The 69,316-nt window shown below is 43.4% G+C and overlaps 5 protein-coding genes across 46 annotated transcripts in view; 3 read left to right on the top strand and 2 right to left on the bottom strand.

Annotated features, from left to right (window-relative positions):
• Positions 1 to 6,209, bottom strand: part of olfml2ba (olfactomedin-like 2Ba) — a 22,787-nt gene extending 16,578 nt beyond the window's left edge. For both annotated transcript variants that reach the window (XM_071346489.1, XM_071346490.1), the window contains exons 1-4: positions 5,761 to 6,209; positions 5,113 to 5,376; positions 4,685 to 4,792; positions 3,423 to 3,590 (exon numbers count right to left, since the gene is read on the bottom strand). In XM_071346489.1, coding sequence (XP_071202590.1) covers positions 3,423 to 3,590; positions 4,685 to 4,792; positions 5,113 to 5,376; positions 5,761 to 5,961 — 741 coding nt within the window. In that variant the 5' untranslated portion in view covers positions 5,962 to 6,209. The remainder of the gene's footprint in view (positions 1 to 3,422; positions 3,591 to 4,684; positions 4,793 to 5,112; positions 5,377 to 5,760) is intronic.
• Positions 6,210 to 6,620: 411 nt separating this feature from the next.
• On the bottom strand, positions 6,621 to 16,011 carry LOC139541629 (torsin-1A-interacting protein 2-like). Of its 4 annotated transcripts, none has more exons than XM_071346495.1 (6): positions 15,627 to 15,934; positions 12,460 to 12,564; positions 12,316 to 12,426; positions 10,008 to 10,256; positions 8,231 to 8,425; positions 6,621 to 8,032 (listed from the first exon to the last, which is right to left on the bottom strand). In XM_071346495.1, the coding sequence occupies exons 2-6, from the start codon at positions 12,530 to 12,532 to the stop codon at positions 7,266 to 7,268; spliced, it is 1,395 nt and encodes a 464-aa protein (XP_071202596.1). In that variant the 5' UTR covers positions 12,533 to 12,564; positions 15,627 to 15,934; the 3' UTR covers positions 6,621 to 7,265. The 4 variants fall into 4 exon arrangements, with proteins under 4 accessions (XP_071202596.1, XP_071202595.1, XP_071202594.1 ...); XM_071346494.1 differs by adding an exon at positions 14,374 to 14,459 and having other exon boundaries at positions 12,316 to 12,564; positions 15,627 to 15,933; XM_071346493.1 differs by having other exon boundaries at positions 12,316 to 12,564; positions 15,627 to 16,011.
• Positions 16,012 to 27,714: 11,703 nt separating this feature from the next.
• LOC139541626 (torsin-1A-interacting protein 2-like) lies at positions 27,715 to 32,470 on the top strand. 3 transcript variants are annotated; one of them, XM_071346487.1, is made up of 8 exons: positions 27,715 to 27,904; positions 28,356 to 28,451; positions 28,553 to 28,732; positions 29,218 to 29,379; positions 29,488 to 29,631; positions 29,708 to 29,830; positions 29,924 to 29,974; positions 30,106 to 32,470. In XM_071346487.1, exons 1-8 carry the CDS (start codon positions 27,835 to 27,837, stop codon positions 30,903 to 30,905), a joined length of 1,626 nt encoding a protein of 541 aa, XP_071202588.1. In that variant the 5' UTR covers positions 27,715 to 27,834; the 3' UTR covers positions 30,906 to 32,470. The 3 variants fall into 3 exon arrangements, with proteins under 3 accessions (XP_071202588.1, XP_071202589.1, XP_071202586.1); XM_071346488.1 differs by having other exon boundaries at positions 28,353 to 28,451; positions 29,233 to 29,379; XM_071346485.1 differs by having other exon boundaries at positions 28,353 to 28,451.
• Positions 32,471 to 34,314: 1,844 nt separating this feature from the next.
• Positions 34,315 to 49,183, top strand: LOC139541621 (P-selectin glycoprotein ligand 1-like). Of its 34 annotated transcripts, none has more exons than XR_011668372.1 (15): positions 34,375 to 34,566; positions 34,761 to 35,033; positions 36,383 to 36,688; positions 40,472 to 40,528; positions 41,978 to 42,025; positions 42,139 to 42,195; positions 43,538 to 43,585; positions 43,699 to 43,778; positions 44,877 to 44,924; positions 45,059 to 45,115; positions 46,861 to 46,908; positions 47,022 to 47,078; positions 48,210 to 48,277; positions 48,392 to 48,448; positions 48,715 to 48,794. XR_011668372.1 is itself a non-coding variant. In XM_071346451.1 (15 exons), exons 1-15 carry the CDS (start codon positions 34,509 to 34,511, stop codon positions 48,814 to 48,816), a joined length of 1,341 nt encoding a protein of 446 aa, XP_071202552.1. In that variant the 5' UTR covers positions 34,378 to 34,508; the 3' UTR covers positions 48,817 to 49,183. The 34 variants fall into 34 exon arrangements, 32 of the variants coding, with proteins under 32 accessions (XP_071202553.1, XP_071202571.1, XP_071202569.1 ...); XM_071346451.1 differs by having other exon boundaries at positions 34,378 to 34,566; positions 48,210 to 48,257; positions 48,718 to 49,183; XR_011668373.1 differs by having other exon boundaries at positions 34,379 to 34,566; positions 43,699 to 43,755.
• A 257-nt stretch (positions 49,184 to 49,440) lies between these two features.
• On the top strand, positions 49,441 to 57,902 carry use1 (unconventional SNARE in the ER 1 homolog (S. cerevisiae)). 3 transcript variants are annotated; one of them, XM_071346483.1, is made up of 8 exons: positions 49,441 to 49,774; positions 50,587 to 50,636; positions 54,384 to 54,462; positions 54,647 to 54,796; positions 54,947 to 54,962; positions 55,056 to 55,086; positions 55,228 to 55,463; positions 56,834 to 57,902. In XM_071346483.1, exons 1-7 carry the CDS (start codon positions 49,673 to 49,675, stop codon positions 55,430 to 55,432), a joined length of 633 nt encoding a protein of 210 aa, XP_071202584.1. In that variant the 5' UTR covers positions 49,441 to 49,672; the 3' UTR covers positions 55,433 to 55,463; positions 56,834 to 57,902. The 3 variants fall into 3 exon arrangements, with proteins under 3 accessions (XP_071202584.1, XP_071202583.1, XP_071202585.1); XM_071346482.1 differs by having other exon boundaries at positions 49,444 to 49,774; positions 55,228 to 55,390; XM_071346484.1 differs by lacking the exon at positions 49,441 to 49,774 and adding an exon at positions 54,009 to 54,121 and having other exon boundaries at positions 55,228 to 55,390.
• Positions 57,903 to 69,316: the final 11,414 nt, after the last annotated feature.

Below are 69,316 nucleotides of genomic sequence, written 5' to 3'. Positions count from 1 at the left end.
TATTTCTCACCTGTCCAGCTCCTCATTTGAATTCAATGGTGTCACTGTCACTTGTCCACTCAAACATTACATTGTTGTCTTCTATCGCCCACCAGTTGCCTTTGAAGAGTTCCTCAATGAGCTTGACACCTTGAATGAGCTCATTTCCTGACGATGGCTCACCGCTCTTCGTGCTTGGCAACTTCAACCTCCCGACGTCTGTCTTCGATTAATTTCTTTCAAACTCTCTCTTTCCCTTCCTTGCCTCTTTTGACCTCACCCTTTCACAATCCCCTCGCACTTACAAAGCAGGCAATTCGCTTGACCTCATCTTTACTAGAGGCTGTTCTCCTAGTAACCCCCCTCCAGGTCTCTGTTCTCCTACTAATCTCACTGCAGCCCTCCTCCAGGTCTCTGATCACTATTTTGTTTCCTTTTCTCTCCCATCTCTCCTCCTACTCACACAGCCCCTATCCATCTCTCCACGCAGCCCCTATCATCTCTCCTCCTACCCTACCCACGCAGCCCCTATCCATCTCTCCTCCTACCCTACCCATCTCTCCTCCTATCCACACAGCCCCTATCCATCTCTCCACTCAGCCCCTATCATCTCTCCTCCTACCCTATCCATCTCACCTCCTACCCTACCCACGCAGCCCCTATCCATCTCTCCTCCTACCCTACCCATCTCTCCTCCTACTCACACAGCCATCTCTCCACTCAGCCCCTATCATCTCTCCTCCTACCCTACCCATCTCCCCTCCTACCCACGCAGCCCCTATCATCTCTCCTCCTACACACGCAGCCCATACCCATCTCTCCTCCTACCCACGCAGCCCCTATCATCTCTCATCCTACTCACGCAGCCCCTCCATCACGATTGATAACTCAACAGTGTCACCCTCCCAGAGTGCAAAGAACCTTGGCATGACCCTGGACTAAATCCTGTCGTTCTCTGCAAATATCAAAGCAGTGACTTGCTCCTGCAGGTTCATGCTCTACAACATCCGTAGAGTACGATCCTACCTCACACAGGAAGCTGCGCAGGTCCTAATCCAGGCACTTGTCCTGTTCCGTCTGGACTACTGCAACTCACTGTTGGCTGGGCTCCCCGCTTGTGCCATCAAGCCCACCTAGTTTTCAACCTTCCCAAGTTCTCCCATCCCACTCCTCCGCACTCTCTACTGGCTTCCAGTCGGCGCTTGCATCCACTATGCTGCTTGCCTACGGAACAGCAAGAGGAACTGCCCCTCCCTACCTTTAGGCTATGCTCAAACCCTACACCCCAACCCGAGCACTCTGTTCTGCCACCTCTGGTCTCTTGGCCCTCCCACCCCTACGGGAGGACAGCTCCTGCTCAGCCCAGTCCAAGCTCTTCTCTGTCCTGGCACCCCAATGGTGGAACCAGCTTACCCCTAAAGCTGGGACCCTGCCCATCTTACAAATGCACCTAAACCCTACCTCTTCAAAGAGTATACATTTCAAGGAGCGGGACACTAATCCGGACGATTATAATAAATCCCGCTATGCCCTCAGACAAACCATCAAACAGGCAAAACGTCAATACAGGACTAAGATTGAATCTTACTACACCAGCTCTGACGCTCATCGGATATGGCAGGGTTTAAAAACTATTACGGACTACAAAGGGAAACCCAGCCGTGAGCTTCCCACTAACGCAAGCCTACCAGACGAGCGAAATACCTTTTATGCTCGCTTCGAGGCAAGCAACACCGAAGCATGCATGAGAGCACCAGCTGTTCCAGACGACTGTGTGATCAAGCTCTCCATAGCTGATGTGAGCAAGACCTTCAAACAGGTCAACATTCACAAGGCCAGACGGATTACCAGGACGTGTACTCAGAGCATGCGCAGACCAACTGGCAAGTGTCTTCACTGACATTTTCAACCTCTCCCTGACCGAGTCTGTAATACCTACATGTTTCAAGCAGACAACCATATTCCCTGTACCCAAGAAAGCGAAGGTAACCCGCATAAATGACTACCGCCCCGTAGCACTCACTTCGGTAGCCATGGCTCACATCAATACCATCATCCCGGAAACCCTAGACCCACTCCAATTCGCATACCGCCCCAAAAGATCCACAGATGACACAACATCAATCGCATTCCACACTGCCCTTTCCCACCTGGACAAAAGAAACCTATATGTGAGAATGCTGTTCATTGACTACAGCTCAGCGTTCAACACCATAGTGCCCACAAAGCTCATCACTAAGCTAAGGACCCTGGGACTAAACACCTCTCTCTGCAACTGGATCCTGGACTTTCTGATGGACTGCCCCAAAATGGAAAGGGTAGGCAACAACACATCCGCCACGCTGATCCTTAACACAGGGGCCCCTCAGGGGTGCGTGCTTAGTCCCCTCCTGTACTCCCTGTTCACCCATGACTGCGTGGCCAAGCACGACTCCAACACCATCATTAAGTTTGCTGACGACACAACAGTGGTAGGCCTGATCACTGACAACGATGAGACAGCCTATAGGGAGGAGGTCAGAGACCTGGCCATGTGGTGCCAGGACAACAACCTCTCCCTCAACATGAGCAAGACATCAGAGCTGATCGTGGACTACAGGAAAAGGAGGGCCGAACACACCCCCATTAACATCGACGGGGCTGTAGTGGAGCGGGTTGAGAGTTTCAAGTTCCTTGGTGTCCACATCACCAACAAACTATCATGGTCCAAACACACCAAGACAGTCGTGAAGAGGGCACCACAGCACCTTTTCCCCCTCAGAAGACTTGGCATGGGTCCCCAGATCCTCAAAAGGTTCTACAGCTGCACCATCGAGAGCATCCTGACCGGTTACAACACCGCCTGGTACGACAACTGCTCTGCATCCGACCGTAAGTCGCTATAGAGGGTAGTGCGTACTGCCCAGTACATCACTGGGGCCAAGCTTCCTGCCAACCAGGACCTCTATACCAGTCGGTGTCAGAGGGAGGCCATAGAAATTGTCACAGACTCCAGTCACCCAAGTCATAGACTGTTCTCTCTGCTACCACACGGCAAATGGTACCGGAGCGCCAAGTCTAGGTCCAAAAGACTCCTTAACAGCTTCTACCCCCAAACCATAAGACTGCTGAACAATTAATCAAATAGCCACCTGGACTATTTACATTGACCCCGATCACTGCCCTGAGGAATTGGGATATTTTTTTAGACCAGAGGAAAGAGTTTCTCCTATTGGCTCTCCAACACCACTTCCAGCAGCATTTGGTCTCCCATTCAGGGACCGACCCTGCTTAGCTTCAGAGGCAAGCCAGTGGTGGGATGCAGGGTGGTATGCTGCTGGCATGAAGAAAGTAATCGACGTTGATACAATGGGATCTCAATGTGTTTTTTGTTGTTGTAAAGCCACTCGAGAGCATTGGTGCTGCAGTGCTACCAAACCTGATGACTCCCAGATCCTACCCACCTCTTTATTCTGATCGGCTGTAGCCACATCACTCAGTCTCTTCTTCTCCTGCCTCAGGGGGAGCGAGGGGGGTGGTGTCTCCTTCACCTGCTGTGGCTGGATAGAGGGTCTCTTCTCTTGGCCTGGACCAGCCTCATCCTGGCTGTGGTTCTGAGAGACTGCTTGGTTCTAGTTGGACACATATAGGATGTTTTCTTATGGTAAAATAATGATGACAATGTTTGTCAGTACTTTATAATAGACTGTATCTCAATCACAAGCAGCTACATTTAAATAACTATCAGGCATTCAGTAAGTGAGGATGTTTTCTGGGAAAAGGGGACCTTGACCAAAGAAGGGTATTTTTCAAGACATAAAATGTATGTAACTCACTATTTTTATTTTATTAATTTTTTTATTTCACCTTTATTTAACCAGTTGGCCTAGTTGAGAACACGTTCTCATTTACAACTGCGGCCTGGCCAAGAATAAAGCAAAGCAGTGTGACACAAACAACAACACAGAGTTACACATGGAATAAACAAACATACAATCAATAATACAGTAGAAAAATCTATATACAGTGTGTGCAAATGAGGTAGGATAAGAGAGGTAAGGCAATAAATAAGCCATGGTGGCAAAGTAATTACAATATAGCAATTAAACACTGGAATGGTAGGAAGTGCAGAGGATGAATGTTAAAGTTGAGATACTGGGGTGCAAAGGAGCAAAATAAATACAGTATTGGGATGAGGTAGTTGGATGGGCTATTTACAGATGAGCTATGTACAGGTGCAGTGATCTGTGAGCTGCTCTGACAGCCGGTGCTTAAAGCTAGTGAGGGAGATATGAGTCTCTATTAAGAAAAGCTATGCTTCAGGCATAATTCATTTCTAATTTCCATCATTTAAATGCAGTGTGTTGGACACAGCTTCCAGGTCCATAAAGGCCAGTCGCCTGTGGCATGCATCAGAACCACTAATAAAGCAGAGTAATGGCTCCTGGGAGACCCGTTCTATTCTAAGTGATTGGTTTCCTTCCATTCAGGTGGCCCGTCTGGTTGTCCTAATCTACAACATACAGTATACACCCAGTCTATTTACTGTTTCATATGGAGTTCTGTTTTCATTCAGTGTGTGGGCGTACTGCTGTGCTCACCACATCTCAGATTCACTTCACTCCCTTTGTCCAAGTACTGTATGTGCACGTCAGCCCAATGATGTATATAGTCTACTCTTTACAAGGTGAGATAGGGTTGTCTTCCTCGGTGATGGAGGACTTACCTTTTCAATGTTTTCCACACGGTCCAGGAGCTTAGTGGTGACGGAGTGGAGCTTCAGGAGATCCAGGCCATAGAAGGATCCCTCCAGCAATTCAGTAATCAAGGAGAGCTAGAACGGATGAAGTAATTTCCATCAGACAGTGTTGCTCTCATTCTGAGCACAGCACAGCACAGACATTGCCATAATCAAACTATTTCCCACAGCCCATCTGTAGGGATTACTCTCTCAGCACAGACATGCCATAAAACTCTAGCCCATCCATGAGTATAAAATTCAAAATTAAACATCCAAATCCTCAAATGAATCCTAAAAGGTGTCAGAAGACAGAAGCTGCAGTGACACTTGATAGCCCCTAGTCAACTTGACACTGATGAGGACACAGACAGAGCCATCATTTGAAAGATGATGGAGTGGATCCAGGCTATCACCTTGATGTTGTCCTTCCCAGCTTCCCGTAGCTGCTTCAACCTGAAGTCCCCCTCGCAGGGATTGAGCGCCGACGGAGGAGCGATGCAGGCGCACTTGCACTCTGGCCCCGAGGTGATAGTCTCTACGGTGTAGTAGTCCTGCGCCGTGCCGCTGCCCTCCTCTATCCGCCGGCAGGCGCTCCTGCTCAGGGGTCTGACAACACATTTACAGCGACAGTCAGAGCCTTCCGAGAGGGATTTCACTTTGTCATAATCACCCAGCAGCTACGAAGAGAAGAGGACGGACGCATTTTCCACCACGTATAATCAGAACACATTTTACTTGATATAAATGCATCTTGACCATATGTTCAGTATAGGCATGCTTTCAGTATAGGACTTTTCAGTATAGGAATGCTTTTAATATTGGCATGTTTTCAGTATAGGCATCTTTTACATTTACATTTAAGTCATTTAGCAGACGCTCTTATCCAGAGCGACTTACAAATTTTCACTATAAGCATGCGTTCAGTATAGGCATGTTTTCAGCACCACCAAATATTATTCATTTTAAAATACTGAATCAATATTGACTAATGCAAATAGATCTGTTGACATGAATAACTCTTCCAGTTGATGATAGGCTAGGTGATGTCACCATGGACCTACCTGGGTCAGAATGTTATGATGCGTGTCCATCTCTTCCTGTAGCGTGTCATTCTGATCTCCAAGGTCCTCTTTATGTTCGGGTTTAATCCCAGAATTAGTGTCCGCAGGTATGGCCGTGCCCGCGCACTCCTTTGGGGCAGCTGAACACAACGCGAAAAACGCGCACCAAATTACGCACAGGAAAGCCCTTTTACACATCATGTAGGCTAAGGCCCAGAAGAAAAAAACAGCATTAAAAAAAACTGCCTATCACTCTAAATTTGAGATTGTATTTTCATTTGATCCCAGATTAATTGCATCTTTCTATTTCATCAGCAAATCGCCTTTTCCTGCTTGGTGAGTGAAAAGCAAGTGTTTTGTGGTCCTCTGTGTGTGTAAGTGCATCTGCTGGGAGTGACTGCGGGGGGATGAGGGGGACTGGGCTCAGTGCGCTGGAGTCCTAGGACGGACGAGAGAAAGGAGAGGACCTGAAAGAACGGGGGCAAGGAGGAGTTTAACTGCTGCAAAGGGGAAATGCCAAGTGGCGCACACGGTAATACATAAAGGATAACCATGTTGGAAATATAAGAATGAATACGAGTGTCCATTTAAAATGTTTGAATCATGATATTATCCGCCACATATATTTTGTTAGTAGTTTCTCTTTAAATAGTTTATGAAGCAACTTTCCTAGACAGAAGAGAATGAACCAAGCTACAGCCATGCAATGTGGTCTTTGGTGCCCTCTGGTGGTACTTCGCGAGGCAGACCAAAAACGACTTTGCACCTGTCATTTAGCCATTTCTATATTTCTGGAGAACGAGCCAGCCCACGAAATATACACTCATTCTACTAAGAACAGAATACACACATTCCCCATATTAATTATTTCCATTTAAGGCACATTGTTTTATTTGATATCTTTGTCCTCGTCAAAGTCCTTGACAGGTGAGGCAATCTGGGTAATCCTGACAAGGTAAACCCCTGGTTACAACATCAACACACAAACACACACACACACTCCAGAAGGCTGCTCTTCAATAGACATATATAGGATAATTAAAATATGAGAGTAAACAGACTCATAATAATCACATAACCCTCATTAACCCAATCTCATACATGCTGTACATACAATACACACCCTGCAGTGTCTTCCAGATCACTACATTACTACAACGTCTCTCTGGGTGTGTGTCTTTCTTTCTTGGCTCCGCCTTTTGTAGTAGACTTATAAACTTATAAAGTGGCAAGTGGTCAACCATTGCTATTCATGTCCCTGTGTGCTGTGACCATCATTAAAACATCACAACTGATGATGATGATAATAGCAATGTTATGAAGGATGTGAGGATAGAAGTGTCAGATAGTTCAGTGATTGGAGTATCAGAAGATTAGCCTGGGTGCCAGTCTTCCTGCTCACTGGTCAACTCCCTATGGAATTATGATTACCAAAACAAAACAGCACAAACTGATCTGGAACCAGGCTAGTAGAAGGTGAAACAGTAAAAATAGACAGGGAGGTTTTACACACAGTCCCCCTGCTCTATCCTCTCCTCTGCTGCCACTGGCAGGACCAGGTGAGAGATGCGGCTCCACAGACCACTGAACTTGTCCAAGTCCATCAAGTCAAAGGCGGCCGGCTGGTCAGAGGAAAGGAACTTGTCCTGCAGGTGGTCATCCACCATCTCCTCCACGGCACTCAGTCCCAGGCTGGCCGGCAGCTCCTCCTCACCCCCCAGCAGCACGGTGAAGATGAGCAAGGCCTCCTTGTAGGCTGCATTCTCGTGGTCACAGTAGCGGTAGAATATGATCGTGGAACCCGGGGGCAGCTCCTCAAAGCGGTGGATGACGGCTACGGAATTGTTTCCCTCGAAGGCTTGCCCCAGCTGGGTGTCGATGTCCAGCTTGACCTGGTCGCTGTCCTGGCCAGCCTTGCTGGCCCCGTCGATGTGGATGGAGGAGGCGTTGAGGGCAGAGGAGAAGGCGGAGGCCAGACGCAGGGCAAGGCAGTGCAGCGTCTTCTCCCCCCTGCGGCCTGCTGTCAGCATCAGGCTGACTGGCTCCGTGGGCCGGGCCGTCTGGAGGTGCCTCTCCAGGTGGATCCTGCTCCTCCTCCACAGCTCAGAGCGCTGCCCGGGGAACAGGGCCTCCACCGTCTTCATCTCTCTGTGGAAGGTCTCTGTTCGGTTTAACCCTGTGTCGTCAGGGGGAGACTTGGAGAATATAAAAACCATCGCCATGGACAGCAGCAACCCTATAAACCCAGCGAACATCAACAATGACGCATTACCTGTAGAAAAAGCAAAAACAGGCTTCAGTTATTTGTGGTTCTGATTTCCATGGTTTAGAATTAGTCCTGAGGGAAAATATTTTTTTTTTTTAAACTACAGCCTATTTCCTTGAATTGCAAGTGCCACATCAAATCAGTCCGAGACTACCTAGTGTAGTCTACTAACCAATGAAAACAGAGAGGAAGTGGCAGTCTTACAGAATGGTTCTCCACGTTCTTTAGTAACCCTCTGCTCTGTGATGAGGGGTGGGATCTGGGGCTCTACAGCTCCATCCTCATCTTCCTCTGTAGAGCCTCTCTCACTGCTCTCCACTTGGGCAGTGGTGCTGTTCTCCTCTGGATCACGGCCTGGCTGTTCCATCACTGCAGCAGAAGGCCCCGTCTCCTTTTTTACTAGAGCCACAGGAAACACAAACAGAGGATGAACACAATAAGCAGTGCCTGGTGAAAGTATACACACCTCTTGCAAAGTCTTGCACCTCTCTGATTCAGAGGGGTCGGGTTAAATGCAGAAGACACATTTCAGTTGTACAACTGACTAGGTATCTCCCTTTCTCTTTCACATTTTGCTGCCATCAATTTAAATAATAAAAATGTATTAAATTACATGTTTTTCCTACCGATCTACACAACCTACTCCACATTTTCAAAGTGAAACAAAATTCACTCCAAATCATCCATTCTGTTTGCAACAAGACAAGACAACACGGCAAAGACATTCACTTTTTGACCTAAATTAAAAACGAGATTGTTGTATTGGATTTGACCCAGAGTAAAACCCTCTGCATGTTCAAGTATTGTGTTGGCAGCAGTTATGGGTATGCTTGTCACCAGCAGGGACTGGGGAGTTTGTCAGGATCAGAAGAAATATGAAAGGAACAAAGCCCAGGTAAAACATTAAGAGGAAACCCCACCCTCAGTCTTCTGAAAACTAAAACTATCCCAGGTTTGGAATTAAACTAAATATATTGCCAAGGACACACCAGAATGGCTTTGAGTGTTCCAGTCTCAGTCCTGACTTAAAATTGCTTGAAAATCAGAGACAGTTTCAATATTGCTGTCCATCAATGATTCCTAAACAAATTAACTGAGCTGGAGCAAATTTGACAAAAACTATGGATATACAGTGTACAAAACATTAAGAACACCTGCTCTTTTCATGAGACTGACCAGGTGAAAGCTTTGATCCCTTATTGATGTCACTTGTTAAATCCACTTCAATCCGTGTATCAATACTAGGAAGGTGTTCTTAATGTTTTGTGCATCACTGGTTTGGGGACATGAGGCTGTAGCCATTATGCATATCACATACACTTTGTCATGTAGGATATTTCTTTATTTAGGCTACATTAAACATATATTTAAATATTATTCCAGTGATGGAATGATTGGCTATGAAATGATGTAATGATCGGCTATGAAAAGCCAACTGACATTTACTCCTGGGGTGCTGACTTGCTGCACCCTCGACAACTACTGTGATTATTATTATTTGACCATGCTGGTCATTTATGAACATCTTGGCCATGTTCTGTTATAATCTCCACCCGGCACAGCCAGAAGAGGACTGGCCACCCCTCATAGCCTGGTTCCTCTCTAGGTTTCTTCCTATGTTTTGGCCTTTCTAGGGAGTTTTTCCTAGCCACCATGCTTCTACACCTGCATTGCTTGTTGTTTGGGGTTTTAGGCTGGGTTTCTGTACAGCACTGAGATATCAGCTGATGTACAAAGGGCTATATAAATACATTTGATTTGATTTGGCCTCGCTGATCGTAGAAATTCCTTGAGATTGTGAAGTGTGATTTTTTTAACTTATCCATTTGGAAAACTGAAATCTATATTTTTTGTGTCCAACATTTTTTAAAACTTGTCCTGGAAAGAGGACAAGTAATAATGTCAAGACCTGCAATAAGACAGAATCAGGGAATTAGATGGTACCATGTTGTTGGGGGGTGAAACATTGAACTTTTCTCACCTTCAGTATCAAGATCCTCCAAGTTCTGGCTCCCCTGACCACTTGATGTATTTGGGGGTAAAGAGGAATCCTGGTTCTGGTTGCTCTGCTCTGCCGGAGTATCTATATCTGCGGTTCTCTGCTCTACCTGAGCATCTTTCTCTGTAGAGTGGCTCTCACTGCTCTCCACTTGGGCAGTGGTGCTGTTCTCCTCTGGATCACGGCCTGGCTGTTCCATCAGTGCAGCAGAAGGCCCCGTCTCCTTTTTTACTAGAGCCACAGGAAACACAAACAGAGGATGAACACAATAAGCAGTGCCTGGTGAAAGTATACACACCTCTTGCAAAGTCTTGCACCTCTCTGATTCAGAGGGGTCGGGTTAAATGCGGAAGACACATTTCAGTTGAATGCATTCAGTTGTACAACTGACTAGGTATCCCCCTTTCCCTTTCACATTTTGCTGCCATCAATTTAAATAACAAAAATGGATTAACTTCTTTGGGACTGGGGGGCAGTATTGAGTAGCTTGGATAAAAAGGTGCCCAGAGTAAACTGCCTGCTACTCAGGCCCAAAAGCTAGAGTATGCATATAATTAGTAGAGTTGGATAGAAAACACTCTGAAGTTTCTAAAACTGTTTGAATGATGTCTGAGTATAACAGAACTCATATGGCAGGCAAAAACCTGAGAAAAAAATCCAACCAGGAAGTGGGAAATCTGAGGTTTGTAGTTTTTCCAAGTCATTGCCTATCAAATATACAGTGTCTATGGGGTCATATTGCACTTCCTAAGGCTTCCACTAGATGTCAACAGTCTTTAGAACCTTGTTTGAGGCTTCTACTGTGAAGGAGGAGAGAATGAGAGCTGTTTCAACCAGAGGTCTGGCCATGAGCTCAGTCTCGCGTGCGCCCGTGAGAGGTAGCTGCGATCCATTGCATTTCTAAAGACAAAGGAATTCTCCGGTTGGAACATTATTGAAGATTTATGTTAAAAACATCCTAAAGATTGATTCTATACATCGTTTGACATGTTTCTACAAACTGTAATAGAACGTTTTTGACATTTCGTCTGAACAAGTGATCGCGCATTATGCATTTGGATTACTGGGCTAAACGTGCGAACAAAAAGGAGGTATTTGGACATAAATGATGGACTTTATTAAACAAACATTTATTGTGGAACTGGGATTCCTGGGAGTGCATTCCGATCAAGATCATCAAAGGTCAGTGAATATTTATAACGCTATTTCTGACACCTCTCCTTCTTTGGAAAATGGCTGGATGTTTTCTGTGACTAGCGCTGACCTAACATAATCGCAAGGTGTGCTTTCGCCGTAAAGCCATTTTGAAAGCTGACACAGCGGTTGCACTAAGGAGAAGTTCACCTATATTTCCATGCATAATACTTGTATCTTTTATCAATGTTTATTATGAGTATTTCTGTAATTTCATGTGGCTCTCTGCACTTTCACCGGATGTTTGTTTGAGACAATGCATTTCTGATCATAACACACCAATTTCAAATGAGGTTTTTGGACATAAAGATTAACTTTATCGAACAAAACACACATTTATTGTGTAACATGAAGTCCTGTGAGTGCCATCTGATGAAGATCATCAAAGGTTAGTGATTCATTTAATCGCTATTTCTGATTTTTGTGAGCCCTCTCCTTGGCTGGAAAATGGCTGTATGGTTTTCTGTGACTAGGTGCTGACCTAACATAATCGTTTGGTGTGCTTTCGCCGTAAAGCCTATTTGAAATTGGACATTGTGGCTGGATTTACAAGAAGTTTATCTTTAAAATGGTATAAAATACTTGTATGTTTGAGGAATTTTAATTATGGGATTTCTGTTTTGAATTTGGCGCCCTGCAATTTCACTGGCTGTTGGCGGGTGACAGACTGACCAGGTGAAAGCTTTGATCCCTTATTGATGTCACTTGTTAAATCCACTTCAATCAGTGTATCAATACTAGGATGGTGTTCTTAATGTTTTGTGCATCACTGTTTTGGGGACATGAGGCTGTAGCCATTATGCATATCACATACACTTTGTCATGTAGAATATTTTTTTATGTAGGCTACATTAAACATTTATTTAAATATTATTCCAATGTTGGCCTCGCTGATCGTAGAAATTCCTTGAGATTGTGAAGTGTGATTTTTTTTACTTATCCATTTAGAAAACTGAAATCTATATTTTTTGTGTCCAACATTTAAAAAAACTTGTCCTCAAAGAGGATAAGTGTTCATGTCAAGACCTGAAATAAGACAGAATCAGGGAATTAGATGGTACCATTTTTGGGGGGTGAAACATTAAACTTTTCTCACCTTCAGTATCAAGATCCTCCAAGTTCTGGCTCCCCTGACCACTTGATGTATTTGGGGGTAAAGAGGAATCCTGGTTCTGGTTGCTCTGCTCTGCCGGAGTATCTATATCTGCGGTTCTCTGCTCTACCTGAGCATCTTTCTCTGTAGAGCCTCTCTCACTGCTCTCCACTTGGGCAGTGGTGCTGTTCTCCTCTGGATCACGGCCTGGCTGTTCCATCAGTGCAGCAGAAGGCTCCGTCTCCTTTTTTACTAGAGCCACAGGAAACACAAACAGAGGATGAACACAATAAGCAGTGCCTGGTGAAAGTATACACACCTCTTGCAAAGTCTTGCACCTCTCTGATTCAGAGGGGTCGGGTTAAATGCAGAAGACACATTTCAGTTGTACAACTGACTAGGTATCCCCCTTTTCCATTTTGCTTCTATCAATTTAAATAACAAAAAATGATGAAATTATATGTTTTTCTTACCGATCTACACAACCTACTCCACATTTTCAAAGGTAAAGAAATTATAGATTTTAGACGGAGATGTCTTGATTGTGTTTGTCTTTATACCCCAGAGTTCATACTTGGTGGAAGCAGCTTTGGCAGCCATTACAGAAGTAAATCCTTTTGAATAAGAGTTTTCCAACCTTGCACAACTCTTAGGGCAACAAACAGTGTACAAAACATTACATCTGAAAAGGGATTACATTTGATGTGCCCCTGGTGACTCGTTGGGCAGGACGCACCACCCTCTGGAGAGCCCTGTGGTTGTGAACGGTGCAGTTGTCGTACCAGGCAGTGATACAGCCCGACACATTGGTGCGGCCTGCCGAAACGAGTCACCAGGGGCACACTGCCTGCCCTCCAGAACAACTACAGCACCTGGTGTCACAGGAAGGCCAAGAAGATCAAGGACCCCAGCTACCCGAGCCACAGCCTGTTCATCCCACTACCATACAGAAGGCGCGGTAAGTACAGGTGCATCAATGCTGGGACAGAGAGACTGAAAAACAGGTTCTATCTCAAGACTATCAGACTGTTAAATAGTCACCACTAGCTGGCCTCCGCCCAGTACCTTGCCCTGAACTTCAGTCCCTGTCATTAGCCGGCTATCAACCAGTTACTCAATCCTGCACCTTAAACGCTGCTGTCTTATGTACAGACATGGAACACTGGTCAACTTGAATAATGTTTACACACTGTTTTAGCCACTTCAAATGTATATACTGTATTCTAGCCCATTCTATTTAACTATTGCTGTCCATATACTATTCTATGTTCTTCAAATATACTACATATTCAATCCACATATTGTCTATAAATTCCCCCCCACACACACACTGACATTGCTCGTTCTTAATTACATTCTTTGACTTTTTAGATTAATGTGTATTGTTGTGAATTGTTAGATATTAGTTGACTTTTGGAGCTAGAAACACAAGTATTTTGCTACACCCACAATAACATTTGCTAAATGTGTATGCGACCAATACAATTTGATTTGGGAAATCATGATAGATAAGAAACGGGTCAATTTAAACTGAACAAAAATATAAAAACGCAACATGCAACAACTTCTAAGATTTGACCGAGTTACAATTCATATGAGGAAATCAGTCAATTTGAAATAAATTGGTTGTGGAAATCAGTAGACCGTAATCTGTGGATTTCAAATGACTGGGAATACAGATTTGCATCGGATGGTCATAGATAGCTTTTTTTTAAAGTAGGGGTACCACTTGCCAGGTGGTAGCAGAGAGAACAGTCTATGACTTGGCTGGCTGGAGTCTGACAATTTTTAAGGCCTTCTTGTGACACCGACTGGTATAGAGGTCCTGGATGGCAGGGAGTGCCTTGCGGTTGGATGCAGAGCAGTTGCTATACCAAACGGTGATGCAGCCCGTCAAGATGCTCTCAATGGTACAGCTGTAGAACTTTGAGGATCTGAGGGCCCGTGCCAAATCTTTTCAGCCTCCTCAGGCTTGTTGTTAAGTTAAGTAATTGGCACCAGGCGTGTGTCCATACAGCCTTTCCCTAGTTAAAGTTTACCCCATTCATAGAAGCTAACTACCTTTAGTGCCTATGATGAAGGCATCTTCTTCCCGGGGGAATTTTGTTAACAGCCCCGACGCTCGGTCTCAACGTGAACACACATTGCTTGAGGTTTTGGAAACATAAGGAAAGAGAGAGATATATATATATATATATCTTTCATATCAGCAAGAAATCATTTTTCCTAAAACAAAGGTTAAATTACTACACCATATCTCCATGTTACAGCGTGTATACAGAAGACAGGCGGAAGACAGAGGCAACCACCTGCGCCTATTAGCTATCTAGAATGCTGCTGTGTGTAATGAAAAGCTGCCAGAAACATGTAATAAAAACTGTCAGCTGCAACTGTGTTAAAGATTAGATTTGTTTAATTAGTTTAAGCTGGTTAAAACTGTGTACAGTAAGTGTATATTTAGCGTTTGTGAAATTATTTTGATGTGATATTAAAGTAAAGGGCTTCATGTTTCTAGAACCGTATCACAATTAAGAATCGATTCACTTTTAGATGGAGTATTTGGCTGTATTTTGCCAGAGCTAATCTACCGCTGAAAATAACACAATGTCCTTGGACCAAGGAGTAACGCAGTAGGCACGCCTATACTCTGGCTTAAAGATTTAATGTCACTTTATGGACGACCCAATAAAATACACATAGAAGTGTGTTATAGATCTGTCACTCATTGAAAGCAAGTCTAGGAAGCGGTATATCTGTTCTATGTGCGCTATTTATATGCTTCCCCGTTCTTAGAGATTCTTCGGGATTTTGACAATAAAGCCCTTTATCTACTTCCTCATAAGATGAACCATGGATTCCTTTTATTTCTCTGTTTGCAGTTTGACGGTAGTTGCTAACTAGCTTCCTTCATACTGGATGCAGACACAAAAGTGGTAACCATAAATTCATCTGACATTAGGGAAGTAGATAAAGGCCTTAATAATGGCCAAAATCCCGAACTGTCCTTTAATTTTTGTTATGCTCTTTTACTTTAGGTTTTGTACACCAGCTTCAAAAAGCAGAAAATACAATATTTTTGGATACATATTTCGCAACGGTTTAGATGGTGCGATGATTCTGTACACTTAGTGCTTGTTTTGTCACATAAAGTTAAATTAGGCAAACTGTTAGAATTTTAGCAAACAGAAAATGGCGGAACGATTTCTGTTTATCTGAAGTGATATTAAGTTAGTGTTGCTAGCTATTAGTATAAACACTGTAGTGGTTATTTACCAGAATTGTTTGCATTTCTATCGTGTTATGAGTATACTTACCCACTGTATCGCCTTCCTCAGATAAATATCCGCTTAGAATTTGCCTCTTGGTACAGAGGAGCAATAATAAATGTCGCAGAATGACCGATTATAGCCGGAACATAGATTCGTTAGCTATTTTCTTCCAACGAAATCTATGGAACGTGTCACTTATTTCCGGTGTTCTGTCGAAACGGCCCCTCTTAGGAAACGCTTCTGAAAACGATGTAGCTAGCTAGTCTAAATATTTAATTTGCGCTATACGGTATAATTTATAGTGGAACCATGGATCCAGAGATTTTACTGAACAACCCTACTCAACCAGCGAGTAGGTCGACAAAACAATTGACGAATGTTTTGTCAGGCAGGCAGCTACCTAATTCCATCTACACTGAGCAAAAATATAAACCCAACATGCATCAATTTCAAAGAATTTATAGAGTTACAGTTCAAATGAGTAAATCAGACACTTGAAATAAATTCATTAGGCCCTATTCTATAGATTTTAAATGACTGGGAATATACAGATATGCATCTGTTGGTCACAGATTGATAGTTTTAAAAAAAATAAGTAGGGATGTATATCAGAAAAACAGTCGGTATCTGGTGTGACCAACATTTGCCTCATGCAGCGCCACATCTCCTTCACATAGAGTTGATCAGGCTGTTGACTGTTGCCTGTGGAATGTTGTCCCACTCCTCTTCAATGGCAGTGCAAAGTTGCTGGATATTGGCGGGAACTGTAGCACACTGTTGTACACGTTAATCCAGAGCATCCCAAACATGTTTAATGGGTGACTGTCTGGCGAGTATGCAGGCCATGGAAGAACCGGAACATTTTAAGCTTCCAGGAATTGTGTACAGATCCTTGCGACATGGGGCCGTGCATTATCATGCTGAAACATGAGGTGATGTCGGTGGATGAATTGCACGACAATGGGCCTCAGGATCTTGTCACGGTATCTCTGTGCCATCGATAAAATGCAATTGTGTTTGTTGTCCGTAGGTTATGCCTGCCCATACCATAACCCCACCATCCCCCATGGAGCAGTCTGTTCACAACGTTGACATCAGCAAATCCACTCACTCACCCACACGACACCATACACACTGTCTGCCATATTCCCAGTACAATTGAAACTGGGATTCATCAGGGAAAAGCACACTTGTCCAGCAGGCCAGGAAGGTGAGCATTTGCCCACTGAAGTCGGTTACGATGCTGATCGGCAGTCAGGTCAAGACCCTGGTGAGGACGATGAGCACGCAAATGAGCTTCCCTAAGACGGTTTTGTACAGAAATGAATTGGTTGTGGAAACCCAAAGTTTCATCATCTGTCTGTGTGTCCACCCCCCCACCATTTCTTTTAAATATATTTATTATTATTATATATATACAGTACCAGTCAAAAGTTTGGACACACCTACTCATTCAAGGGTTTTTCTTTATTTTTACTATTTTCTACATTGCAGACTAATAGTGAAGACATCAAAACTATGAAATCACACATATGTAATCATGTAGTAACCAAAGAAGTGTAAAACTAATCAAAATATGTTATTTGAGATTCTTCAAAGTAGCCACCCTTTGCCTTGACAGCTTTGCACGCTCTTGGCATTCTCTCAACCAGCTTCATGAGGAATGCTTTTCCAACAGTCTTGAAGGAGTTCCCACATATGCTGAGCATTTGGCTGCTTTTCCTTCACTCTGCGGTCCAACTCATCCCAAACCATCTTAGTTGGGTTGAGGTCGGATGATTGTGGAGGCCAGGTCACCTGATGCAGCACTCCATCCCTCTCATTGGTCAAATAGCCCTTACACAGCCTGGAGGTGTGTTATGAGTCATTGTCCTGTTGAAAAACAAATGATAGTCCCACTAAGCGCAAACCAGATGGGATGGCATATCGCTGCAGAATTCTGTGGTAGCCATGCTGGTTAAGGGTGCCTTGAATTCTAAATAAATCACAGACAGTGTCACCAGCAAAGCACCATCACACCTCCTCCTCTATGCTTCACGGTGGGACCACATATGCAGAGATCATCCGTTCACCTACTCTGTGTCTCACAAAAACACGGTGGTTGGAACCAAAAATCTCACATTTGGACTCATCAGACCAAAGGACAGATTTCCACCGGTCTAATGTCCATTGCTCGTATTTCTTGGCCCAAGCAAGTCTCTTCTTTTATTGGTGCCCTTTAGTAGTGGTTTCTTTGCAGAAATTCAACCATGAAGGCCTGATTCACGCAGTCTCCTCTGAACAGTTGATGTTGAGATGCGTCTGTTACTTGAACTCTGTGAAGCATTTATTTGGGCTGCAATCTGAGGTGCAGTTAACGCTAATGAACTTATCCTCTGCGGCAGAGGTAACTCTGGGTCTTCCTTTTTTTAGCGGTCCTCATGAGAGCCAGTTTCATCATAGCGCTTGATGGTTTTTGCAACTGCACTTGAAGAAACTTTCAAAGTTCTTGAAATGTTCCGGATTGACTGACCTTCATGTCTTAAAGGAATGATGGACTGTCGTTTCTCTTTGCTTATTTGAGCTGTTCTTGCCATAATATGGACTTTGTCTTTTACCAAATCAGGCTATCTTCTGTATACCACCCCTACCTTGTCACAACACAACTGATTGGCTCAAACGCATTAAGAAGGAAAGAAATTCCACAAATTGACCTTTAACAAGGCACACCTGTTAATTTAAATGCATTCCAGGTGACTACCTCATGAAGCTGGTTGAGAGAATGCCAAGAGTGTGCATAGCTTTAATCAAGGCAAAGGGTGGCTACATGGAAGAATCTCAAATATAAAATATATTTTGATTTGTTTAACACTTTTTTTGGTTACTATATGATTCCATATGTGTTATTTCATAGTTTTGATGTCTTCACTATTGTTCTACAATGTAGAAAATAGTACAAATAAAGAAAAAACCTTGAATGAGTAGGTGGGTCCAAACTTTTGACTTGTACTGTATATTTTTTTTAGCTCAATCCAGCTTTAAACTTACTTTTGAAAGTGGTCATAGTAGAATGAATTGTGTATTGCATCATCAGTTCCTCTTGTCATGTTAGTCATTGCATACCTTAGAGAGCTATTTATAACTTGCCTGAAATATCCAGATCAACTAGCCCATTTCAGCTTATGTTTATTTAGGTTTTTTAGCCCATAGATATTGTTGTAATTTTTTTTGTCACTCAAATAGTACATGAATACACATTACGCATGTAAAAATGTATAGAACTGCAAGAACATTTGCTTTAAAACTGCAACATTTTCTTTGCAGCCCATGACAAAATGTGTCAAATTGCAGGAAATAAGCTTTAAACCTGCAAAATTCTCTCCACCAACAATAAGGGTGTGAACAGTTTGTGTCATGAACAGTGCTTGTGCCCATAGATGTAGCCGTGGCGCGGGGGGGGGATGTTCTCCATTGCTGGAATGAGGGCCCGAATTAAAGTTTGCGATCCCCTGTGCTAACTGTTTCCGCTAACTGTTTCTAGATACACACCCACAAGTCAAAATTGGATATATCTTAAAAACTCATGAAAACCAAAAATATGCTATCTCTTCATTAGCAGTCATTAAAAGTATTCACATGGTCATAATTAATTAGCTTAACCGGCGCTAACATTACTCATTAATTAGCTTGTTGAAGCTACATACCTAGCTAAGAATTTAGTGTTTCAATTTAATTAGTTATGAGTTAGCTAGTAGCTAGCTAAGTTAATGGTTAACCGGTCAAAAATGTGGAAGTTGGCGGTCAGATATAGAGATATAAATATAGATATAGAGATATATATATATATATCCATCTTGGATGTAATGTTTCGCTTGCGTTATTGTCACTCACTAAACTCCTTTTCTCGCCTTCGCCAGCAGTTACTGTAGAGTTGACACCCACAGATCCGCTGAAGAGGAGGAGGGAAGAGAACAAGATCCCATCCTCACCTGTCAATGGCCAAAAGCAGAGTTGCAAAGAAAAATACATATCTCAGACTGGCCTATAAAAATAATAGATTAAGATGGGCAAAAGAACACAGACACTGGACAGAGGAACTCTGCCTAGAAGGCCAGCATCCCGGAGTCGCCTCTCCACTGTTGACGTTGAGACTTGTGTTTTGCGGGTACTATTTAATGAAGCTGCCAGTTGAGGATTTGTGAGGCGTCTGTTTCTCAAACTAGACACTAATGTACTTGTCCTCTTGCTCAGTTGTGTACCGGGGCCTCATTCATCTTTCTATTCTGGTCAGGGCCAGTTTGCACTGTTCTGTGAAGGGATTAGTCAAATCAAATTATATTTGTCACATACACATGGTTAGCAGATGTTAATGCGAGTGTAGCGAAATGCTTGTGCTTCTAGTTCCGACAATGCAGTAATAACCAACAAGTAATCTAACCTAACAATTCCACAACTACTACACAAGTGTAAAGGGATAAAGAATATGTACATAAAGATATATGAATGAGTGATGGAACGGCATAGGCAAGATGCAGTAGATGGTATAGTGTACAGTCTATACATATGAGATGAGTAATGTAGGGTATGTAAACATAAAGTGGCATAGTTTAAAGTGGCTAGTGATACATGTGTTACATAAAGATGGCAAGATGCAGTGGATGATATACAGTACAGTATATACATATACATATGAGATGAGTAATGTAGGGTATGTAAACATTATATTAAGTGGCATTGTTTAAAGTGGCTAGTGATACATTTTTACATAATTTCCATCAATTCCCATTATTAAAGTGGCTGGAGTTGAGTCAGTATGTTGGCAGCGGCCACTAAATGTTGGCAGCGGTCGATGTGGATAGGGGGGTGCTCCCTCTGCTGTTTCCTGAAGTCCACAATCATCTCCTTTGTTTTGTTGACGTTGAGTGTGAGATTATTTTCCTGACACCACACTCCGAGGGCCCTCACCTCCTCCCTGTAGGCCGTCTCGTCGTTGTTGATTAGTACACAGGGTTGTTCGAGATCTTCAGTTTCTTGGCAATTTCTCACATGGAATAGCCTTCATTTCTCAGAACAATAATAGACTGACAAGTTTCAGAAGAAAGTTATTTGTTTCTGGCCATTTTGAGACTGTAATCGAACTCACAAATGCTGATGCTCCACTTGTTACTCAACTGATACTCAACTTGTTACATTGATGGAAGCTACAATCTATCTTCAATATTAAAGCTGATCCACCCCCTAAAAAAGAAACAAATAAAATAAACTGTCTCTCCCTGAATAAAACCTACTGTATCTTGTGGAATAACAGAACAACAGACAAGCTTCCAAGGCAGTTACCGAAAGGGAATTTTTCTCAACTGACATCCTATGGTAACGTTATCATAACCTCATTTAACTTTGTGACTCTTGTACATTTCGTGATATCACGCACCGTGACAGCCCTATTCTCGTCCACCAGTTGACTCTTTCTCGAGCAGTTATCCTGTGGGTAAGGTTGTGGCAGCCCTACCTACAGCACCAGTTTTCAGGGAAAGGGGAATTTCAATGGTAGAGGTTAAAACTGACCTTGGTGGTAGCACACAGTAGAAACAATATCTGTTCTCATGAAGTGGCCTAAGATGTTTCCTGTTGATAAAGCAAAATAAAGAGAAACATGCTGATGTTGGAGGAGGAAGACATTTTAATAAAACAAGACTTCTCCACTTTGTATAAAACGATTCTCTGGTCATTATATTTCTGCTCCACTGGTTTAAAGAGATACATATTTATTACAAAACAAAAATACCTGTCCTTCACTGAGAGAAGGGGTCAGAGGTTATATTAGTGTCTGTACCATAGACCGTATTGGAAACGGGGGATGGAAATGTTTTATTTATTCAACAAGCGTTTCCCAGAAATGACTTCGGTCTGGAATGTTCCTTTGTTAAAAACTTCCTCCTAACCTCTGTGTAGAGTGTTGATTAACTACCCAGGAGAATTTCTATCTTATAGTCACACCCTGATATAACCCCCCCCCCCCCCTCCCCCTCCCAGATATGGAATGACAAACTCCTGTCTCTTCCTTGCAGGACATACGTCAGGTTTGATATGCTTGATAGAGGGGATCTCCAGCTTTCCTTGTCAGTAAGGCTGTTTCCCTGTTGATTAGGCTGTTGAATTAATGTCATGATAGACTCATATATTAAATCTACTCATTTACCTCAGATCTCAAAAGAGTGTTTTAGTTGTTTTGTCTGAACGTGAAACAAGACAAACAGATATTTTGCGTTACTCCTTTTCCTATTAAATTTGAAATGAGGCCAGAAGAATTCTAAATATTATTTTTATACTTAGATTATGAAAAATGCTAATCTGTGACATCTGGAAGATTATCATTTGTAGACAAGAGTTTTAACTATTATTTATTTTTTACTAAATTGCCAAAAAGTTGAACAAAATCACAGCCATTGTTATTCTGTTTGTTATATCAGTCAATCCCTGTCAATTGTATTGTTTTGTCTTTGGATTAAAGTATCAACAGTAGAATCCTCTCAATGTTCAACACAAGCAGACAACTGACTGTGTGTATGTTTGGGTCAGTGGATTCTCCTCAGAGGAGAAAGGGGAGGACCATCCTCCTCACTGAATTTCATAAATGTATTGCCACTAGGGCCCACTGGTGTAACTGCTAAACTGCTTTCTGACTGTATACTGTACTGTATGATTGGTAGCGGGTTAACTAACGCGTTAGTTCTAGTAGCTATGTTGACTATGATGTGACAACGATGTAGGCTGTGTGTAGCGGTAATAGCAGTCATGTTATGAGGGTTTGGCTTGGAAAGTTTTTTTTGCCTGGTCACAGACAGCTGATGTGTTGTGCACTGAAGTCCACAAGCGAAGGGAAAGGTGATAGGAGGAGAACACTTAGATAGTTGTGAGAAGGAATTATAAATACAACGAGCAAAGTGATCGTGCTGTTTTGAAAAGTGAACTGTGTATTCATTCCGCTGATTCTGTTGAAAAACTTTTCTTCAATGGAAGCAAACGGAACGGGATAAAATACATTCTACTTATCACTAAAGTAAATATTAGGCTACTTATTCATGTAGCATGCATGACTTTTCAAACTCAATGAAAGACCAGTGATCTACATGGTGTTGTGTAAAGCCAATTTGACATGGGGAGCTCTAGAAAGATACCAGAGTTTCCGAGTTGGATGACCGTTAAAAACGATTTTCCCCAGTCGGTTCAGTTCTATATTGAACAAAAATATAAACGCAACATGTAAAGTATTTGTCTCATGTTTCATGAGCTGAAATTAAAGATCCCCGAAATGTTCTTTTTTTTTTTAAAGGCACACATAGCCTATATATCAATACATACACACAAACTATCTATGTCAAATAGGAGAGAGGCGTTTTTTGAAACCAGATTTGCTGTTTATTTGAGCAATATGAGATGGAACAGAGTTCCATTCAAAAATGGCTCTATATAATACTGTACGCTTTCTTGAATTTTTTCTGGATTTGGGGACTGAAAAGACCCCTGGTGCATGTCTGGTGGGGTAAGTGTGTGTGTCAGAGCTGTGTGTATGTATGACATGCAAACAATTTGCGATTTTCAACACATTAATATTTCTTAGAAACATCAGAAGTGATGCAGTCAGTCTCTCCTCCACTCATAGCCAAGAGAGACTGGCATGCATAGTATTTATATCAGCCCTCTGATTACAATGAAGAGCAAGACATGCCACTCTGTTCTGGGCCAGCTGGAGTACACATTGTTGGATTACTTAATGGAGAAAAAAAATCTATATTTTAAGAACGGAGCATTTTCTACATTCACACTGAACCCCTGCAACTGGACACTGATATTTTGAGAGTCCGGTTTCCCCAAATTGAGGACGAAGACCTCATCGCTAAGGTTGGTCGAAAATTCTATGTGCTACACCAAGCAGTACCTATTCTGTAACTCCCAGTAATATATACCACAAATCGTTGGTTAAATCACATTATCTGATGTACCAACCTGAAGCTAATAGAACTGGTGGTCATGATGAAATTGCCATTCGCAAAGAAACATACAGTAAGACAACACAGTTTGATCAGTGTAGTAAAGTTCAGGGAATACTTTGTAAAGCTGTGGAAGGAGTGTTATCATGATCTAACTGCCATTCCTGAGTCATTTGCTTGAAATCTAGCATAATGTCTAATCCCGAGAGATAGAGAGAGAGAGAGATACAGAGAGAGAGAGAGATACAGAGAAAGAGAGATACAGAGAGAGAGAGAGAGATACAGTTCACGTGATACAATTCCGCTACAATGACACACGCAGGCAGGAATTCTGTTTCTGTATCTAGAATCAACTAGAAATCAAGGATGAAGCCCAGGCACCACACTGTATTGTCTGTAAGACAAACAATTAGAATAAATTATACTCTACTGTACTTTGTGAACGACAGTTGAACTGTGCCAGCATAACATCAACGTTATAGTAGACTAGATGAACATGCATACATGTGCACAGGCACAGAGATTACATTTACAACAATATTTAGCCTAATAGAAAGACATGTGCCATAACCCTCAAGCTTTGCACAGTGACCAGACGGTACAAATGTAGGTAGGCAGACAGTATCTACCTACAGCCATGTCTATTAAGCATGCTTAGCCAAATATTTGTGTAATAAAACCAGCTTTAGTTTTAGAGACTTACAACAATAAATTGTTGTATTATTGTTTCTTATCACTGTTTGCTAGTAAACTTAGCTAGCTAGCTTGCTGGATATACATGTTATTTACATCTGTTTGGAATCCTATCTTGTGTCATGCCTATAATTTTGTGAGACTGAAATGCATCCACGATCATAATCATAACCAATGTCAACCCTCGTCAGATATGTTACACAGCTAGCTAGTAAAATTATTTGCATTTGCTGATCTTACACGTTTGCTAACAAGTGACAAATGTGAGGCGTGGCGCATAACAAGTTAGCAGGCGCCAGGCTAACTAGCTAGCCATCTAGTTTTCTGGTAAACCTAGCATTAGGTGGCTGGTTGTAACATTGTAGCTTGCTGTTTAATAGCCATGTCTATGACTAAAAAGAGAAGAGGTTTTACAATCGAGATACTAAAGATTTTTTGTCATAGATATGGCTACCGGTAGTTGTTTAGCTAACTTAGCTAGCTACCTTCAATAGCTGAGAAACAATTCAATAGCTGAGCTACCTTCAAAACCTTGGCGGTTCCCACACAACATTCTAAATACGAGCGCATGGAATTCTTGGGGACAAGAACAACAGGGCTACTCCACTCAATGTTTGACCTTTCAACGACCCCTAGAGACTTCATCACCCCCAGCTCTTTTTTGAGTATCGGGAGCAGCCGCTCTGGAATCCTGTACATTCTCTGGTGTGGGGTGTTTGAGTGGGATCTTGTGCTCCACCAGTGTGGTGTAACCTGGCGTGTCTGAAAACAGTTCAGGAGGAGAGATTTTTTTTTTTTTTTTACCTTTATTTAACTAGGCAAGTCAGTTAAGAACAAATTCTTATTTTCAATGACGGCCTAGGAACAGTGGGTTAACTGCCTTGTTCAGGGGCAGAACGACAGATTTTTACCTTGTCAGCTCAACCTTCCGGTTACTAGTCCAACGCTCTAACCACTTGGCTACCTGCAGCCCCAGTTGGAGATGGCCTCCAACTCCTTCTGCTATGGAGACAAATGAGATAAGTTCAGATCTCCAACCGTTTGATTAGACTTTGAAGGGAAGAACTGTTCAGTTTCATCTTCGTCTTCCTTCACTGCCCTGACAAACAGTTGCTGACTGACAGGAACATCTCTTTACCTCCATTCTTTCAGTGGATTGACATGGAAGGTCTGTTTTTGTCTTTCTGCGCGCCGGCATTTAAATTTCATAGGTGGAAGGACGGACCCATATTTCAAAGGACTTTAAAGGGCAACTGCCATTGGGCTAACCGATTGATTTCTGAGGTAGGTAAGAGCAGCATAACCTGTTGTCCTGGCTCAAAGACCCTGTCTTTATCTTTCTTCTCAAACCAACATTTTTGTCTTCATGTTTCCATGGCTGTCTTTCTCTCCATTTGCAGTACGTAGTTGAGGAATGGATTCTGGCTCTGGGATCTTTGGCTTGTCCCAGGTGTTTATGAGGACATTTAGGGCTCCTCTGACCTGTCTTCCATACAGGAGTTCGAAAGGTGAGTATCCAGTGGATGCTTGGGGAACCTCTCTGTATGAAAACAACAGGTAAGGCAGCCAATGGTCCCAGTCCTTTCCATTTTCTGTCACAAACTTCCTCAACATGGATTTCAACGTCTGCTTGTACCTCTCCACAAGACCATCTGTCTGTGAGTGGTAGGGAGCGGTCCTAATACATTTGAAACCTAATAGATACCTTAGATAAGAAGGTTGCACCTAGATCTGTCACAATTTCTTGGGGTACACCATATCTACATTTTTACGGAAGACAGACGGAAGACAAAGGCAACCACCTGTGCTAATTAGCTATCTAGCATGCTCCGAATACCTGTGTGTAATGGAAGAAGGCCGCATGAAATGTGTTGTCACTGAAAAATACTGTCGGCTGCAACTGTGATAAAGATTAGATTTGATTCGTTTAATTAGTTTAAGCCGGTTAAAACAGTGTACAGTAAGTGAATATTTAGCATTTGTGAAATTATTTTGATGTCATATTAAAGTAAAGGGCTTTATGTTTCTAGAACCGTATCGCAATTGAAAATTGATTCACATTTAGATGGAGTATTTGGCTGTATTTTACCAGAGCCAGTCTACCTCTGAATATAACACAAGGTCCTTGAATGAAGGAGTAACGCGGTAGGCTCGCCTACACTCTGGCTTAAATCTTTAATATGTAACTTCTTGGGTGACCCAACCAAATTCACATAGAAATGTGAGTTATAGATCTGTCACTCATTGAAAGCAAGTCTAAAAAGCTCTAGATCTGTTAAATTACATTTTTTTTGTTTTATTTAACCTTTATTTAACTAGGCAAGTCAGTTAAGAACAAATTCTTATTTACATTAGTGGCCTACCCCGGTCAAACCCTCCCCTAACCCGGACGATGCTGTGCCAATTGTGCGCCGCCCTATGAGACTCCTGATCACGGCTGGTTGTGATACAGCCCGGGATCGAACCAGGGTCTGTAGTGACACCTCTAGCACTGAGATGCAGTGCCTTAGACTGCTGAGCCACTCAATGTGAGCTATTGCTATGCTTCCTGTTCTTAAAGGGATACTTTAGGATTTTGTCAATGACGCCCTTTATCTACTTCCCCCAGAGTCAAATGAACCCGTGGATTCCATTTTTATGTATTTTTCTTGGAGTTTGAAGGAGATTGCTAACTAGCGTTAGCGCAATTGCTGACTAGTTTCCTTCATACTGCATGCAGAGACATAAAAATGGTATCCATGAGTTCATCTGACTCTTGGGAAGTAGATAAAGGACTTAATTGCCAAAATCCCAAAGTAGCCCTTAAGATTTTGCTTTTGTACACAGCTTCAAACAACTGTAAATACAATTTTTGGCTTATTGAAAATATATTTAACACCGGTTTACATAGTACCGTGGTTCCCAAACTGTGGGGCCGAGGAGTCAGCAGGTGGGGTCCCACCACCCCCCCAAAAAAGGAACTCAGTCCGGTTTTAAATGTTTTCTTGAAAGTTGTAATAGTAGAATGCACAAGGTGCAATTCCGAAATCGGGTAGTGCATCATCAGTTCCTCTTGTGATGTTTTGTCATTGTATACCTTAGAGAGTTCTGGAAGGGGGGCCTGAGTGAAAAAATGTGGGAACCCCTGACATAGTACAATGATTCTCTGCTACACTCTGAGTGCTTCTTTTGTCACATAAACTCAGACCCCCCCTATTAGAATTTGAAGTGTTATGTAAGAGTACATCCTTGGGCTAGCAAGCTAATGTTATTCGTATAAACCCTGTAGTGGTCATTTACCAGCATTATTTGCATTTCTATAGTGTTATGAACATACCCACTGTATCGTATTCCTCAGATAAATACCAGCTTTGAATTTGCCCCTTGTTGCAGAGGAGCAAAAACAAATGTGACAGATGTGGAGTCGTAGAATGACCGCTTACATCCGGAACATAGATTCGCCAGCTATGTGTTTCCAACGAAATCTGTAGAACGTACAACTTATTTCCTGTTTTGTAAAAAACGGCCCATCCTAGGAAATGCGTTTGAGAAGTTGCGCTATAGGTGTGAATATTTAATTTGCGCTATAAGGTATAATTTAGAGTGGAACCATGGATCCTAAGATTTTACAAAACAACTCTGCTCAACCAGCGAGGAGGTCGACAAGGCAATCGATGAAAGGTTTGTCAGCCAGGCAGCTACCCTAATCCTATCTACATAACCTAGCTAGCTAGCCAGCCTTCCGTTTCCTCTAGCTGTTTCCGCAAACTAGATAACACCCACAAAGTCAAAATTCGCTATATCGTAAAAATGAATGAAAACAAACATTTGCTAGTTAACACGATGTTTTGACATGTTAGTTAGCTAGTTAACTTAGCTATCTCTTTATTAGCAGTCATTAAAAGTATTAACATGGTCCTCATTAAATAGCCTAACCGGAGCTAACGTTACTCATTCATTACAAACTTAGCCTTTCCAATTTAATTAGTTATGAGTTAACGTTAGCTAGCTAAGTTAATGGTTAACCAGTCAATAATTTTGAAGTCAGCAGTCAGATATATCCAGCTTGGATGTAACTTTTAGCTGACGTTATTGTCACTCACTAAACTAATTTTCTCGCCCTTGCCAGCAGTTACTTTAGAGTTGACACCCAGAGGTCCGCTGAAGAGGAGGAGGGAAGAGATCAAGCTCCCGTCCACACCTGTCAATGGCTCCATGGAGGACGATGGTAAAAGTCAATAGGCTACTAGTCGTAGAGGCTTGTGGAGGTTAAACAGATGATTGAGATTGTAGTACTTCTTTATCTACTGCTTTCCTTTCCCAACTCAGAGTCCCCTGGCAAGAAGACTAAGTCAGAGATCGGAGTGGCAGGGGATGGCAGTTGTGATGAGGATAAGATGGATGTCCAGGAGACCACTGGGGATGAAGATCTGGACTCGGAGCAGAACGAGGACCAGGAGATGAGTTCAGAGGAAGACTCCTCCCATCACAATGTCACACAGCATAAACGTGAGTTTAGGAGGACCGCATTACCGTTCACCCCAACCCGACCAAATTCACATATAGGAAACTTAACTGATTCTTGATGGGTTTTTTCCCCTTAACCCAATATGCAAAAATCGCTCCGCCATTTCCTGGTTGCAAAAACTAGTTTGCCTAATTTCAGTTTGTGTCAAAACAAGCAGTCATGATGTAGAGAATCATTGTACCATCTAAACTGCTGTGAAATATAATTTCAATAACCACAAATATTGTATATTCAGCTGTTTGAAGCTGGTGTACAAAATCCCAAAGTAAAAGACACACACAAAAAGAAACGTAATAACGGGAAGCATAGAAATGCTTTAATTGAGAAAGACAGATCTATAAAGACAGATCTATAACTCACATTTCTATGTGAATTTGGTTGGTGTGCCCAAAGAGTTACATATTGCAGCTTTAATGGTGCATACTAGGCTTGATGATTGTCCTGTGGCTTACCCATCCTGTAACAGGTCCCTTTGATACAGCTATGATGGGGCGCGTGAATGTGAACGTACCGAAGACGGTTCGTGTTGGCTCCCAAGAGATTGTAGATCCCAGGTTGTACCTAATGAGTCGCAGTTCCATTCATACAACCGAGGAGCTGAAAACAGATCTGTTGAAAACCAAGAGAAGTAGGACCTAATTTTAACCTGTAATCTTGACGATCTCTAAAGATCAGAGAATATCAGACTGATATTTTTCTCTGAAGGGGCTTTTCATGTGTTTTGTTTTGTTTTCAGTGGAAGCGTCAAGAAGAGCTGCGTCTGGTACCAAGCCTGCAACCCAACTCAGACCCCTGGAGAACCGACCAGAGATTCTGACTTACAAGACTAGCAGCATGGCAGAGTACAAGGATAATATGGAGAGGAAAGACAAAAAAACTGGTAAAATGACAAAGCTAATGTAGTTTTCCTAGTCAATCTAAAGTGTTATGTATTTTAAACACTGTTCTCTGCGTAGGATTGCCCAGCGCTAACCATCATAGTATGAGAGGTTACCCCACCTCTGAAGAGTCCTACACATCGAGCTGTCGGGTGAACAATATTCCTACTCGAAAACAAACTACCAAACTCAGAAAACAAGGTACCGTTATGTATACTGGTGCATTTTTATTGAGGAAGTAGTGTTTGAGATTATTTCAGTACTATTTCAATATGAATATTTTTCTATTTTAAGATATTAAGAAATCAGCTGTTATCAAGGCAATTCCTGAGAAAGCTTTTGGGGGTAAGTTTTAAAAAATATATATATTTTTTTTAAATTCTCCTTGAATTGTCCTAAAGTAGGAGGCATTTGAATATTATTTATATTTGCATTTGTTTCTGGAATTAAACATGGTCATCTTCTCATCCCTGCAGGGTGCATGTGGAAACTGTGTCAGGCTCTGGTGCTGCTTGTCTCTGGTGTTCTGGGTCTTCTGGCCTACCAGCACCTCCCACTGCCCCGCAGGCCTTCAGGGGGTGGAGACCATCCAGCCTGGCCTGTGAGAGAGGGGAAGTTTGTTTCTCAGTTATCTGCTCTGGAGGCCCTGTTCCCCGGGCAGCGCTCTGAGCTGTGGAGGAGGAGCAGGATCCACCTGGAGAGGCACCTCCAGACGGCCCGGCCCACGGAGCCAGTCAGCCTGATGCTGACAGCAGGCCGCAGGGGGGAGAAGACGCTGCACTGCCTTGCCCTGCGTCTGGCCTCCGCCTTCTCCTCTGCCCTCAACGCCTCCTCCATCCACATCGACGGGGCCAGCAAGGCTGGCCAGGACAGCGACCAGGTCAAGCTGGACATCGACACCCAGCTGGGGCGAGCCTTCGAGGGGGACCAGCCCGTAGCCGTCATCCACCGCTTTGAGGAGCTGCCCCCGGGTTCCACAATCATATTCTACCGCTACTGTGACCACGAGAATGCAGCCTACAAAGAGGTGTTCCTGCTCTTCACTGTGCTGCTGCCTGAGGAGGAGTTAGGGAAGGAGCTCAGTCTGAATGAGGTGGAGGAGAGGGTCCAGGATTATATTACGGAAACCTTTGTGGAAAGTAACAGCTCAGACAAGCCTGGCTCCTATAATCGGATGGACCTGGACAAGCTGAGTGGACTATGGAGCCGTATCTCCCACCTGGTCCTGCCGGTGGCAGTAGAGGAGAGCATAGAGCAGGGAGGATGCATGGACTGAACTGGCAGCTACAGGAGACTTCTGGCTAGGTAGGAGCAGGCTCGCTGGGCTGGGCTCCTCTCCGTCTTTATGGAGCTCTGGAGTAGCTGTGGCTCTGTAGCTGAGGGGTGATGGTATGAAGACACACCGAGGTGCTCTGTGTCTCTGGATTATTTTTAGACTTCACAGGTGAACTCTAGGAACTAGAGGTGATATCTTCCAGAGGTCATATGCTCTTAATAGAGATTTCTATGCTGAGAGATCCAAACCAACATTTAATATTCAGCCCAACTGCACTGTTTAGTTTTAACTGAGATGTCCTCTCTTTCTGGTCCTCTGTCCTATTTCTGATAATTTCACAACGGCCAGCTGCTGAAATCAGGAAGTAATTACAGAGTGACGGTCTGGGTTGATGACAACAGTTTGTTGTGGGCTGTTTTTATTTCAGACCCAAAGTTTGCTTTATAGGGAAGATGTACAGCATTGATTTTATAATATGATGTCTATTGTTTCACGTTTTTCTTGTTTTGTCTTTTCTACTGTACTGAAAATGAAATCGTTACCTTGATTTTAATTGAAAAAAAGAAAGTTGTTTTGCTATTCCATTTAAAGTGTTTGTTGCTGCATGAAATTGAATCTGAGTCTAAATTCCAGGATTTCACCACTGATCCTTGCATTGGTAAAATGACTGAAACTGAGTTCCTTTTCTGCTGTTAAACGCTCATGTATACATATTTTAAAAACATAATTTCAATACCTCCATTCCCTGCATATTTGGCTGAAATGTCTTGCACTAATTCTCTGGTTTTACATTTTCGACCTACCAGCTTACCTCGAGGATTGGCAGACATGAAGACGGAAATAATCGTAATTTGGGATGCTGCATTAGGTTTGTTTATCTCTCTCACTCTCTGTGTGTGTGTGTGTGTGTGTGTGTGTTATAGTATTTGCTTAATGAAAAATATTATTAAATGACTATTGGAAATATTTTGAAATAATTGTTCAGTGGTAGTTCTATTTTTATAGGACAAGTTGGCCGGCGGGGGAGGGGGGTGGGGGTACAGAGAAGAGATGTTGAATATGATACTTTTCACACTGAAATTCCAAGAATTCTGGGAGGAGAGAGATCGCTGTAATTTATCAGATTCTTACTGCTATGATGCTTTTTTTTTTTCTCAAAATGCTTGAGTGTCTTAATGAAGTAAACAATTCTAGATTATTTGCAGAATAAGTGTTGGCATAATTTAGCAGTATAATCTGAACTGATTGGAACAGTCAATCAAAAATGTATATCACATAACTGGTATTGCCAGTCAGACATTGTGCCTTATAGAATATTTTAATTGGTGAGATTTAGATTATATTTGATACGTTGTACCAAATTACTCAGTGATGAAGATGAATGTTGAACCAAGTAATTCAACAACCTGTCCCAGCACACCAACTATTTTCTTTCCACTGAGAAATATTTTCTAGTTTTATGCTCTGTTGTTGTAACGAAGATATTCTGTATTGCTTTCACCTGAATAAGTATGTTCTCTTTGATTGTTTTGGTTTTCCTATAATAATAAAATATTTTAATAGTTGCTTATTGACTTTATTAATCTGAGGGGATATGTTTTTCTTGGCTTGAGGAACGAAGTTATAGTGTCATGATACGATTATTCACCTGTTATCCACAGGGATGCTCGTTCTAGAACAGTACTAATGGTCTTTTTTGCAGGAAGTCTCTTGATTTATATTATCTGTGGCCTGTTCCCCTCACTAATGGGCTGGTAATGATGGCCTATTGTTAGAATCGCTCACTGAGGGTTGAGTATCAAAAGGAAGAGCTGATTGTGAAATGTGTGGACTCTTGAACAGTGACATCGGCAGGAAATAAACTGTCTATCCCTGAATAAAACCTACTGTATCTTGTGGAATAACAGAACAACAGACAAGCTTCCAAGGCAGGGAATTTTTCTCAACTGACATCCTATGGTAACGTTATCATAACCTCATTTAACTTCGTGACTCTTGTACATTTCGTGATATCACGCACCGTGACAGCCCTATTCTCGTCCACCAGTTGACTCTTTCTCGAGCAGTTATCCTGTGGGTAAGGTTATGGCAGCCCTACCTCCAGCACCAGTTTTCAGGGAAAGGGGGATTTCAATGGTAGAGGTTAAAACTGACCTTGGTGGTAGCACACAGTAGAAACAATAGCTGTTCTCATGAAGTGGCATAAGATGTTTCCTGTTGATGAAGCAAAATAAAGAGAAACATGCTGATGTTGGAGGAGAAAGACATTTTAATAAAATAAGACTTCTACATTTTGTATAAAATTATTCTCTGGTCATTATATTTCTGCTCCACTGGTTTAAAGAGATACATATTTATTACAAAACAAAAATACCTGTCCTTCACTGAGAGAAGGGGTCATAGGTTATATTCGAGTTTCCGCACCATTGACTGTTTATGGAACGGGGGGGCTGTAAAATTAGGTAACACTTTATTTTTTTAACAAGCTTTTCACAGATTGACTTTAATCTAGAATGTTCCTTTGTTAAATACTTCCTCCTGACCTTGGTATAGAGCGATAATTAACTACCCAGGAACCCCCACCAGATATGGAAAGCCAAACCCCCCCCGTCTCTTCCTTGCCAGATGGGCTCCCGAGTGGCGTAGCGGTCAAAGGCACTGCATCTCAGTGCAAAAGTCGTCACTACAGACCCTGGTTCGATTCCAGGCTGTATCACAACCAACCGTGATTGGGAGTTCCATAGGGCGGAGCATGTTACGTCCTTTCTCGCACCTACAGTTCATACCTCTTTTGCTTCACGGGGAGTTGAGTTGCAGCAGGGTGTTGCGTTCCTTCTTCTCAGAGGCGTGCGTAACAGAGCACAATTGGCCCAGCGTCGTCCGGGTTTGGCCTGGGTAGGCCGTCATTGTAAATAACAATTTGTTCTTAACTGACTTGCCTAGTTAAATAAAAGGTTAAATAAAAAAATCATCCTGTTTGATAGAGGGAATCTCCAGCCCCTTGTTTTAACCTGCCCATCACTTTCCTTGTCAGTAAGGCTGTTTCCCTGTTGATTAGGCTGTTGAAGTAATGTCATGATAGACTCATATATTAAATCTACTCATTTACCTCAGATCTCAAAAGACTTTTAGTTGTTTTGTCTGAACGTGAAACAAGACAAACAGATATTTTGCGTTACTCCTTTTCCTGTTAAATTTGAAATGAGGCCAGAAAAATTCTAAATATTATTTTTATACTTAGATTATGAAAATTGCTAATCTGTGCCTTCTGGAAGATGATCATTTCTAGATAAGAGCTTTATTTAACTTACAAAATTGCTAAAAATTTAAACAAAAACACAGCCATTGTTATTCTGTGCAGATACACACACAGATAAAAACATATCAATTGTCCCAATGTTAATGCTCCTGGGTTTGCGTGTGAGGATGTTGGCAGGCCTGGGAAGACAGGAAGGAGTCTGCTGTAGAGTGCCCTGCAGGGGGGCCAGGAACTGCCTGGCCTGCTGTAGAGTGTATGAACTGATGTGAATTCCCCTCATCTCAGTTGTCAGTTCCACTGGAGCTCTTGCAGACTACAGTCACAGGAGACTACTGAAGAGGACAATGGAGTACCTGCAATCCTATCACTGTTTACTCTGCTACCTTCTGCTGGCTCTTAGAGGTACCCATCCTCCATTCTACTTTTTCTTAAATATATGTATTAACAATAATGTAATGTTTATTGTTGAAAAAAAAGTTTGAAGTGACTAACTTAAGATTTGTGTAAAACAAAGCTATCTATAAGACTGTAAAAAAAAAAAATCATATTCAATAGACCATGTCATTTACTGTTACCGGTTAACAACTTTTATTTAGATCCTGCACTCTGTGCTAAAGAGATCACTGTTAGCCCAGCCAAACCCCTTGTCAAGGTGGGAGATGCTGTGACCTTGATCTGTGAGACAACCTGCCCCCAGGGCAGACCACGCTGGATGGAACTAGACGAGAGCGATGTCCCTCAGAATACCACAAAAAACAGAAGTTATCTACATATTGCAGCTGTACACCCGAATCACGAGGGAAAGTATACCTGCACAGCAGCAAAATGTAGAAAACAGAAGAAGGAAACAATCCAGCTCAGAGTTTACTGTAAGTTACTGACCTGGGATCATTTATGTAGGTCAATGGGTTTAAAAGTCAGCTTCTCTACCCCTTAACTGGAATTACGTATCGGCTAGTTAAAGTTACTCTCTTCTCTGCTCCTTAACTGTGATTACGTATCGGCTAGTTAAATTTACTCTCTTCTCTGCTCCTTAACTGTGATTATGTATCGGCTAGTTAAATTTACTCTATTCTCTACTCCTTAACTGTGATTATGTATCGGCTAGTTAAATTTACTCTCTTCTCTGCTCCTTAACTGTGATTATGTATCGGCTAGTTAAATTTACTCTATTCTCTACTCCTTAACTGTGATTATGTATCGGCTAGTTAAATTTACTCTATTCTCTACTCCTTAACTGTGATTATGTATCGGCTAGTTAAATTTACTCTATTCTCTACTCCTTAACTGTGATTATGTATCGGCTAGTTAAATTTACTCTCTTCTCTGCTCCTTAACTGTGATTATGTATCGGCAAGTTAAATTTACTCTCTTCTCTGCTCCTTAACTGTGATTATGTATCGGCTAGTTAAATTTACTCTATTCTCTACTCCTTAACTGTGATTATGTATCGGCAAGTTAAATTTACTCTCTTCTCTGCTCCTTAACTGTGATTATGTATCGGCAAGTTAAATTTACTCTCTTCTCTGCTCCTTAACTGTGATTATGTATCGGCAAGTTAAATTTACTCTCTTCTCTGCTCATTAACTGTGATTACGTATCGGCAAGTTAAATTTACTCTCTTCTCTGCTCCTTAACTGTGATTACGTATCGGCTAGTTAAATTTACTCTATTCTCTACTCCTTAACTGTGATTATGTATCGGCTAGTTAAATTTACTCTCTTCTCTGCTCCTTAACTGTGATTACGTATCGGCTAGTTAAATTTACTCTCTTCTCTGCTCATTAACTGTGATTACGTATCGGCAAGTTAAATTTACTCTCTTCTCTGCTCCTTAACTGTGATTACGTATCGGCTAGTTAAATTTACTCTATTCTCTACTCCTTAACTGTGATTATGTATCGGCTAGTTAAATTTACTCTCTTCTCTGCTCCTTAACTGTGATTACGTATCGGCAAGTTAAATTTACTCTATTCTCTGCTCCTTAACTGTGATTACGTATCGGCTAGTTAAATTTACTCTATTCTCTACTCATTAACTGTGATTATGTATCGGCAAGTTAAATTTACTCTATTCTCTGCTCCTTAACTGTGATTACGTATCGGCTAGTTAAATTTACTCTATTCTCTACTCCTTAACTGTGATTATGTATTGGCTAGTTAAATTTACTCTATTCTCTGCTCCTTAACTGATATATATCATGGTCTCTACTCCTCTAGCTTTCCCGGTGCCTGTTCTGTCCACGGTGCCAGAGAACCCTGTCTCTGGTCAACCTTTTAAGGTGAAATGCACACTGACAAAAGTTTACCACGGAGATGATGGCAACGTTGAGATGCGTCTCTTCCACCTTGAGAAGCTTGAAACAGAACACTCCAAAAACTGTGATGGTGACAGATTTTGTGATCACACGTGGTCTTCTAGGAATCAGATGGGCACTAGCAAAACAGATTATCAGTGTGAAACCAATCTTACTATTGGCCCTAACCGCTTTACTGAAAAGGCTCGTCTTACCATACATTTCCAGGGTAAGTTGTTTCAATTTTAGGTATTTCATACAGTATATTTAATACAGTAGACTCTATGTTAGTTGGGTTCTGTGTTAGTCAGCTCTATGTTAGTAGACTCTATGTTAGTTTACTCTGTTAATTTGCTCCATGTTAGTAGGCTGAATGTTAGTAGGCTCTATGTTAGTAGTCTCTATGTTAGTAGGCTGAATGTTAGTAGGCTTTATGTTAGTAGTCTCTATGTTAGTAGGCTCTATGTTAGTTGACTCTATGTTAGTTGACTCTATGTTAGTAGGCTGAATGTTAGTATGTGTCACGTTCCTGACCTATTTTTATGTTATTTTGATTATGTTTAGTTGGTCAGGGCGTGAGTTGGGGTGGGCATTGTATGTTGTGTGTGTTTTGGTTAGTCTATGGGTGTTGTATGTGTATGGGATAGAGTATTGTTAGGTTGTCTAGTTATGTCTATGGCTGCCTAGATTGGGTCTCAATCAGAGACAGCTGTCATTCATTTGTCTCTGATTGGGAGCCATATTTAAGGTAGCCATAGGCAGTAGGCTTTTGTGGGTAGTTGTCTTGTTTAACGTTTGTTGCTTGTCTGGGCACTTGCGTTATTTAGCTTCACGATCATTTGTTGTTGTTTTGTTTGTTTGTAAGAGTGTTTTTGTTTCATGTTCATCTTCGTTCATTTATTAAAAGAAGATGGCTTATTTTCCTCATGCTGCGTTTTGGTCCGAATCTCTTCCACACGATCGTGACAGAACTACCCACCACAACAGGACCAAGCGGATTGAGGAAGGAGGGAAGGAACTAAAGCAATGGAGAGAAGAGGAATGGAGTTGGGAGCAAATTTTCAATGGAGAAGGACCCTGGGCTAAGGTTGGTGTGAATCGCCGCTTGAGGGAGGAGAAGAAGGCAGCCACAGCCCAGGAGCGCTGGTATGAGGAGGCAGCACGTAAGAGAGGCTGGAAGCCCGAGAGGCTCACCCAAAAATTTCTTGGGGGGGGGCTAAAGGGGAGTGTGGCGAAGCCGGGTTGGATACCTGAGCCAACTCCCCGGGCTTACCGTGGAGTAAGAGGGCGTCGTACTGGTCAGACACCGTGTTATGCGGTAAAGCGCACGGTGTCCCCAGTACGCGTGCTTAGCCCAGTGCGGGCTATTCCACCTTGCCGCACTGGGAGGGCTAGGTTGGGCATCGAGCCGGATGCCATGAAGCCGGCCCAACGTATCTGGCCTCCAGTACGTCTCCTCGGGCCGGTGTACATGGCACCAGCCTTACAGGTGGTGTCCCCGGTTCGCCTGCATAGCCCAGTGCGGGCTATTCCACCTCGCCGCACTGGCAGGGCTACGGGGACCATTCAACCTGGTAAGGTTGGGGAGGCTCGGTGCTCAAGAGCACGTGTCCTCCTTCACGGTCCGGTATATCCGGCGCCACCTTCCCACCCCAGTCCAGTACCACCAGTGCCTACACCACGCACCAGGCTTCCAGTGCATCTCCAGAGCCCTGTTCCTCTTCCACGCACTCTCCCTATGGTGCGTGTCTCCAGCCCAGTGCCTCCAGTTCCGGCACCACGCACCAAGCCTCCTGTGCGTCTCCAGAGCCCTGGACGCACTGTTCCTTCTCCCCGCACTCGCCCTGAGGTGCGTGTCCTTAGCCCGGTACCTCCAGTTCCGGTACCACGCACCAGGCCTACAGTGCGTCTCAGCCGGCCAGAGTCTGCCGTCTGCCCAGCGGCGCCTGAGCTGCCCGTCTGCCCAGCGGCGCCTGAACTGCCCGTCTGCCCAGCGGCGCCTGAACTGCCCGTCTGCCCAGCGGCGCCTGAACTGCCCGTCTGCCCAGCGGCGCCTGAACTGCCCGTCTGCCCAGCGGCGCCTGAACTGCCCGTCTGCCCAGCGGCGCCTGAACTGCCCGTCTGCCCAGCGGCGTCTGAACTGCCCGTCTGCCATACGCCGTCTGAACTGTCCGTCTGCCATGAGCCTGCAAAGCCGCCCGTCTGCCATGAGCCTGCAGAGCCGCCCGTCTGCCATGAGCCTACAGAGCCGTCCGCCAGACAGGAGCCGCTAGAGCCTTCCGCCAGACCGGATCAGCCAGAGCCTTCCGCCAGACCGGATCAGCCAGAGCCTTCCGCCAGACCGGATCAGCCAGAGCCTTCCGCCAGACCGGATCAGCCAGAGCCTTCCGCCAGACCGGATCAGCCAGAGCCTTCCGCCAGACCGGATCAGCTAGAGCCTTCCGCCAGACCGGATCAGCCAGAGCCTTCCGCCAGACCGGATCAGCCAGAGCCTTCCGCCAGACCGGATCAGCCAGAGCCTTCCGCCAGACCGGATCAGCGAGAGCCGTCAGCCAGCCATGACCAGCCAGAGCCGTCAGCCAGCCATGACCAGCCAGAGCCGTCAGCCAGCCATGACCAGCCAGAGCCGTCAGCCAGCCATGACCAGCCAGAGCCGTCAGCCAGCCATGACCAGCCAGAGCCGTCAGCCAGCCATGACCAGCCAGAGCCGTCAGCCAGCCATGACCAGCCAGAGCCGTCAGCCAGCCATGACCAGCCAGAGCCGCCAGCCAGCCAGGATCCGCCAGCCAGTCCGGAGCTGCCGTCCCTCAGCCCGGAGCTGCCGTCCCTCAGCCCGGAGCTGCCGTCCCTCAGCCCGGAGCTGCCGTCCCTCAGCCCGGAGCTGTCGTCCCTCATCCCGGTGCTGCCCCTTATCCCGGTGCTGCCCCTTATCCCGATGCTGCCCCTTCAGTTAGGTGGGTTTAGTTGGAGGGTGGTCATTGGGGGGGGATACGGAAGCGGGGAGTGACTATGGTGGTGTGGGGACAGCGTCCAGAGCCGGAGCCACCACCGTGGACAGATGCCCACCCAGACCCTCCCCTAGACTTTTGGTGGTGCGTTCGGAGTACGCACCTTGAGGGGGGGGTTATGTCACGTTCCTGACCTATTTTTATGTTATTTTGATTATGTTTAGTTGGTCAGGGCGTGAGTTGGGGTGGGCATTGTATGTTGTGTGTGTTTTGGTTAGTCTATGGGTGTTGTATGTGTATGGGATAGAGTATTGTTAGGTTGTCTAGTTATGTCTATGGCTGCCTAGATTGGGTCTCAATCAGAGACAGCTGTCATTCATTTGTCTCTGATTGGGAGCCATATTTAAGGTAGCCATAGGCAGTAGGCTTTTGTGGGTAGTTGTCTTGTTTAACGTTTGTTGCTTGTCTGGGCACTTGCGTTATTTAGCTTCACGATCATTTGTTGTTGTTTTGTTTGTTTGTAATAGTGTTTTTGTTTCATGTTCATCTTCGTTCATTTATTAAAAGAAGATGGCTTATTTTCCTCATGCTGCGTTTTGGTCCGAATCTCTTCCACACGATCGTGACAGTATGTTCTTTGTTAGTAGGTTCTATGTTAGTAGGTTCTATGTTAGTAGGTTCTATGTTAGTAGGCTATACAGACGCAGTCAACTCATAATTATTTTTTTGAAAACTCAAAACACACCTTTCCCAGATAGCATATGGCAGGGGTAGGGAACCCTTTCCCTGGAGTGCTGCACCTACTGCAGAGTTCTGTTCCTACTAGGCACCACACCAAACCAACTGAGCTAATTGATCAGTTCAGTGATTGCCTGAATTCAACAGATATGGTTTTCCAGGTTGGTTAAATCAAAACCAGGAAGTAACCAGGAGACCCCTAGCCTAGGGTCTCTGGGTGACTCTGTCATTATTGTTATTATGAAGTGTATCTGTTTTTTAAACTGCTTGACTTTTGAGCATATTTGTAAAGAAACCTATTGTTATTCCTGTTATTCCTTTGTCAGTTAAACCCACGGAAGCACCAATGTCAGAACCTGTAAATAAGGAAGGCGAAGGTCAAGGTGAGATAAATAAACTCAGCAAAAAAAAGAAACGTCCCTTTTTCAGGACCCTGTCTTTCAAAGATAATTCGTAAAAATCCAAATAACTTCACAGATCTTCATTGTAAAGGGTTTAAACACTGTTTCCCATGCTTGTTCAATTAAGGTCACAGTTATGAAAACTTAGGACACTAAAAAGGCCTTTCTACTGACTCTGAAAAACACCAAAAGAAAGATGCCCAAGGTCCCTGCTCATCTGCATGAACGTGCCTTAAACATGCTGCAAGGAGGCATGGGACTGCAGATGTGGCCAGGGCAATAAATTGCAATGTCCGTACTGTGAGACGCCTAAGACAGCGCTACAGGGAGACAGGACGGACAGCTGATCGTCCTCGCAGTGGCAGACCACGTGTAACAACACCTGCACAGGATCGGTACATCCGAACATCACACCTGCAAGACAGGTACAGGATGGCAACAACAACTGCCCGAGTTACACCAGGAACGCACAATCCCTCCATCAGTGCTCAGACTGTCCGCAATAGGGTGAGAGAGGCTGGACTGAGGGCTTGTAGGCCTGTTGTAAGGCAGGTCGTCACCAGACATCACCGGCAACAACGTCGCCTATGGGCACAAACCCACCATCACTGGATCAGACAGGACTGTCAAAAAGTGCTCTTCACTGGCGAGTCACAGTTTTGTCTCACCAGGGGTGATGGTCGGATTCGAGTTTATCGTCAAAGGTATGAGCGTTACACCGGGGCCTGTACTCTGGATAGGGATCGAATTGGAGGTGGAGGGACCGTCATGGTCTGGGGCGGTGTGTCACAGCATCATCGGACTGAGCTTTTTGTCATTGCAGGCAATCTCAATGCTGTGCGTTACAGGGAAGACATCCTCCTCCCTCATGTGGTACCCTTCCTGCAAGCTCATCCTGACATGACCCCCCAGCATGACAATTCCACCAGCCATACTGCTCGTTCTGTGCGTGAATGTCAGGAATGTCAATGTTCTGCCATGGCCAGCAAAGAGCCTGAATCTCAATAATATTGAGCACGTTATTAGTGTTAGTCACATGTCTGTGAAACTTGTTCAGTTTATGTCTTAGTTGAATCTTGTTATGTTCATACAAATATTTAGACATGTTAAGTTTGCTGAAAATAAACGCAGTTGACAGTGAAAGGACGTTTCTTGGTTTGCTGAGTTTAGATCAATCTGAGCAGGCAGTTCTATATTTAATGGATGAGATTGAGGTCTGAATGCCATTAAAAATGATAGTTATGCATTCTACTTATCACTAAAGTAAATATTAGGCTACTTATTCATATAGCATGCATGACTTTTCAAACTCAATGAAAGACCAGCGATCTACATGGTGTTGAGTAAAGCCAACTTGACAAGGGGTTGGTTGAGATTCCACCTCTTCATCAGTGTGATGATGGTTTGACTATGTTGATTTGTTGTTGTCAGATGATGCTGGTGATGACTATAATATTCCCAGAAGCACTGCCACGTCTCGTGAGTATGCTATATAAAATGTAATAGAATTGAATGTCATCTTTTGGGCGTCTCCACATTTCAGACTGAAGATAAAACGAATAGAATATTTGTTCCTGTTATTCCTTTGTCAGCTGAACAGATGGAAACACAAACGTCAGAACCTGTCAGTACGGAAGGCAAAGGTCAAGGTGAGGTGGATAAATCTGAGCAGGCAGTTCTACAGTATATTTAATGGATGAGATTGAGGTCTGAATGCCATTAAAGATGATAGTAATACATTCTACTTATCACTAAAGTAAATATTAGGCTACTTATTCATGTAGCATGCAGAACTTTTCAAACTCAATGAAAGACCAGTGATCTACATGGTGTTGTATAAAGCCAATTTGACAAGGGGAGCTCTAGAAAGATACCAGAGTTTCCGAGTTGGATGACCGTTAAAAATCATTTTTTTCCCAGAGTTCCCAATTGTTTTGAAGGCACTAAAGTCAGAAGTCTGAGATTTCTGAGTTCCCAGTTGTTTTGAAGGCACTAAAGTCAGAAGTCGGAGAGTTCTGAGTTCCGAGTTCCCAGTTGTTTTGAACGTGGCAACTTTGATGATGGTTTGACTGTTGCTGCATTCAAAGCAACAGGGAACTGTGAACACAGATATCTCCAACTTCTGACTTCAGTGGGTTCAAGACAACTGGTAACTCTGAAAAATATGAGCTTGGAATTCCAAGTTGGAAACTCTGGCATCTTTCTAGAACTCCGACTTTCCGACCTGAAGATCACTGACGTCATGATTTTAACCTTGTTGTTTTGTTAATTTATTTTTTTATTTATTTTATCTACATGGTGTTGAGTAAAGCCAACTTGACAAGGGGAGCTCTAGAAAGATGCCTGAGTTTTCCGACTTGGAATTCCAAGTTGGATGACCGTTGATAACGATTTTCCCAGTCGGAGCTTGTTTTCTTTCCCGAGTTCCCAGTTGTCTTGAAGGCAGTGAAGTAGGAAGTCAGAGATTTTAGAGTCCCGATGGTGCTTTCACGACAACTGGGAACTCTGACGTCAGTCATGTTCAGGTCTGAACGTCAGATCTCTAGAAAGAGGCCCAACTTCCCGGCTTGGAATTCCGAATTGGATTATCGTCAAAAGAAAAAGTTCCCAGTCGGAAATTGGTTTCTTCTGAGTTACCAGTTGTCTTGAACGCTCGAAGTCAGAGATTTCCCATTCCGAGTTCCCAGCTGTTTTGAACGCTGCACGAGTTCAAGTACTCAGTATCAAAAAGTATGACAAAGTACAAAAAACTCAGTACAAAAAGCACAAAAATAGATGCCCTCACTACTGTAAGTAGCTCTGGATAAGAGCTTCTGCTAAATGACTAAAATGTAAATGCAGAAATGTTAAATAAGGAAGGCGGTGATACGTAGATCAATCTGAGCAGGCAGTTCTATATTTAATGGATGAGATTGAGGTCTGAATGCCATTAAAAATGAGTTTCCACCTCTTCATTAGTGTGATGACGGTTGATTGATTTGTTGTTGTCAGGTGATGCTGGTGATGACTATAATGATCCCAGAAGCACTGCCACGTCTCGTGAGTATTCTATATAAAATGTAATAGAATTGAATGTCATCTTTTGGGCGTCTCCACATTTCAGACTGAAGATAAAACGAATAGAATATTTGTTCCTGTTATTCCTTTGTCAGCTGAACAGATGGAAACACAAACGTCAGAACCTGTCAGTACGGAAGGCAAAGGTCAAGGTGAGATGGATAAATCTGAGCAGGTAGTTCTACAGTATATTTAATGGATGAGATTGAGGTCTGAATGCCATTCAAAATGATAGTAATACATTCTACTTATCACTAAAGTAAATATTAGGCTACTTATTCATGTAGCATGCAGGACTTTTCAAACTCAATGAAAGACCAGTGATCTACATGGTGTTGTGTATAGCCAATTTGACAAGGGGAGCTCTAGAAAGATACCAGAGTTTCCGAGTTGGATGACCGTTAAAAATAATTTTTCCCAAGTCGGAGCTCATTTTTTTCCCAGAGTTCCCAATTGTTTTGAAGGCACTAAAGTCAGAAGTCTGAGATTTCTGAGTTCCCAGTTGTTTTGAAGGCACTAAAATCAGAAGTCGGAGAGTTCTGAGTTCCGAGTTCCCAGTTGTTTTGAACGTGGCAACTTTGATGATGGTTTGACTGTTGCTGCATTCAAAGCAACAGGGAACTGTGAACACAGATATCTCCAACTTCAGTGGGTTCAAGACAACTGGTAACTCTGAAAAATATGAGCTTGGAATTCCAAGTCGGAACCTCTGGCATCTTTCTAGAGCTCCGACTTTCCGACCTGAAGATCACTGACGTCATGATTTGACCTCGTTTTTTGGGGGTGGATTTCCCAGTTGTCTTGAAAGCAGCAACTGATTTAGAGGTGGAAACTCAACCAACCCCTTGTTAAGTTGGCTTTACTCAACACCATGTAGATCGCTGGTCTTTCATTGAGTTTGAAAAGTCCTGCATGCTATATGAATAAGTAGCCTAATATTTACTTTAGTGATAAGTAGAATATATTACTATCATTTTTTCATGGCATTCAGAACTCAATCTATCCATTAAATACTGCCTGCTCAGTATAAAAAAGTAAGAAAATGTATTTCCTAACTACTGTAAGTCGCTCTGGATAAGAGCTTCTGCTAAATGACTAAAATGTAAATGCAGATATTTAAAATAAGGAAGGCGGTGGTCAATGTGAGATACGTAGATCAATCTGAGCAGGCAGTTCTATATTTAATGAATGAGATTGAGGTCTGAATGCCATTAAAAATGAGTTTCCACCTCTTCATTAGTGTGATGACGGTTGATTGATTTGTTGTTGTCAGGTGATGCTGGTGATGACTATAATGATCCCAGAAGCACTGCCACGTCTCGTGAGTATTCTATATAAAATGTAATAGAATTGAATTTCATCTTTTGAGCGTCTCCACATTTCAGACTGAAGATAAAACTAATAGAATATTTGTTCCTACTTATTTTTTTTACTGTGCTGTTATTCCTTTGTAAGCTGAACAGATGGAAACACAAACGTCAGAACCTGTCAGTGCGGAAGGCAAAGGTCAAGGTGTAACGGCTTTCTTCTTGGGATGAAGGAGAGGACCAAAATGCAGCGTAGCCAGTGCTCAACATGTTTAATTAAACAATAACCATGAACACTTAACAAATAACAAACCGAGACAGTCCTATCTGGTGCAGAACAAACACAGAGACAGGAAACAATCACCCACAAAATCCCAACACAAAACAAGCCACCTATATATGATTCTCAATCAGGGACAACGATTGACAGCTGTCTCTGATTGAGAACCATATTAGGCTGGACACAGAAACAGACAAACTAGACACACAACATAGAATTCCCACCCAGCTCACGTCCTGACCAACACTAAACAAGTAAAACACATAAGAACACTGGTCAGGACGTTACACAAGGTGAGATGAATAAATCTGAGCAGGCAGTTCTACAGTATATTTAATGGATGAGATTGAGGTCTGAATGCCATTCAAAATGATAGTAATACATTCTACTTATCACTAAAGTAAATATTAGGCTACTTATTCATGTAGCATGCAGGACTTTTCAAACTCAATGAAAGACCAGTGATCTACATGGTGTTGTGTATAGCCAATTTGACAAGGGGAGCTCTAGAAAGATACCAGAGTTTCCGAGTTGGATGACCGTTAAAACATTTTTTTCCCAAGTCGGAGCTCTTTTTTTCCCCCAGAGTTCCCAATTGTTTTGAAGGCACTAAAGTCAGAAGTCTGAGATTTCTGAGTTCCCAGTTGTTTTGAAGGCACTAAAGTCAGAAGTCGGAGAGTTCTGAGTTCCCAGTTCCCAGTTGTTTTGAATGTGGCAACTTTGATGATGGTTTGACTGTTGCTGCATTCAAAGCAACAGGGAACTGTGAACACAGATATCTCCAACTTCTGACTTCAGTGGGTTCAAGACAACTGGTAACTCTGAAAAATATGAGCTTGGAATTCCAAGTTGGAAACTCTGGCATCTTTCTAGTGTTCCGACTTTCCGACCTGAAGATCACTGACGTCATGATTTTAACCTCGTTGTTTTGTTAATTAAAAATTTTTTTTTTTTTTATCTACATGGTGTTGAGTAAAGCCAACTTGACAAGGGGAGCTCTAGAAAGATGCCTGAGTTTTCCGACTTGGAATTCCAAGTTGGATGACCGTTGATAACGATTTTCCCAGTCGGAGCTTGTTTTCTTTCCCGAGTTCCCAGTTGTCTTGAAGGCAGTGAAGTAGGAAGTCAGAGATTTTAGAGTCCCGATGGTGCTTTCACGACAACTGGGAACTCTGACGTCAGTCATGTTCAGGTCTGAACGTCAGATCTCTAGAAAGAGGCCCAACTTCCCGGCTTGGAATTCCGAAATGGATTATAGTTAAAAGAAAAAGTTCCCAGTCGGAAATTGGTTTCTTTTGAGTTACCAGTTGTCTTGAACGCTCAGAAGTCAGAGATTTCCCATTCCGAGTTCCCAGCTGTTTTGAACGCTGCACGAGTTCAAGTACTCAGTATCAAAAAGTATGACAAAGTACAAAAAACTCAGTACAAAAAGTAAGAAAATGTATTTCCTCACTACTGTAAGTAGCTCTGGATAAGAGCTTCTGCTAAATGACTAAAATGTAAATGCAGAAATGTTAAATAAGGAAGGCGGTGGTCAATGTGAGATACGTAGATCAATCTGAGCAGGCAGTTCTATATTTAATGAATGAGATTGAGGTCTGAATGCCATTAAAAATGAGTTTCCACCTCTTCATTAGTGTGATGACGGTTGATTGATTTGTTGTTGTCAGGTGATGCTGGTGATGACTATAATGATCCCAGAAGCACTGCCACGTCTCGTGAGTATTCTATATAAAATGTAATAGAATTGAATGTCATCTTTTGGGCGTCTCCACATTTCAGACTGAAGATAAAACGAATAGAATATTTGTTCCTGTTATTCCTTTGTCAGCTGAACAGATGGAAACACAAACGTCAGAACCTGTCAGTACGGAAGGCAAAGGTCAAGGTGAGGTGGATAAATCTGAGCAGGCAGTTCTACAGTATATTTAATGGATGAGATTGAGGTCTGAATGCCATTCAAAATGATAGTAATACATTCTACTTATCACTAAAGTAAATATTAGGCTACTTATTCATGTAGCATGCAGGACTTTTCAAACTCAATGAAAGACCAGTGATCTACATGGTGTTGTGTAAAGCCAATTTGACAAGGGGAGCTCTAGAAAGATACCAGAGTTTCCGAGTTGGATGACCGTTAAAAATTATTTTTCCCAAGTCGGAGCTCATTTTTTTTCCCAGAGTTCCCAATTGTTTTGAAGGCACTAAAGTCAGAAGTCTGAGATTTCTGAGTTCCCAGTTGTTTTGAAGGCACTAAAGTCAGAAGTCGGAGAGTTCTTGAGTTCCGAGTTCCCAGTTGTTTTGTACGTGGCAACTTTGATGATGGTTTGACTGTTGCTGCATTCAAAGCAACGGGGAACTGTGAACACAGATATCTCCAACTTCCAACTTCAGTGGGTTCAAGACAACTGGTAACTCTGAAAAATATGAGCTTGGAATTCCAAGTCGGAACCTCTGGCATCTTTCTAGAGCTCCGACTTTCCGACCTGAAGATCACTGACGTCATGATTTGACCTCGTTTTTTGGGGGGGGATTTCCCAGTTGTCTTGAAAGCAGCAACTGATTTAGAGGTGGAAACTCAACCAACCCCTTGTTAAGTTGGCTTTACTCAACACCATGTAGATCGCTGGTCTTTCATTGAGTTTGAAAAGTCCTGCATGCTACATGAATAAGTAGCCTAATATTTACTTTAGTGATAAGTAGAATATATTACTATCATTTTTTCATGGCATTCAGAAATCAATCTCATCCATTAAATACTGCCTGCTCAGTATAAAAAAGTAAGAAAATGTATTTCCTAACTACTGTAAGTCGCTCTGGATAAGAGCTTCTGCTAAATGACTAAAATGTAAATGCAGATATTTAAAATAAGGACGGCGAAAGTCAATGTGAGATACGTAGATCAATCTGAGCAGGCAGTTCTATATTTAATGAATGAGATTGAGGTCTGAATGCCATTAAAAATGAGTTTCCACCTCTTCATTAGTGTGATGACGCTTGATTGATTTGTTGTTGTCAGGTGATGCTGGTGATGACTATAATGATCCCAGAAGCACTGCCACGTCTCGTGAGTTTTCTATATAAAATGTAATAGAATTGAATTTCATCTTTTGGGCGTCTCCACATTTCAGACTGAAGATAAAACTAATAGAATATTTGTTCCTACTTATTTTTTTTACTGTGCTGTTATTCCTTTGTCAGCTGAACAGATGGAAACACAAACATCAGAACCTGTCAGTGCGGAAGTCAAAGGTCAAGGTGAGATGGATAAATCTGGGCAGGCAGTTCTACAATATATTTAATGGATGAGATTGAGGTCTGAATGCCATTCAAAATGATAGTAATACATTCTACTTATCACTAAAGTAAATATTAGGCTACTTATTCATGTAGCATGCAGGACTTTTCAAACTCAATGAAAGACCAGTGATCTACATGGTGTTGACTAAAGCCAATTTGACAAGGGGTTGGTTGAGTTTTCTACCTCTTCATCAATGTGATGATGGTTTGACTATGTTCTCCAGCAGTGGAGGCCTCCAGCTCCACCACCACGGCCATGGTTGCACTGGGCTCCACAGTGGGATCCCTATCCATTCTCTGCTTCCTGGGCACCCTGGCTCACCTGATCAAACAGAGGAAACGCAAGTCACCCCCTAGTGGTCCCGAGAACCATCCTGATGGCTGCTGACCACCATGACATCAGCTTCATCTTATGTTCTCAAGTTTTTTTTTGTCCTATGTGTTAAATGCCAATGTAGGTCTCTAGCCTGCCTACACGCACCTTTCCTATAACAACTTTCCTCATGTACTGCCTGCTGTATAACTTTTTTTTTAAACCTAACTATTAAAATTAAAGCAAACATATATCCTACAAATAATAATTTACTGGAAAAATGCCAAAGAAGAACAGTCAAACATAAACATTGTAACTAACATAAAGCATGCTGTTTGATTAATATCATATGTTCATAATAAACCTCTTGAGAAACAGGATTTTTGTGATTTTTCTGTTTTATTTAGACCAGCCAATATACCGTGTTTCTCTTGTAAAACAGGCCAATTTGTTATATATTTCAATGTTGTCAATACATTTTGATTTATAAGTTGTAATTGTAAATATATTTTATAGAATTTTTCTCAAAAGATTCTAGATTTTTGAAAGACATAACGTTGTAAATGTGGAACGTTTATTCTGGGGGTTTTGTATGGTCGTCACTAGTTACCACAGACACAAACTCATAAACCCCGCCTATGTCTACAATTTATCGTCGTAAATCGCCATAAAAAAAATCCACAGAAGAACAACAATTTCAATGATTAAAATATGTTAAACCCAAACCACTCTGCTAACCTTATGTCTAACCGTAAACTTACATGTTTTATTTATTTTAACTTGAATTAATGTTTCCGATATAGATGTGGTAACTAGTGGAAACGGTACTACTTCCGCAAAATCTTTGCGACACCCTGTCATATTCAAACATGGCTTCGTCTAGGTTAGAAATAAATTTTATCCGATTATTGTCCCGCTGCGAATCTATAGCTTCGGAGAAGCGAGTGGAAACGGAATGGAGGTTGGAAAAGGTAAGACATTTCGACGTTGTAGTCGTTGACCAATGCAACCTTCTTCAAACGCAGTCAATGAGAAACGAATGTCCTGTCAAATGATGTTGACAGTGTCTGCTAACGTTACGTTAGCTTGTCAATGGGTTAGCATGCTAGATAGCCACGTCGTCAGCAGCTTGGAACGAGCAAGTTGGCTAACTAAACTACAACTGACTGTATTGTATTTTCTAGCAAATCAGTAGCTAATCGTAGTAGTTAACAGTATTAGCTAATGCAAGCGCACATTACATATTTATACCATTTTATATTATAAGATTAGCTAACGTTATAATCTAAATACGACAGGTCAATGAATCTTGCGAAAGATGTAGTTATGTAGCTAGCCATGATCTCATCTCACACCTAGGTTTAGTTGGCAAGCTAACGTTAGATCATTTGACAAGGTTGTGTAACTAACTACAGTAGTTATAAGCTACATTTTTTTCACAGGGAAAATTGTAACTGTGTTCGCTAGGAGATTACATTCAGGCCTTTCCAATCAGTCATATGTTTTGATGGCAACTAACTAACGTTACAGCTGACCCCCCCCCCCTTCAGGAAAGTCGAACTAGTTAACGTTACCGCTAACAGATACACCCCCCCCCCCCCCCCGAATAGCCTGCCTTTGTCATCGTTTGCAAAAAATATTTTGCTTACTAGTTGTTTTCTGCATAGCTGCTCAAACTGTGTTCCTATGCTTTTAAGAAGCTTGGAAATGGTCGTCTCTCTAAATACCAGCCCTATTATGACTAGCAAACTGTACGTCTTGACTTTTGCTCTTTCTCTTCTAGTATGTTGGTGCTCTTGAAGAGATGTTGGTGGCTTTGAGGAAAAGTCCAAGGTATATCTAAGCTGAGACCTTTCACCTATGAGTGTCAAAGTTTAAATGTAAACAGTTTACTTTCTTGTCTAACAGTACAATATTGTAGTCTTCACAATACAACCTCAGGTAGATTTTGTCAGCAATTTAAAATTGTTAAAACAGGGCAATGCCAGACTTTGAACTTACTTAAAACTTACCGAACTAACCTCCTCTCTCTCAACTAAATCTTACATGGATTTATTGTTTCCGATTTTACATAAAGGTGATACTTTCACCAAAATCAAGCGGTCAGATAAACTGCTATAATATTAATACAGATATTTATGAATTTTTATGTTTTATTATTGATAGGCTTGTACTTGAAGAGAGCTGCATTTAATTTATAGTGCATTCTGAAAGTATTCAGACCACTTGACTTTTTTTCACATTTTGTTACGTTACTGCCTTATTCTAAAATTGATTAAATTGTTTTTTCCACACTCAATCTACACACAGTATTCAATTAATGACAAAGCCAAAACAGGTAAAGAATTTTCTGCTAATTTATTACAAATAAAAAATGGGACACCTGTATTTGGGGAGTTTCTCCCATTTTTCTCTGCAGATCCTCTCAAGCTCTGTCAGGTTGGATGGGGAGTGTCACTGCACAGGTATTTTCAGGTCTTCACCAGAGATGTTCGATCAGGTTCAAGTCTGGGCTCTGGCTGGGCCACTCAAGGACATTCAGAGACTTGTCCCAAACGTTTTCATAAAGGATCTCTCTGTCTTGACTGTATGCTTAGGATCGTTGTCCAGTTGGAAGATGAAACTTTGCCCCAGTCTCAGGTCCTGAGCCCTCTGGAGTGGGTTTTCATAAAGGATCTCTCGGTACTTTCCTCCATTCATCTTTCCCTCGGTCCTGAGTAGTCTGTGGCTGAAAACATCCCCACAGCATGACGCTGCCAGCACCAGGCTTCACCATAGGGATGATGCCATGTTCCCTCCAGATGTGATGCTTGGCTTTCATGCCAAAGAATTCCATCTTGGTTTCATCAGACCAGAGAATCTTGTTTCTCATTGTCTGAGAGTCCTTTAGGTCAGCCTTTCTTCAAGTATGGGTCGCAACGTGTCAGAGTAAATGTATAATTATTTAATGATTTACTGGAATTGATTTGGCCATGTGCAACTGTGGTCTCTGTTCAGTGCGCTCTCTGCTCAGTTTGGCAGCTGCGCGAGTGGGAGAAGGAGATGCCCGTGTGATTCGCGGTTTACCGGATCATTTTTTCAATAGTTTTTTTTTTGTTGGAGATCACTCGGTGACACACGCTGCAGCGCTGTGGTTCAGCAGCAGATGATGCGCTGTCAGCCACTGACTTGTCATTCCCACTCACCGATGTCACAAAATGGACTCGTGCTAGCAACAAGCTCTGACTGAGCTCAATCGTCATGAAAAGCCAATACACCGATGAGTTTCTCTCTTTCATACAAACTTTGAGAAATAACGAGGATCTCCCTCAATGTGTTTCGTGTGGGGAAGTGCTTAGTAATGAGTCAATCAAAACGAACAAATTCTTATAACGACACATCCGGACGGTATACCCAGGGAATTCTTTCAGAACAGGGCAGAATGCTTCAGGAAACAGGGCTTCGACAGTGGGAAAGTAAGTCAGCTAGCAAGGCATTGTTATTTTATAACAGGTGAGGATAAGCAGAAATAAGAGAGTACTAACTATCATAGTAGTATATGAGAGTTTCTCTTTCAAACAATCCCCTGGCCTTTTACACAGCTAATAGCTAACGTTAGCCAAAGCTAGCTACTGATAGTGCAACCCTAACTAACAGTACAGATGAAGATGATACATATGTAGAAATTATTGTTGAAAACAAGTCTAGGTTGGAACCGTTGCTGTTAAAATACAAGTCGTCATTTTTATTGAAGCAAGATACTTTTTGAGGCAAACACACACACACACACACACACACACACACACACACACACACACAGTTCTGGGTTGCTCATCTACAGCATGAAGCGGTCTCCTGCCTAACTGAGAAAGCAGTAGATGTCCTGGTCCAGTTTAGCCCCACATACCTATATCAGTCAGTGTTCTCAACTCTGGATTACTTTAAAAAAACAAGTACAGAAACAGTGTCAATGCTGAGCAGTGTTGTACTGTCAAAAACTGATCCCAGAAGAGACATGCTTGTTGAATACTTCAACCAGCCACACACCTCTCATTAGGAGTGTGTTTTTGTTTTCTGATCTACATCCATGTGATTGTTTTTTAAAATCTTTTTATTTATTTAAATTTAACCTTTTATTTAACTAGGCAAGTCGGTTAAGAACAAATTCTTATTTACAGTGACGGCCTACCCCGGCCAAACCTAGACAACACTGGGATAATTGTGCGCCGCCCTATGGGACTCGCGTCCGGATGTGATACAGCCTGGATCAATCAGTTTATTCCAGTTCAGAATAAAAACTATGATTTTCTATTTTAACAGCAACAGTTCCAACCTAGACTTTCTTTTGACAATAATTTCTACAGTAAGATGTACAGTAGGCCTGATCATTTTTCATCTGTACTGTTACTTAGTGCAACACTATCAAAAAGCCTGTGTGTGTCTGTTCTGTTATTTATCTGTGTGATGTGATCAACCAGTTTGTTCCAGTTCAGAATGTAAATGATGTATTGTATTTTAGCAGCAACAGGTCCAACCTAGACAGATATGTAAGAGTGTTTTAATGGGGGAAATAAACATGAATATATATTTATATGGCCATTTAATTTAATTGTTATTTGTTTTTGTCTATATTGCAATTATTTTTAGGCATAAGGGCAATGAAATGTACCAATATTTACGTATAGTTGCATATGTTCCTAAACACAGAATTTCTAATTTGGGTCCCAGGCTGAAAAAGTTTAAGAACCCCAGCTTTAGGTGCCTTTTTACTGAGGAGTGGCTTCCGTCTGGTCACACTGCCATATAGGCCTGATTGGTGGAGTTCTGCAGAGATGGTTGTCCTTCTGGAAGGTTCTCCCATCTCCACAGAGGAACTCTGGAGCTCTGTCAGAGTGACTGTTGGGTTCTTCGTCACCTCCCTGACCAAGGCTCTTCTCCCCCGATTGCTCAGTTTGTCCGGGCTGCCAGCTCTAGGAAGAGTCTTGGTGGTTCCTAACTTCTTCCATTTAAGAATGATGGAGGCCACTGTGTTCTTGGGGACATTTGATGTTGCAGACATTTTTTGGTACCCTGTGCATCGACACAATCTTGTCTCTGAGCTCTACGGACAATTACTTCGACGTCATGGCTTGGTTTTTGCTCTGACATGCACTGTCAACTGTGGGACCTTATATAGACAGGTGTGTGTCTTTCCAAATCATGTCCAATCAATTGAATTTACCACAGGTGGACTCCAATCAAGTTGTAGAAACATGTCGAGGATGATCAATGGAAACAGAATGCACCTGAGCTCAATTTCGAGTCTCATAGCAAAGGGTCTGAATACTTATGAAAATAAGGTATTTCTATTTAAATTTTTAATACATTTGCTAACATTTCTCAACCTGTTTTTGCTTTGTCATTATGAGGTATTGTGTGTCGATTGAGAGGGGGGGGGGGGCGATTTAATCTATTTTAGAATAAGGCTGTTAAGTAACAAAATGTGGAAAGAATCAGGGACTGAATACTTTCCGAATGATCTGTATTGGCCTAATTCATGTCCTCCTGTGGCAATCGTTGTTTTTTAAATATTCATTCTTTATTTTCCATCTCTCCCTTCAGCAAACCCACAGTAGAGGTGATGACAGACTACACACGAAAGGTTGACTTCTTGAAAGGACTTCTAGAAGCAGAGAAACTGGTTAGTATAATCCGCTCAAGGATTTCATTCTGATACGTAGCTGAAACAACTGATTTTAAATTCTGTTTGAATATATTAGCATTACATTATACAAGTGTTTTCTTCTCACCAAAGTTTTGTTTTTAAATGTTTTTTTTCACTTGAACTGATGATACACTGCCTGGTCTATGTTCTTCTTTTATAGTCGGGGACAGAGAAAGCCCTGGCCAATCAGTTCCTAGCTCCTGGACGCACCCCCACCATAGCCAATGAGAGGATGCCAGTCAGTAAGACGGTTCACATGCAGACCAAAGCCCGGTGCACAGGGGAGATGAGGAACGAGCTGTTAGGCACTGTAAGATAACCTCTTAGTGTCTATCACTGTTGGATGAGTCTCAATAGTCTGTGTTTTACTTTGAGAATTTTACAGTTTGTTTAATGGACATGATTTGTCATCTTTATAGAGTGCTATTTCTGCTAACTGTTTTATTGTGTTTCTTTATAGGGTCTGTCGAACAAAGGTAAACACTCGTTTTAATTTTATTTTTATATATTCAAACGTACAATATTATGAGCATCATTTTAAAGTAATTATTTTCTCTGTAATTAAATAGGAAACTTGGAAACAGACTTGCGAAACAGAAGGTAACATTTAAAACCTAATTTCCTCTCGCTCTGCTCTAAAATGTGAAACCGGACTTACCAAATGTACGATTTCGCATTTGTCTGTTTTATATACCCACAATCAAATCAATCAATAAAAGCAGTCCCTCCTCTGCCCTGCAGGGGTTTGGTGCTGGATGAAAGGCAGTCAGCAGCTGAGCTGGATGCAGTGCTGCAGCACCACCACAACCTACAGGAGAAGTTGGCTGAAGACATGCTGAACCTGGCCCGCAACCTGAAGAACAACACGCTGGTGGCCCAGAACATTATCAAACAGGACAACCAGGTGTGGAGGAAGACGAGCTCTGCTGAACAGTTTCTATGCTGAATTACAATTCCACCTTTAGCCTCATTCTCAGGTCAGACAACAGGAAGACTCTCTCTGCAATTGTAGAGTTAGAAGAATGAGGATAATTCCCCCCCGGGGTTTTAGCGCCTAACACTTAAAAAATTTAATTATTTAACCTTTATTTAACTAGGTAAATCAGTTTAAGAACAAATTCTTATTTACAATGACGGCCTAGGAACAGTCGGTTAACTGCCTTGTTCAGGGGCAGAACGACAGATTTTTATCTTGTCAGCTGGGGGTGATTCGATCTTGCAACCTTTCGGGTTACCAGGCCAACGCTCTAACCACTAGTCTACCTCCTGCCTTACACTCCTGTAGATCTCAAAGGATTGGACAGGTCTATCCAATATGGCGAGAATTTCACCAAACTTATCAGACTAACAAGTTGAAGCTATTTCCATATTACTTATCATTTATATGAGCCTTGGATTTCAGCAAAAGCTTCTATTCCGTTTGACAGAGAAGTGTTTTCGTGTCCATCCAGAAGGTGGCGGTATTACATAAGAAACATTCCAGAACTGAAGCGTTTGAACAACTTATGGGATATATGATTTAACAGCTGCTGAGGCCTGGAACTCCCCTAGTCTAAATGGAAGGTGGGTTCATTTCCAGGGGCAATCCATTTTTGGATAAAAATATTCATCACTATGCATTTCAAAGACCAATAAAGTCTCTTGTGAAAAGTGCAAGTGTTTGGCGACAGCCCTTTAAAGTTTAACAGAAGAAGTGTTGTCTATGTTGACCCTGACCCAGTCTATCCTTCAGCCACAGCAGAAATATTCATAGGATCCTGTCTTTCTGACCCTGACCCAGTCTATCCTTCAGCCACAGCAGAAATATTCATAGGATCCTGTCTCTCTGACCCTGACCCAGTCTATTCGTCAGCCACAGCAGAAATATTCATAGGATCCTGTCTTTCTGACCCTGACCCAGTCTATCCTTCAGCCACAGCAGAAATATTCATAGGATCCTGTCTCTCTGACCCTGACCCAGTCTATCCTTCAGCCACAGCAGAAATATTCATAGGATCCTGTCTTTCTGACCCTGACCCAGTCTATCCGTCCGCCACAGCAGAAATATTCATAGGATCCTGTCTCTGACCCTGACCCAGTCTATCCTTCAGCCACAGCAGAAATATTCATAGTACCCTGTCTCTCTGACCCTGACCCAGTCTATCCTTCAGCCACAGCAGAAATATTAATAGGATCCTGTCTTTCTGACCCTGACCCAGTCTCTCCGTCAGCCACAGTTGAGGATCTGATCTAATAGTTATCTGTTTCTCTCCTCTGTCACTCAGACCCTGACCCAGTCTATCCGTCAGCCACAGCTGAGGATCTGATCTGATCTAATAGTTATCTGTTTCTCTCCTCTGTCACTCAGACCCTGACCCAGTCTATGCGGCAGGCAGACACCAACTTCGAGAAGCTGAAGGTTGAGTCGGAGCGCTTGGAGCAGCACACCAAGAAGTCTGTCAACTGGACCCTGTGGCTGATGCTCATCCTGGTCTCCTTCACTTTCATCAGTATGATCCTCTTCATCAGGATCTTCCCCAAGCTCAGATGATGATGATGATGATGATGATGATGCACACCCACTGGACATACCTAGAAGAATAACTGCTGCACTGCTTGTACATATTCACATGTGGGCCTAGGTGTAAACGTACCTCCAACCGGGTTAGAAGTTGCCCAGTAAGCACAGATCTGGGATCAGCTCATCCTTCAACCAGCTTCTCCAATCCTATTAGATGGAAGAAATGTACAATTGACCTTAGATCACTGTCTAGGGGGTAGCTTCCTCCTGCTCCTTTATGGGTAACCAATATGCACACAAATATAGCTAGCGATAGATCTATAGATATTTATTTAGAGTGAGGGACAGTGAGATGAGGCCTAGTCTTATCAGATGGAGAATGGATGTGACTAAGAGCCGATAATCTCAATCCAGGGATGTCTGTATGGCAGCAGGACACAGTAGCATGGCCCAGTCTGGTCCGCATAGATTAAGTTACCATTGATTGACTGCAAATAATATCAGTAATCTCATTGGTCATCTGTTAGTTTGGAACAAGTGGAGATTTAAGGCATTCTGTCCTATATAAGGAACTAAAATGTTATAATTTTGTCCTAAAAAATCTGATTTGATTAATTAACCACTTGACAAGGTCTTTGGTCCTAAAAAAAAAATCCCTTGCATTAATGCCTTTCTCATTGTTAATTTTCTGTGTGTGTGTATTAGTGTGAATCTGGCCATTTGTTTTTGTCAGTGTTGATGTGCATGAATAGTTGCCAGCTGCGGTGAGTGACAGTGATAGATTCATTATGGTGACCTGATTGTGAATATGATTGGCCCTCTCTTTGGAAGGATGAGTGTTACTTCCCAACCCATTTCTCCCTCCTTTATCGCTGTGGTCTGTGTTGAACTGTGTGATTAAATGTTTTTAACTGGAGAGATTTGAGAACTTTATGTATGTACCATTTTTTTCTGTTTAGAAAGTCTGATCACTTTGCCTCGTTGTAAAAAGCTGTATGTTCAGTAGTATGACAAGCGCCCTCTAATGCTAGCAAAGGGAAATTACAGCTGTGACCAGACCAGTCCAGTAGGTGGCAGTCTCTATCTCTGCATAGCAGCTACTAACAACCTCTTTGACCTGGGAAAGGGAGAGTAGGGCTGCCGTCCAATTCTTTACCCTTCTCTTTGAAGACTGTGTGTACTCTTCACTCTGCCGTATGGAATAAAAGATGAGTGGTGAGAGAAAGGAAATATGGTGGGATTGGCCCATACCTTCACCAATCCCATGCTTTTGAATCCTTACACAAGGTGGTGGTGAACAAGTGCCCTCTTCAGAGAGCAAGGCAGAGGATTCAGATAGAAGAATGGACCGTTAGGAACACAGGCCTCCTTGAATCTCAATGGTTGATCACAAAAGAAACACTGAAGTTTTGTGGGTAGTGTAGTTTTATATACAGTAGACTGATCACAAAGAACCTACACCCACATCCAATTGAAACCAATCATATTCAAATACTTTAAAGTGGGAGAGAGATGACCTTGCCTGGTTGGGTGGCTGCCCAAATAAAGATGTGGTAGGGAAAACACTGATTAAGTAATTCACAGGCTCTGACACCGTGTCAGTGTTTAACGCACCGGTGCTGTCACTGTGACAGGAGACTATTCTGGGGGCTGGCTGACTTGTCCAGGCTTGCTGCCCTACCCTGCCCTAGCTGCAGCAGATGGCTGTGGGGCTGTAGTATTCTGGGATCTCCTGGTGGTTATTTTTCATTCTCAGAAGAGTAGGAATGTAATGGTACCATGAGACCAGAAGAGGTATTTTCAACATGAAGGCACTTGACGTCATCACGGCGGCATCCAACTAAGCTCATATTGTTATCACACTAGTCCTTAAAAGTTCAGATGTTTGATTGTGTAAAGTGTTCTAGTCCCTTTTATTTACAGCGTAATAGTACTAGGTCCCTCCTTCCACCACTAGGTCCCTCCCTCCCCCACTAGGTCCCTTCATCCCCCACTAGGTCCCTTCCTCCCTCCCCCACTAGGTCCCTTCCTCCCTCCACCACTAGGTCCCTTCCTCCCTCTCCCACTAGGTCCCTTCCTCCCTCTCCCACTAGGTCCCTTCCTCCCTCCACCACTAGGTCCCTTCCTCCCTCCACCACTAGGTCCCTTCCTCCCTCCACCATTAGGTCCCTTCCTCCCTCCACCACTAGGTCCCTTCCTCCCTCCACCACTAGGTCCCTTCCTCCCTCCACCACTAGGTCCCTTCCTCCCTCCACCACTAGGTCCCTTCCTCCCTCCACCACTAGGTCCCTTCCTCCCTCCCCCACTAGGTCCCTTCCTCCCTCCACCACTAGGTCCCTTCCTCCCTCCACCACTAGGTCCCTTCCTCCCTCCACCACTAGGTCCCTTCCTCCCTCCACCACTAGGTCCCTTCCTCCCTCCACCACTAGGTCTCTTCCTCCCTCTCCCACTAGGTCCCTTCCTTCCTCCACCACTAGGTCCCTTCCTCCCTCCACCACTAGTTCCCTTCCTCCCTCCACCACTAGGTCCCTTCCTCCCTCCACCACTAGGTCCCTTCCTCCCTCCACCACTAGGTCCCTTCCTCCACCACTACGTCCCTTCCTCCCTCTCCCACTAGGTCCCTCATCCCTCCCTTCCTCCCTCCCCCACTAGGTCCCTTCTTCCCTCCCCCACCAGGCCCTTCCCTCCCCTACTAGGTCCCTTTCTCCCTTCCCGACTAGGCCCCTCCTTCACTCCCGATTTCCCGTCTGCAGACAGATTCTACAGTTGCCATAGGGATGGTGATTCTCAAAATAAAGTGGTGAGAACTTAATGTTCTGACAGAAACATTGTTATATAAAAGTGTCCTATTTTAATAAATAACTTGGTGAAATGGTCCTGCCTGGCCTCAGTCTGCAGTGTGTTTGACCTCTGTTTCCTGTCTGTGTTCGTTCAGCACCATGTCTATCCATCTCCTGCGGCTCCAGATGTTTCTGGTGGAGACTCAAACATGTTAATTGTGTTGATCTTTTAACAGTTGGACTACAAGAACAAGTTCAATGCTGTTCAATGCTGTTGCTTTTGAACACCCAATATTTTCAATATATTTCTTGGTTGGAGCTACAGTACAGCGAGTGAAGTGAGGATTTAGGATTGCCTAAGGAGTTAAAAGGCTGTGCTTTCTCCCCTCGCCTGCCACCCTGAGTGGGAGAGGGATGAGTGTAGTTATTGGGTCAGTGTAGTTATAGGGTCAGTGTTGTTATTGGGTCAGTGTTGTTATTGGGTCAGTGTTGTTATTGGGTCAGTGTTGTTATTGGGTCAGTATTGTTATTGGGTCAGTGTAGTTATTGGGTCAGTGTAGTTATTGGGTCAGTGTAGTTATTGGGTCAGTGTAGTTATTGGGTCAGTGTAGTTATTGGGTCAGTGTAGTTATTGGGTCAGTGTTGTTATTGGGTCAGTGTTGTTATTGGGTCAGTATTGTTATTGGGTCAGTGTAGTTATTGGGTCAGTGTAGTTATTGGGTCAGTATTGTTATTGGGTCAGTGTAGTTATTGGGTCAGTGTTGTTATTGGGTCAGTGTTGTTATTGGGTCAGTATTGTTATTGGGTCAGTGTAGTTATTGGGTCAGTGTTGTTATTGGGTCAGTGTTGTTATTGGGTCAGTATTGTTATTGGGTCAGTGTAGTTATAGGGTCAGTATTGTTATTGGGTCAGTGTAGTTATAGGGTCAGTGTAGTTATTGGGTCAGTGTTGTTATTGGGTCAGTATTGTTATTGGGTCAGTGTAGTTATTGGGTCAGTGTAAGGCTGCTGCAGCCAGGCTGGATGCCTCCTATCTACAGCTCGCATAATAGAGTAGAGCAGGCCTGTCTCACACACACACTCCCTGTCTCACACACACACACTCCCTGTCTCACACACACACTCCCTGTCTCACACACACGCACTCCCTGTCTCACACACACACACTCCCTGTCTCACACACACACTCCCTGTCTCACACACACTCCCTGTCACACACACACTCCCTGTCTCACACACACTCCCTGTCTCACACACACACACTCCCTGTCTCACACACACACTCCCTGTCTCACACACACACACACTCCCTGTCACACACACACACTCCCTGTCTCGCACACACTCCCTGTCTCACACACACTCCCTGTCACACACACTCCCTGTCACACTCACACTCCTTGTCACACACACACACTCCCTGTCACACACTCACACTCCCTGTCTCACACACACTCCCTGTCACACACTCACACTCCCTGTCTCACACACACTCCCTGTTACACTCACACTCTCTGTCTCACACACACTCCCTGTCTCACACTCACACTCCCTGTCTCACACACACTCCCTGTCACACTCACACTCCCTGTCTCACACACACTCCCTGTCACACACACACACACCCTGTCACACACACACACTCCCTGTCACACACACACACACATGTCGTCAGTTTAACTTCAGCTCCAGGAGACCTGCGGCTCATCTTCTATAACACTCTGTTTGATTGATTGACATGTTTTCACAACGGGTTTTACTCAGCTACATATGATTGTTTTAATGAGGTAGTAACCGTAAGTCGAATATTGTCATGTCAGAGAATCGGCCATAAATCCCACATTAAGGTTTCTAACCCCTCCTCTCTCAGTTTTCAATCAATATGTTTTTAACTGGAAAGAACATTTCCTTGTTTTGAAGTTCACCCTATGACATCACTTACCGTTACCGTTAACTTACCGTTAAGCCTGGCCCCACCCCCACCCACTGTAAGCTAGTAGACCTGCTCTGGCCTGAACCACACAAGTCTCTCTTGAAAATTCATAGGTAATGTTAGTTTACCTGCAATCCATCGGACCATTGGCAGCCCTACCTATGAAATGCTGCCAGTAGGCAATAGGGTCTGGTAAACACAGCCTGGCACCGGTACCAATCCCAGTCTGTGCCCTCCCTACTGGTGCTGCTGAGGCTGGCAGGAGGAGTCTGCTGTTGTTTTGTTTTTTGTTTCATAGTGGTTTCTCAGCAGCTACGGTAGTCCATCGAGGACATATGAATCAAAATAAAATGTCCCTTGTTATGTCTATCTCGACTTATTTTTATCATGATAAAGACATAACAAAAGTTGTTTTGTCAAGATCAGAAGATCATCAAAAGTACCAGATGCACGATAACCACCTCATCAAGGAGGCCTGTGGCTGCGTTGGTCGCAAATCCTCCGTGGGGCATTTAAGCCCTGAACAATGCCTGACAGTCAGCCCTGTCTGCCTCGCTGCCCCCAAAACCACAGTCAATCACATGCAAAGAAGAACGCAGCTAACTTGGCTAGTTAGCTGGGTAGTCTTTGTTTATTTTTTTATATATTTTTATTTCACCTTTATTTAACCAGGTAAGCTAGTTGAGAACAAGTTCTCATTTACAACAGCGACCTGGCCAAGATAAAGCAAAGCAGTTTGACACAGACAACAACACAGAGTTACACATGGAATAAACAAACATACAGTCAATAATACGGTAGAAAAAGTCTATATACAGTGTGTGCAAATGAGGTAAGATAAGGGAGGTAAGGCAATAAATAGGCCATGGTGGCGAGTAATTACAATATAGCAATTATACACTGGAATGGTAGATGTGCAGAAGATGAATGTGCGATACTGGGGTGCAAAGGGGTGCAAAGGGGTGCAAAGGAGCAAAATAAATGAATACAGTATGGGGATGAGGTAGTTGGATGGGCTGTTTACAGATGGGCTATGTACAGGTGCAGTGATCTGTGAGCTGCTCTGACAGCTGGTGCTTAAAGCTAGTGAGGGAGATATGAGTCTCCAGCTTCAGTGATTTTTGCAGTTTGTTCCAGTCATTGGCAGCAGAGAATTGGAAGGAAAGGCGGCCAAAGGAGGAATTGGCTTTGGGGATGACCAGTGAGATATACCTACTGGAGCGCGTGCTACGGGTGGGTGCTGCTATGGTGACCAGTGAGCTGAGATAAAGCAGGGCTTTACCTAGCAGAGACTTGTCTTGTTAGCTAGCTAGCTTGTTATCGACGCTGGTTGTTAGCTTGCAAAATTGATATGTGTGTATAGTTATAAAGGGACACTTCATGTTTTGTGGATAATATCTACATTTACAGTGGGTGAGCTCCATTCCTGACAGGCCAATCAGATTCAACAGCAGCCTCAGTGGCTGATTAGTCAGGATGCTGGCTTGCGGTCTGTTTTATAGGTAAGGCTCCTTGCAGGTAGATTACCTGTCAAAGTGATTTATAGGCTGATGCATATAACCCAGTGGGTGTGCTCTATTCCTGACAGGCTGATCAGATTCAACAGCAGCCTCATAGGCTGATGTCAGGATGCTGCCTTGCAGGCTGTTTTATTGGTAAAGCTCCTTGCAGGTAGATTACCTGTCAAAGTGATTTATAGGCTGATGCATATAATCCAGTGGGTGTGCTCTATTCCTGACAGGCTGATCAGATTCAACAGCAGCCTCATAGGCTGATATCAGGATGCTGCCTTGCAGGCTGTTTTATTGGTAAAGCTCCTTGCAGACTGTTTTATTGGTAAAGCTCCTTGCAGGCTGTTTTATAGGTAAGGCTCCTTGCAGGCTGTTTTATAGGTAAAGCTCCTTGCAGGCTGTTTTATTGGTAAAGCTCCTTGCAGGCTGTTTTATTGGTAAGGCTCCTTGCAGGCTGTTTTATTGGTAAAGCTCCTTGCAGACAACCTACAAGGCAGCATGTTGGACTTATCATCTTCTGAGGCTGCTATTGAATCTGATCAGCCTGTCAGGAATGGAGCTCACCCACTGGAAATGTAGAAATTATCCACAAAACATGAAGTGACTCTTACAATTACACTGAGTGTACAAAACATGACATGCTCTTTCCATGACATAGACTGACCAGGTGAAAGTTATGATCCCTTATTGATAGGATCGTAACTGTTGTGTCTGTTGTCTGTAGTGTCTGTTGTTGGTTGCGTCAGTAGCGTCTGTTGTCGGTTATATATGCAGTGTCTGTTGTGTCTGTTGTCTGTAGTGACTGTTGTCTGTTATATATGTAGTGTATGTGGTCTGTTGCGTCTGGTGTCTGTAGTGTATGTTGTTTGTTGTGTCTGTAGCGCAGGTTGTCCTGCGTGCCTGTTGTTTTTTGTGTCTGTTGTATGTTGTGTCTGTAGTGTCCATTGTCTCTATAGTGTCTGTTATGTTGTTGTCTCTATAGTGTATGTTGTGTTGTTGTCTCTATAGTGTATGTTGTGTTGTTGTCTCTATAGTGTATGATGTGTCTGTAGCGTCGGTTGTGTCTATTGTCGTGTCAGTAGTGTCTGTTGTCTGTTCCTCCTCCTCACCACCTCATGAAGGCTTTGCACTGTCTGGGAGAACGGACGCACGCACGCACTCACTCACTCACTCACGCACTCACTCACTCACTCACTCACTCACTCACTCACTCACTCACTCACTCACTCACTCTGTCACACACACACACACACACACACACACACACACACACACACACACACACACACACACACACACACACACACACACACACACACACACACACACACACACACACACACACACACACACACCCCAGGGTGTCAACATGTGGGTTAAGGTCTCAACCATCCACCCTGTTCCTCAGCCTGTGCGACATTGACAAGGGTCCCCTGCAATCTCGTCAGCTGACTCAGATCTGTCTTTGATAAAACAACGTGGCTGGGAGTTTAATTTATCGGTCCCCTGCTTTTTCGCCTTTCGAGGTTAAAGCCTGCATGGTAGGGGCCCTGGAGGGGCCTGGAGGCTGAGGTGTGGCGGTGGCTGACGCAGGAGGCCGTGTAATGGGATTGGGAGAGCAGGAACACATCCATGGTGCCAGCAGGTGCCCGGGCCAATCTGGAAGCAGCTCAGAGAATACGGAGGGGGAAATACGGAGGGGGAAATACGGAGGGGGAAATACGGAGGGGGAAATACGGAGGGGGCGTGTGGGTGTTGGCCCCTCTCTCCCTGAACATGGAATTTGACAGAAATCGAAGTTAAAGTTTTTTTACAATTGTGATTTTCTTTTGATCATCTAAGTGTAAATGAAAAACAGAATGATGTTTGAGAAATATTTGGTATCTAAAAAATATACTGTGACATAGTTAGTACAGTCGGGAAAATTACACTAGGTTGAAAAAAGACTGAATCCTTGAAAGAACAGTTTGTTGTACCGAGTGTAGGACCAAGGCTTTTTTTTCAAAGGCCAGAGTCAGTGTCATTCATCAGATGTTTTGTCCATCCTTGAGAATGCTGGACTTGGTATGTCAAGGACAAACAACAGCGGAGAACAAAAATACAGTAGGTTACATTATGTCCTTGGCTTGGACTGTCAATATTGTACTACATTGTACTGCATGGACTGTAAACCGGTGCTGATAACCTGATGTTCTGACTGAGCTGATCATATCAAGTGTTTTATGATGGGAGATGACGAGCTGTTCCCTCATACACAGGATAAACAGGATTATAAAAAAGACTGTTTGGTCAGGTAGCAATCAATTATCTTTTACAATGTAATTTTACATTTTTTGCATTCGTTTTTTTATTACTTGATACTTAGTTACCTGCACTGAACTGGCCATTCATAGGCCTACGTTGTGGCATCTTTCAAATAAGACAAATCAATGGCTGCAATGTCAGTAGGCTCATTCTCAAGCCTGTCTGCCTTTTTACAAAAGCATTTATTCTGCTGTTGTGTCTCCCTCTGCCTCCTCTGGTCTGTGAGGATGTATTTATCCGGCTCTGGGCCCTCTGCTGTGGGTGGGATACTGACAGCACTGATGGCCCTTAAAGTGTACCTACCATAGCTTGTTTTTTTTAAAACAGGCCTCCCTCCACCATTCACTCTCAGCGGGGTTTCAGTCAATGAGGACGGTTGAGTGTATGGTAATTGTGCTCCCAATTCTACTGATTTCTTCAAGGACCTGCCTGGTGTATTTGTGTGTAATACCAGGTAAAAACCAGCTATTAGAAACATTACATTTTACTACAGCTGTCACGCCCTGACCTTAGTTATCTTTGTTTTCTTTATTATTTGGTTTGGTCAGGGTGTGACAAGGGGTGGTTTGTTTAGTTTTTTCTTGTCTAGGGTTTTTGTATATCTAGGGGTTATCTAGTCTAGGTGTTTATATGTCTATGGTTGCCTGGATTGGTTCTCAATCAGAGGCAGCTGTTTATCGTTATCTCTGATTGGGGACCATATTTAGGTAGCCATATTCCCGTGGGTATTTTGTGGGTTGTTATTCTATGTTTAGTTGCCTGTTCTGCACTAGCCATATTGTTTCACGGTTCGTTTTGTTGTTTTGTTTAGTTCTGTTCAGTGTTCTCTCTTTTATTAAAGAGGTATGTTCGCTAATGACGCTGCGCCTTGGTCTCCTCGTTATGACGACCGTGACAGAACAACCCACCAAAAAAGGACCAAGCAGCGTGCTAAAGAGGAGTGGACATCTTGGACCCGGGAGAAAGAGGAGTGGAGGACATCCTGGACCTGGGAGGAGGTAATGGCAGGGGACAAGACCCTGCCATGGAAGCAGGTGGAAACAGCACAGGAGGAGCGGCGAAGATATGAGGGTACACGGCTAGCACGGAAGCCTGAGAGGCAGCCCCAACAATTTTTTTGAGAGGGGCACACGAGGAGATTGGCTGAGTCAGGTAGGAGACCTGAGCCAACTCCTCGTGCTTACCGTGGCGAGCCATTGACTGGTCAGGCCGCGTGCTATGGGGTGATGCGCACGGTGTCCCCAGTGCCCACTCATAGCCCGGTGCGCTATATCCTAGCTCCTCGCATCGTCCGGGCTAGAGTGGGCATCCAGCCAGGACGGATGGTGCCGGCTCAGCGCATCTGGCCTCCAGTGCGTCTCTACGGCCCGGGTTATCCTGCGCCAGCGCTACGCATGGTGTCCCCGGTTCACCAGCACAGCCCAGTGCAGCCTGTTCCAGCTCTCCGCACTTGCCGGGCTACAGGGGGTATCCAGCTAGGACGAGTTGTGCTAGCTCTGCGCTCGAGACCTCCAGTGCGCCCCCACGGCCCAGTGTATCCTGTGCCTCGGCCAAGAACTAACCCTCCTGTATGTCTCCCCAGCCTGGTGAGTTCTGTGCCTGCTCCCAGAGCCAGGCCTCCTGTGTGTCTCTCCACTCCAGTGATAATCCATGGCACGAAGCCTCCGGTGATGATCCATGGCAAGAATCCTTCAGTGATGATCCATGGCACGAAGCCTCCAGTGATGATCCATGGCAAGAAGCCTCCGGTGATGATCCAAGGCAAGAAACCTCCAGTGATGATCCATGGCACGAAGCCTCTGGTGATGATCCACGGCAAGAAGCCTCCGGTGATGATCCATGGCAAGAAGCCTCCAGTGATGATCCATGGCACATAGCCTCCGGTGATGATCCATGGCAAGAAGCCTCCGGTGATGATCCAGGGCAAGAAGCCTCCAGGGGTGAGACAGGGCACGAAGTCTCCAACGAGGGCCTCCAGTCCGGAGCCTCCAGCGACGCCCTCCAAGCCGGAGCCTCCAGCGACGATCCCCAGTCCGGAGCCTCCAGAGACGATCCCCAGTCCGGAGCCTCCAGCGACGATCCCCAGTCCGGAGCCTCCAGAGACGATCCCCAGTCCGGAGCCTCCAGCGACGATCCCCAGTCCGGAGCCTCCAGCGACGATCCCCAGTCCGGAGCCTCCAGCGACGATCCCCAGTCCGGAGCCTCCAGCGACGATCCCCAGTCCGGAGCCTCCAGCGACGATCCCCAGTCCGGAGCCTCCAGCGACGGTCCCCAGTCCGGAGCCTCCAGCGACGGTCCCCAGCCCGGGGCCTCCAGCGACGGTCCCCAGTCCAGAACATCCGGCGATGATCCACGCAGCGAGGGTCCCCAGCCCGGGGCCTATGGCGAGGATCCGCAGTCCAGAGCCTCCGGCGATGATTCACGGCTCAATGCTACAAGAGCGGACTCAGTGTAAAGAAGGGGTGCGGCGTCCAGAACCAAAGCCGCCACCGAGGTTAGATGCCCACCCAGACCCTCCCATATAGGTTTAGGTTTGTCACGCCCTGACCTTAGTTATCTTTGTTTTCTTTATTATTTGGTTAGGTCAGGGTGTGACAAGGGTTGGTTTGTTTAGTTTTTGTATGTCTAGGGTTTTATGTATGTCTAGGTTTTGTCTAGTTTAGGTGTTTGTATGTCTATGGTTGCCTGGATTGGTTCTCAATCAGAGGCAGCTGTTTATCGTTATCTCTGATTGGGGACCATATTTAGGTAGCCATATTACTTGGGTATTTTGTGGGTTGTTATTCTATGTTTAGTTGCCTGTTCTGCACTAGCCATATTGCTTCACGGTTCGTTTTGTTGTTTTGTTTAGTTTAGTTCTGTTCAGTGTTCTCTCTTTTATTAAAGAGGTATGTTCCCTAATCACGCTGCGCCTTGGTCTCCTCATTATAACGACCGTGACAACAGCCTTTGTTTTGCATTGCATTACAGACTTGTGTTACTTATATGTTTAAACAACATGTCAATCATTTTAGAATCACTTCTTTCAGATATGGTCCGCTTAAAGCTATGAGATCTTTTGACATCGCAGTCTCTCAAGCTCTTCTATGTTATAGCATAACAGAACATAACAGTGATCAAAGAGACAGTATATCCTCCATTTTAGCAGGGGTGAAGGTGGAAGGAAACCATTGTCGTATATACGTGTGTTATATGGAGATAGAAACAGCAGTTGCTTCGTCTGAGGAAAAGAGCTTGAGCGTGGTCTTTCCTTGTGTACGGTATATCCTCCCAGGTTACCGTAGCTACCACTGCAACACTGCCACGCTGCCAGGCAGGATGGGTTCAGTTCAGGGCACGGTGCTCTGGCTCTCTGGTACAGTTTCCCAAACAGCTCGGTGTGAAAATGTCAGTGTTCTGTAAAAATGACCCTTCTCAGTAAATGTCACGCTGCCCTCTAGTACTATCGTTTAGCGAGGTAGAGGATGAGCTTCAGCACTTAACTATTTCTCTCGCTCTCTTTCTCTCTCTCTCTCTCTCTCTCTCTCTCTCTCTCTCTTTCTCTCTCTCTCTCTCTCTCTTTCTCTCTCTCGCTCTTTCTCTCTCTCGCTCTTTCTCTCTCTCTCTCTCTCTCTCTCGCTCTTTCTCTCTCTCTCGCGCTTTCTCTCTTTCTCGCTCTTTTTCTCTCTCGCTCTTTTTCTCTCTCTCGCTCTTTCTCTTTCTCGCTATACTGCTCTTTCTATCGTGTTCTCTCATTCTATCTCTCTCTCTATTCTGCTCTTTCTATCGTGTTCTCTCATTCTATCTCTCTCTCTATTCATCTC

This window comes from Salvelinus alpinus, chromosome 16 (genome assembly GCF_045679555.1).
Source record: "Salvelinus alpinus chromosome 16, SLU_Salpinus.1, whole genome shotgun sequence".
Taxonomy (NCBI): domain Eukaryota; kingdom Metazoa; phylum Chordata; class Actinopteri; order Salmoniformes; family Salmonidae; genus Salvelinus; species Salvelinus alpinus.
Note: the sequence above shows the minus strand (reverse complement) of the source record. Positions and strands in the feature narration are given on the sequence as shown.

What these genes read in the sequence shown, in the direction of transcription:
- LOC139541629 (XM_071346493.1), bottom strand. Translation starts at nt 12,532, where the DNA reads ATGGAACAGCCAGGCCGTGATCCAGAGGAGAACAGCACCACTGCCCAA. An exon ending in GGAGGATCTTGATACTGAAG is followed by an intron (nt 8,426 to 10,007) that starts GTGAGAAAAGTT and finishes CTGTGGCTCTAG; the next exon opens with TAAAAAAGGAGACGGGGCCT. An exon ending in AGAACGTGGAGAACCATTCT is followed by an intron (nt 8,033 to 8,230) that starts GTAAGACTGCCA and finishes CTTTTTCTACAG; the next exon opens with GTAATGCGTCATTGTTGATG.
- LOC139541621 (XM_071346448.1), top strand. Translation starts at nt 34,509, where the DNA reads ATGGAGTACCTGCAATCCTATCACTGTTTACTCTGCTACCTTCTGCTG. An exon ending in TCTTACCATACATTTCCAGG is followed by an intron (nt 36,689 to 40,471) that starts GTAAGTTGTTTC and finishes TTCCTTTGTCAG; the next exon opens with TTAAACCCACGGAAGCACCA. An exon ending in TACGGAAGGCAAAGGTCAAG is followed by an intron (nt 47,079 to 48,209) that starts GTGAGGTGGATA and finishes TGTTGTTGTCAG; the next exon opens with GTGATGCTGGTGATGACTAT.
- LOC139541626 (XM_071346485.1), top strand. Translation starts at nt 27,835, where the DNA reads ATGGATCCTAAGATTTTACAAAACAACTCTGCTCAACCAGCGAGGAGG. An exon ending in TCTGTTGAAAACCAAGAGAA is followed by an intron (nt 29,380 to 29,487) that starts GTAGGACCTAAT and finishes TTTTGTTTTCAG; the next exon opens with TGGAAGCGTCAAGAAGAGCT. An exon ending in TCCTGAGAAAGCTTTTGGGG is followed by an intron (nt 29,975 to 30,105) that starts GTAAGTTTTAAA and finishes TCATCCCTGCAG; the next exon opens with GGTGCATGTGGAAACTGTGT.
- use1 (XM_071346482.1), top strand. Translation starts at nt 49,673, where the DNA reads ATGGCTTCGTCTAGGTTAGAAATAAATTTTATCCGATTATTGTCCCGC. An exon ending in GCTTTGAGGAAAAGTCCAAG is followed by an intron (nt 50,637 to 54,383) that starts GTATATCTAAGC and finishes CTCTCCCTTCAG; the next exon opens with CAAACCCACAGTAGAGGTGA. An exon ending in ACAGACTTGCGAAACAGAAG is followed by an intron (nt 55,087 to 55,227) that starts GTAACATTTAAA and finishes TCTGCCCTGCAG; the next exon opens with GGGTTTGGTGCTGGATGAAA.